Genomic DNA, 62,222 nt, shown 5'->3' on the forward strand with positions numbered 1-62,222 from the left:
GCTCCTGCTGGGGAGTGGGAGAAGCCTCCATGCACCAACCCTGCTCCTGACCTTATTTAATAGATTCATAGATTCATAGACTCTAGGACTGGAAGGGACCTCGAGAGGTCATCAAGTCCAGTCCCTTGCCCTCATGGCAGGACCAAATACTGTCTAGACCATCCCTGATAGACATTTATCTAACCTACTCTTAAATATCTCCAGAAATGGAGATTCCACAACCTAGGCAATTTATTCCAGTGTTTAACTACCCTGACAGTTAGGAACTTTTTCCTAATGTCCAACCTAAATCTCCCTTGCTGCAGTTTAAGCCCATTGCTTCTTGTTCTATCATTGGAGGCTAAGGTGAACAAGTTTTCTCCCTCCTCCTGATAACACCCTTTTAGATACCTGAAAACTGCTATCATGTCACCTCTCAGTCTTCTCTTTTCCAAACTAAATAAACCCAATTCTTTCAGCCTTCCTTCATAGGTCATGTTCTCAAGACCTTTAATCATTCTTGTTGCTCTTCTCTGGACCCTCTCCAATTTCTCCACATCTTTCTTGAAATGCGGTGCCCAGAATTGGACACAATACTCCAGTTGAGACCTAACCAGAGCAGAGTAGAGTGGAAGAATGACTTCTCGTGTCTTGTTTACAACACACCTGTTAATGCATCCCAGAGTCACGTTTGCTCTTCTTGCAACAGTATCACACTGTTGACTCATATTTAGCTTGTGGTCCACTATGACCCCTAGATCTCTTTCTGCAGTACTCCTTCCTAGACAGTCTCTTCCCATTCTGTGTGTGTGAAACTGATTGTTCCTTCCTAAGTGGAGCACTTTGCATTTGTCTTTATTGAACTTCATCCAGTTTACCTCAGACCATTTCTCCAATTTGTCCAGATCATTTTGAATTTTGACCCTATCCTCTAAAGCAGTTGCAATCCCTCCCAGTTTGGTATTGTCTGCAAACTTAATAAGCGTACTTTCTATGACAACATCTAAGTCGTTGATGAAGATATTGAACAGAGTCGGTTCCAAAACAGACCCCTGCGGAACCCCACTTGTTATACCTTTCCAGCAGGATTGGGAGCCATTAATAACTACTCTCTGAGTACAGTTATCCAGCCAGTTGTGCACCCATCTTATAGTAGCCACATCTAAATTGTATTTGCCTAGTTTATCGATAAGGATATCACGTGAGACCGTATCAAATGCCTTACTAAAGTCTAGGTATACCACATCCACCGCTTCTCCCTTATCCACAAGACTCGTTATCCTATCAAAGAAAGCTATCAGATTGGTTTGACATGATTTGTTCTTTACAAATCAATGCTGGCTATTCCCTATCACCTTACCACCTTCTAAGTGTTTGAAGATGATTTCTTTAATTACTTGCTCCATTATCTTCCCTGGCACAAAAGTTAAACTAACTGGTCTGTAGTTTCCTGGGTTGTTTTTATTTCCCTTTTTATAGATGGGCACTATATTTGCCCTTTTCCAGTCTTCTGGAATCTCTCTCGTCTCCCATGACTTTCCAAAGATAATCACTAGAGGCTCAGATACCTCCTCTATTAACTCCTTGAGTATTCTAGGATGCATTTCATCAGGCCCTGGTGACTTGCAGGCATCTAACTTTTCTAAGTGATTTTTAACTTGCTCTTTTTTTATTTTCTTTTCTAAACCTACCCCCTTCCCATAAGCATTCACTATGTTAGACATTCTTTCAGACTTCTCAGTTAAGTCCGAAACAAAGAAGTCATTAAGCATCTCTGCCATTTCCAAGTTTCCTGTTACTGTTTCTCCCTCCTCACTGAGCAGTGGACCTACCCTGTCCTTGGTCTTCCTCTTGCTTCTAATGTATTGATAAAAAGTCTTCTTGTTTCCCTTTATTCCCATAGCTAGTGTGAGCTCATTTTGTGCCTTTGCCTTTCTAATCTTGCCCCTGCATTCCTGTGTTGTTTGCCTATATTCATAGTTTGTAATCTGACCTAGTTTCCATTTTTTATATGACTCCTTTTTATTTTGTAGGTCACGCAAGATCTCGTGGTTAAGCCAAGGTGGTCTTTTGCCACATTTTCTATCTTTCCTACCCATCGGAATAGCTTGCTTTTGGGCCCTTAATAGTGTCCCTTTGAAAAACTACCAACTCTCCTCAGCTGTTTTTCCCCTCAGTCTTGATTCCCATGGGACCTTACCTATCAGCTCTCTGAGCTTACCAAAATCTGCCTTCCTGAAATCCATTGTCTCTATTTTGCTGTACTCCCTTCTACCCTACCTTAGAATTGCAAACTCTGTGATTTCATGATCACTTTCACCCAAGCTTCCTTCTACTTTCAAATCTCAACGAGTTCCTCCCTATTTGTTAAAATCAAGTCTAGAACAGCTTCCCCCCTAGTAGCTTTCCCAACCTTCTGAAATAAAAAGTTGTCTGCAATGCAGTCCAGGAACTTATTGGATAGTCTGTGCCCCGCGGTGTTATTTTCCCAACATATATCTGGATAGTTGAAGTCCCCCATCACCACCAAATCTTGGGCTTTGGATGATTTTGTTAGTTGTTTGAAAAAAGCCTCATCCACCTCTTCCCCCTGGTTAGGTGGCCTGTAGTAGACTCCTAGCATGACTTCACCCTTGTTTTTTACCCCTTTTATCCTCAACACTTCCGTCTCCTATGTCCATCTCCACGTCAGTCCAAGTGTGCACATTTTTAATATATAGGGCAACACCTCCTCCCTTTTTCCCCCGTCTATCCTTCCTGAGCAAACTATACCCATCCACACCAACATTCCAGTCATGTGTATTATCCCACCAAGTTTCAGTGATGCCAGCAGTCACAATTGTATTTATTTATTAGCACTTCCAGTTCTTCCTACTTATTATCCCTCCTGGGGGGAGGGATAGCTCAGGGGCTTGAGCATTGGCCTATTAAACCCAGGGTTGTGAGTTCAATCCCTGAGGGGGCCATTAAGGGAACTAGGGTAAAAATCTGGGGATTGGTCCTGCTTGGAGCAGGGGGTTGGACTAGATGACCTCCTGAGGTCCCTTCCAACCCTAATAGTCTATGATTACCCATACTTCTTGCATTTGTATATAGGCATCTAAGATACTGATTTGATCTTGCCTCCCAGTTTTGCCCTGACCCTCCTTTCTCTCTGCCATTATAGCCCACTCTCCCTCTTGTTTCTGACCCATATCCCAGGTCTTCTTGTTCCCCACTTACCTGTGGGCTTTGCTCACTTGTCCCCGTCGAACCTAGTTTAAAGCCCTCCTCACTAGGTTAGCCAGTCTGTGTGCAGATAGGGTCTTTCCCCTCCTCGAAAGGTGAATGCCATCTGTGCCTAGCAGTCCTTCCTCGAATAGCATCCCGTGGTCGAGGAAGCGAAAGCCCTCCTGGCGACACCATCTTCGCAGCCAGTCATTCACCTCCATGGTGCATCTATCTCTGCCCGGGCCCCTACCTCTGACAGGAAGAATCGAAGAGAATACCACCTGCACTCCAAACTCCTTCACTCATACTCCCAGAGCCCTGTAGTCACTCTTGATCTGCTCAGCGTCACATCTTGCAGTATCATTTGTGCCACATGGATTAGTAGCATGGGGTAGTAGTCAGAAGGCCGGATAATCCTCGACAATGCCTCTGTAACATCTCGGATACGGGCCCCTGGCAGGCAGCATACCTCCCGAGATGAAATGTCAGGGCGACAGATGGGCACCTCCGTCCCCCTCAGCAGAGAGTCTCCAACCACCACTACCCTACGTTTCCTATTTTCAGTGGTGGCAGCAGACCTCCCAGCCTTTGGGGTAGGAAGCTTCTCCTCCTTTACTGTAGGGGGTGATTCCTTTTCTCCTGTATCAAGAAGAGCATAACAGTTACCTATTACCACGGCGGGAGGGTTCACAGTAGGGATGGAGCACTGCCTGCTGCCAGAAGTAACCAGCTGCCAGTGTCCACCCTGAGCCATCTCCTCCTCCACCAGTGGTGTGTCAGCAGTCCTGTGAACTGGGACAGCTACCTCAGCTGTCTCCACATGGACACTGTCCAGGAATTGCTCGTGGATACGGATGCTCCTCAACCTAGCCACCTCCTCCTGTAGCTCTCCCACCTGCTGCCTGAGAGATTCCACCAGTAGGCACCTTTCACATTGGATGCCCCCCCGCCAGCCTGGATATCAGTAAGTGGAAATTGCAAGTTACAGTCTTTGCAAAACCACACCAGAATCTGGGTAGAAACATCCAAACTCCCCTGTCTGCAGCCCCTTGTCCGCTCTGCTCTGCTTTAAAGAGAAAGGTTTTGGATGTAGTTTGATTTAAAGGTTTTCAAGGGACTAATGGGTCATAGATAGAACCGACAAGGGCCCCCCGCTCCCTTCCTACTCCCTTTCCAAACTCCCTTTCGAAACTCCCTGTTAGCAGCCCCTGTTCACAAAGCTCCTTGGTCGCTTGTGCGCGGCTTTATAAAGCCCTGGCCTGAGTGAATGCCCGCCCACTGGTTAAGGCTCAGCCAATTACCAGAGGCTTCTAGCTTTCAAACCTTCCTTTGTAGCTCAGCCTCCAACTGCCAGCTACAGCACACAGTCCTTCAAACAACCATTTCCCGGCAGGAGCTCTGGGGGTTGGAGTAGAGATCACAGCTTGAAGGGGTGGGAGGGAGGCCTCCACTTCCTCTGGTCCAGGGCCCCAAAAACCTCTAATCTGCCTCTGTACCTAAATAAAGTACAATGAGTTGGCCATGTCTGTGGGCATTTTTGTTCTGTTTTGTTTGTCCTAAAGTTAAATTTAGTATTTTAGAAAAAGTTGTCAGAGTGGCCACCAGCAAGAGTTGGTGGCCATACTCTGAGGCCACCAATAATTTTGTTGTGTGAACTCCTGGTCTCAACAAATCCAAGACTGCCAGTCTCCTTTTGTAAACCTCCAGTGAAGGAGCATCCACAGCCTCCCAAGGCATCTGTTCCATTGTCCTACTGTTCTTACAGATAGGAAGTGCTTCCTGTCATTTAGTCTAAATCTGCTATGCTGTAGTTTGAACCCACTGCCTCTTATCCTGCCCTCTGTGGCAAAAGAACTCACCTTTCTCCATGTTTATGGCAGCCTTTCAAGTATCTGAAGCCTGCTATCAGCCTGTTCCCCTTAATCGTCTCTTTTACAAACAAAACACACCTGGTTCCTTCAGCCAAGATGTTATTCCAAACTCACTTCCACCACCCCCATGAGACTCCTCAGTTGGGATGATAAAAAGCAGGCTGATACTTGTTCACACAGCCCCTGTAAGAAGTTAGAGCAATTCAGTAGGGCCTGTGCCAAGGAATATGTATGCGTGGGAATTGTGGCTATGCCAAGAATGGCATATCAGCATTTACACATCCACGCACCAAAGGATTTCACAATGGCTCATGTTGTTATTTTTGGTATATGCCACCAGAGAGAGCCAAAACATCAGAGAACAACAAGACTATGTTAAGGTTTTAATTATACTAGATCCTCCAGAATGGAGGTTGTTGGTAACTCTGAAATGTCCCTGACTCTGAACAAAACATTATGTTGGTTCTTTCAAAGGTTCAAAACTGAACATTGACTTAATACTGTTTTGACTCTTTACTGTGCAGAAATATGGCGACCAGAAAGCAAGTGTGAAAAATCAGGACAGGAGGTGGGGGGTGGGTAACAGGAGCCTATATAAGAAAAAGACCCCAAAATCGAGACTGTCCCTATAAAATCGTGACATCTGATCACCCCAGGCTGAAGAACAATGCTGCTTTTAACCATCTTTATTCAAATAAAACAAGCACAGAAACAGTTTCCTTACCTTGGCAAATCTTTTATTTAAACTTTCCCTTTATTTTGTAGTAGTTTACATTTAACACACTATTGTACTGTACAATATTTGCTGCTTTTTTTTTTTTGTCTCTCCTGCTTCCTGATTGCATATTTCCGGTTCCAAGTGAGGTGTGTGGTTGACCAATCCATTCATAACTCTGGTGGTCACAACTGAGGTTCTCCTCCGCAGAAGAAATTAAAGTGCAATTCCACATTAATGACATCCAGGGTTTTCACATCCATTGAAGCCCTACCCCGCGCACACTGAGCAACAGACAGAGGGGGTTTTAGTATGATGCACCCCACTGCACCTAAGCACGTCATGCAGAATTGATGTTACAGCTGCACAAGCTTTGTGCTCCATTGAGAAACACACTAAAATCGAGACACCAAGACCCTAGCAGGCTGCTACAATTACCCAACTTGCAATATGGCCTAATGGAATAAAGGACTATAGTGAATGACCTATAACTGAATGTTTTATTGTTCATGTAGTGACTATGTTGCTTAAGAAAAATGCCAGCTTTGCAGCCTTTGAATCCACGTATAAACTAGACTCCATCAGTGCCACACATTGCCCCAACTGCCATGCTGCCTTCTCCCTGCCATTTCTCATCCCATGCTCTCCTGAAACTGCCTCCACAGAGCTCAGTATAAAGGGATTACTGCCTGTGCACTTGGGACAGAAATGATCCAGCAGATAGCCAAGGAGAATTTTATTATGGGCCAGTTTCAAGGGATGGATTCTCGGCCCCTTTTACACCAGATTATGAACACTCCCACTGTATATAAATAAAGCACTATTCCCCTCAACAAACACATGCAGGATTGTGACAGACCTGTTGTGTGCACTTTTTCACTCAATCTCTGATGTGCTCCTAAACACAAATGGCTTGCAGTAATGTGGCCTAGGACATGGAAAGCCATAAAGTTGTTGATAGACGTTCCCCTTGTGAAGTTCCATCACTGGTTGTGGCAGCCCTCTCAAATCTAATCATACCACTAGGCCACAGAAAATGACCATCCACGTAGCTATCTTGTGGTGTTCCTCAGCGTTCCAGTTTTTAGGGGGTCTGACTCCATCTGAGTCACATGGGGCAATGCATGAGGCTAAGTGGGCTCATAGAATCATAGAAGATTAGGGTTGGACGGGACCTCAAGAGGTCATCTAGTCCAATCCCCTGCTCGAAGCAGAACCAATCCCAGCCAGGGTTGTGTCAAGCCTGACCTTAAAAACCTCTAAGGATGGAGATTCCACCACCTCCCTAGGTAAGCCATTCCAGTGCTTCACCACCCTCCTAGTGAAATAATGTTTTCTAATATCCAACCTAGACATCCCCCACTGCAGCTTGAGACCATTGCTCCTTGTTCTGTCATCTGCCACCACTGAGAACAGCCAAGCGCCATCCTCTATGGAACCCCCTTTCTGGTAGTTGAAGGCTGCTATCAAATACCCCCTCACTCTTCTCTTCTACAGACTAAACAAGCCCAGTTACCGCAGTCTCTCCTCGTAAGTCATGTGCCCCAGTCCCCTGATCATTTTCTTTGCCCTTAGCTGGACTCTTTCCAATTTCTATACTGGGGGGGCCCCAAACTGGACGCAATACTCCAGATGTGGCCTCACCAGTGCCGAATAGAAAGGAATGATCATGTCCCTCGATATGCTGGCAATGCTCCTATTAATGCAGCCCAATATGCCGTTAGCCTTCTTGGCAACAAGGGCACATTACTGATTCATATCCAACTTCTCATCCACTGTAACCCCCAGGTCCTTTTCTGCACAACTGCTGATGAGCCAGTCTATCCCCAGCCTGTAGTGGTGCATGGGATTCTTCTGTCCTAAGTGCAGGACTCTGCACTTGTTCTTTTAGAACCTCATCAAATTTCTTTTGGGCCAACCCTCCAATTTGTCTCGGTCACTCTGGACTCTATCCCTATCCTCCAGCATATCTACCTCTCTCCCCCTCAGCTGTGCGTCACCTGAAAACTTGCTGAGGGTGCAATCCATCCCATCATCCAGATCATTAATAAAGATGTTGAACAAAACCGGAACCCAGGACCGACCCCTGGGGCACTCCACTTGATACCAGCTGCCAACCAGCAGCCAACTGATGCTGATGAATCAGTAACAAAGATTATTGTATTGTTTTCCCACCAACAATAGGCTTGAAATATGAATTCTCGATGAATGTTCTGAAATATTTTGTTGTGCATAGTAATACAGCCAAAATGTGACATCAGCCCAGTTCTGTGGCAGTCTGCTGCTGCATGCCCCTCTCGGAGATGTTGGTAGCTAGGTGGGATGTGGCAGCAGAGCACTCAGCCCCAAGGGAAGAGATCGCAGCACACCTGAAGGAACAGCGTTGATGGTGTCTGGGGGTGAGTGGAGCAGGCTTTATTAACTTATAGCAGGACATTGTTACAATGGGTCTCTACAAGCAGGGGATTCTCCTTCTCCTTCCAAAAGCATCTGAGCACTATCAACTTCAAGTAAAGCCAGTCACACCTATGCCCCCGATGATCCCGCAGGTGTCAGTTAACCTGGCAGCTGTGGGGCTGCGGAATGTACTCGGTACAGTCTCTTGGCAGCTCATGGGATTGGGGGTTAGACTGGGCAGATCCCCACTGGTTTTGCTCTCCCTTACTCTGGTCTAATGCAGGAGTCAGTGGAGTTACGATGGTGTAAAGCTGGCACAAGTGAGATCTGCAGTCACATATTCATGGCTTTTTCAAGCTGGCAGGGACCATTATCATTATCTAGTCTGACCGCCTCCATGACCCAGGCTACAGACTTTCACCAAGGCCTGGGGTCTTAAAGGTATTAAGGCATTGCAACACCTAACCCCTAGGCAGCCTGCTGCCCTCTGGCGTTTTCAGCCCAGAGCTAAGTACTAAGCTCTCCATTCAGTGCATGGGGAGAGTTAGCCAGCAGGCAGGGATCCTCAAAAGCCAACCAGCTGAATGGGGAGCCACCTACGGTATCCAGGAATGCAGTGCCGAGAAGACGGGCTTAGTTGGCTGAGCTGGTGCATCTGGTTGATGAGCTGCAGATCGGTATCTCCCTCTGCTCAGGAGCCTCAGCTGTGAACCCTCTCCTGGAGATAGGACCTAAGCCAGGTCAGTCACTTAGGTAGCCCTTGTCCTACCAGCAGAAATGTCACCCTCTCTCGCTCTGTCTTCCCCCCTACTCCACCCCTCCTCTCACCTCTAACATGCACGCCCTGCATTTCCCCTTTCCTACAGCTGTCTTTTGTGTGGGTGCTAGGCTCCTTCCCTCCCCCATCAATCAGCTACCTGAGTCCGGCCCACCTGCTGCCAGGTCTGACCGGTAGAAAGTTAAAGTGCCAACCAGCAGAAAGCTAGGGGGCTTAGGTGTTTAAGAGGTTAGGCAATGGCTCTGAAAATGCTGATGGTACTGAAATGGTGGAGTTAGGCACCTTGGGCCTTTCTGGCTCTGGCCACAAGTATTTCCTGCATCAACTCTATTGTCTGGCTGAGCAAAAACTGATCTTTTCAGAGAACATCCAACTTTACTTTAAAGAGCTCACGTGACAACTAGGTAAGTTGTTCCAGTGGTTAATCACTCTTCTTGTGCATCATATTTCTAGTCTAAATTTCTTAAACTTCAACTTCCAGCCACTGGATCTTGTTATATCTTAGTCGGCTACATGGAAGAACTGGCTGCTGTCGAAAATCTCTTTCCTCTGAAGGAATGTATAGACCACGATCAAGCTACTCTTTGATGAGATCTTTTATTTGATAGCTAAACAGCTAGAGTGTTGCAAAGACATGTATTACAGGCATCTGATCATTCTTGCAGCTCTTTTCTGAACTCTTTTCAGGTTGCCATGCCCTCTTTTAAAGTGTGCCTCCGCCCCCCGACAAGACCTGAATTAGCCCTAGAGATTTTTGTTCAGATGACAAGTATCAGAGGGGTAGCTGTGTTAGTCTGGATCTATAAAAGCAGCAAAGAGTCCTGTGACACATTATAAACTAACAGACGTATTGGAGCATGAGCTTTTGTGGGTGAATACGACGAAGTGGGTGTTCACCCACAAAAGCTCATGCTCCAATATTTCTTATTCTATAAGGTGCCACAGGACTCTTTGCTGCTGTTCAGATGAACTTGACCAGGACGCTTGTGGACATTTTGCTGAGAAGTGCATTTCCTCCTTAATTCACTGAAATGCTAATTAGTAGCTCGTGGCTTTGGGGGCCTGGGGTCATTCTGCAGGGGCACTCCAAAGGAATGAGGGAGGGGGTTGCAGCACCTTTGAACTCTAGCTCATATTACCTAGGAGGCCTGGGGCAGTGCAAATATAACCAAGAGTAAAAGAGAGCCTGCTTTACATTGCACCAGGAGCCAGGTTTGCAGCTGAACACCCCCAAAATGTGGGAAATACAAAGGTGGCTTAGAGGTCAGATCCTGGAACAGAGGTTTTGGGGTCACATTCTTTCTATAAGGCCCATCCGCCCAAATCCTTTTCCTTCCTCTGAGCACCTGGTGTTTGCTGAACAGGAAAGAAAAGTAAAGGGCTCAAAAAGAGTAACAAACAATGAGAAAAGGCAAACAAAATTATTACTGGGCACTTCGTAGAATAACATCACATTATCTTATACAACACATGCACTATGAGCCACAGCTTCCGTGCACTCTGGCTATGTCCCAAGGATAGTGTCTGGGAGATTAAGCAGAGACCAGCTCACATTGATTAATTGAAGCTGACAACTGCGAGCGTAGACCCAGCTAAGAAAAAGTAAGAGCATTCTACCGTTAAAAATGTCTTGGTCAGAATACGGTGCATGTAATTCATAGGCATTTCAGGGATGGGCATCTACAATATATATATCTAGAATACCCTCCTTTCAGTTACTGCACAGCAAGAGCTTGTATTTCTACAGGTTAGGAAGCAAAGCCAGAAAACCAGATGTGGTCTATACTTCAACTACAAGCTGGTGGATTCGATGCAGGGATCCCCTGGTGAGATACTATGGTCTGTCTCCTTCTGGCTAGCTAATCATGATCATCTTTTGCAGCCTTCAGAACTATGAAACTGGGGCTTTAATTCGTGTGACAAATATCTAAGCAGAGCTGGTTGGAATTTTACATCCAAAACTAAGAATGTCAGAGAATGCTGTAAAAGCAGCAAAGAATCCTGTGGCACCTAATAGACTAACAGACGATTTGGAGCATGAGCTTTCGTGAGTGAATACCCACTTCGTCAGATGCATGTAGTGGAAATTTCCAGGGGGCAGGTATATATATATATATATATGCAAGCAAGCTAGAGATAATGAGGTTAGTTCAATCAGGGAGGATGAGGCCCTGTTCTAGCAGTTGAGGTGTGAAAACCAAGGGAGGAGAAACTGGTTTTGTAGTTGGCAAGCCATTCACAGTCCTTGTTTAATCCTGAGCTGATGGTGTCAAATTTCCACTACATGCATCTGAAGAAGTGAGTATTCACCCATAAAAGCTCATGCTCCAAAACGTCTGTTAGTCTATAAGGTGCCACAGGATTCTTTGCCGCTTTTACAGATCCAGACTAACATGGCTACCCCTCTGATACTTGAGAGAATGCTGATTCATCAAACATGAAACCTTCAGCTAATCAAAGGCACAGTTCCATGGAAAACCTATCAGCTCATTGGGGTGCTCAGGACCTCTGTTTTCCAGGAAATGCAGCTCTGAGGGGACTTCCAGTGCTTTCACGCTCCCTGACATAGAGTTAGGAACTGGAAGCCCTGGGATGGGCTCCCAGGATCAGCTCTCCTAAGGCAAATCCACCATGCAGACTGGCCCCCGATAACAGCAACCGTGAAATTCACAAGAATGTAAGTTTCACTCAGCTGTGGGGAGTAGCTTTTTTGTCAGAAGCACCAATTGTCAGTGTCTCTTAAATGAATTTATTTTTGAGAGTTCCAGTTTGCAGGAAATGTTAAAATAATAATAATAATAATAATAGATGTATTCCCTTTGGCACTGAACCAAAGCAAAATTTCCTGTGAACTGCAAATCCTGCATTTTGGCAAGATCTAAGTTCCCATGAGGTTTTCACTGTCTTTTCTTGCACTATTCACCCTTCTTAGATTTCCCTCTGGTACCCTCTTTTTACCTTTCACAACTATGTATGTTTGCTTTATAAACGTCTCAAAAATGCCAATGTTCTACTATGCTAGATTCCTCCCACAGGCCAGGGGGTCCCGGTGAAAAAAATAACTTGAATTTCTCAAGTGACTAGGAAAAACCCAGTTCACAAAGTAAAGGTCATAAGTGTGCTAAGCACTTGTAGTCGAAGTGCCGCATGTTACAAGATTGGGCTCATGGAATGCTGCTGAGAAGCAGGTATGAGCCCAAAGCAGTTTCATAAGGCCTTAGAATTTGGGGTTAGGGTGGGAAGGTTTCAAAAGCCAAATCCATACATCGTAACTGGTTCTTTTCATTGGACTTGACCAAAGTGAAATCCTGCCTCCAATTCCCTCCTCGGGCTTGGGGGTGTTGGATGGTTCAGATTTCTGCAGTTGACTCCCCTCTCTGCTAGCAGCCATCTACACTGATATGTGTTTTGATGCATTAAAACGGCCAATCATTTATTTCTTCGCCAAAAGAGTTACCATAGAAATAGCCAGTTCAGACTCCTCCAGATTCTTCTTTAGTAACTTAAAAGGCAAAGTTGCACAATTAAATAATTGAATTTTAATGTGGAGTGGAAAAGCTTGGTGAAAATGCAGAAAAGCAGCAGGAAAGATGGGGTTTCTTAAGATATTTGGCAAGAAACCAAGACAAAAGGTGGAGCAGGTGGCTGCCATCTAGCATTTCTTTCCAGTCCACAGTGTAACATGAAATGGTAGGAGGAGTGCTCTAGTTTGACAGGAACTGTTCTAGCTATATAAACTGGTGGGGCACTTGTCCTACTATCTCTCACTCAGCACACATTCTTAAATAGATAGTGAGATACTGCATAGCAACAGCTGCCTTGCTGGACTCAGCTGGAAGGTAAGAAGAGTTTGTTTTAAATGCAGAGCTTGAATTTCTTATGTATCTGTGCATTTTTTCCCACGAATAGGAAAATACAGACAGTTAAAAAAAACTCTTGAATGGAAGTAAATGAAAGTAAATAATGCAGATTAGAGTAAGTGAAACAGCACCCGGGGACTGACTCAACCATAGTCATTACCAGAAGTTTTCTGCTAGGCACTGTAATTACATATATTAACCCGACTGACTGTTCCTTTGATAAATGCATCGCTTCTCTCTTATCTATTCTGTTTACTGCCTTTTAATTTCACAAATGAAAAATGACCAGTCAAAACTGATCAGGATTGTCTGTGATAGCAAAGCCAGAGAGATTCTAATATTGGACAGATCTTTGCAAGTTGAACTATGGATGGATTTAATGGGTGTTTGATTGCGACATTTGAAATGAGCTACATATGAAATTAGTGTTTTAAGAAGGCATTTATCTATGAGCAATGTGCTGGAATATTTAATAGGCAGCAGGTTTAAAACAAAGAAAGGAAGTACTACTTCACACAATACACAGTCGACCTGGGGAACTCATTGCCAGGGGATGTTGTGAATGCCAAAACTATAACTGGGTTCAGAAAAGCACTATATAAGTTCATGGAGGATTGGATCATCAATGGATGCTAGGCAAGATGGTCAGGGATGCAACCCGATGTGCTGAGTGTTCCTAGCCGCTGATTGCCGAAAGCTGGGTGTGATTGACAGGGGATGTATCACTGGATAATTGTTTGTTCTGTTCATTCCCTCTGAAGCAATTGGCATTGGCCATTGTCAGGAGACAGAATACTGGGCTAGATGGACTATAGGTCTGACCCTGTATGGCTGTTCTTATGGGAAATCACCAAACACCAATTTAACCATAAATTTCTTTTAATCCAAAGGCCAAATGATACTTTATGCAGTAGCTCTACATATATCTAAGAACCTAAAAATGAGCAGTCACCACACCCAATACAGTAACAGAGTTTTCTTAAGTAGGTGATCAGTATTCTTACAAATAGGCCAGACCTTGGGCTGATCCTTTCATTCTGGTGTACTCCAGCCAGTACCCGGGTTTACCATGGCGCCACTGGCGCCATAGCACTGGGCTTAGGCTCCAGAGGGACCCTAGCCTGGCCCGCTCTGCTTGGGTACAAGGCCCCAAAAGCTCTTCTCCACGCCCTCCCCTCCCCACCCACCCGTCTCACTTGCGGGGGCAAATGCTTGGTCCTGCTGATTCCTGGGGCTCCTGCTGCGGGGCAGGCTCCACCTGCACCCACCAGCAGCGAAGCTCCGCACCTCTTCTCCCGAGCATGTCACATTCCCACCTCCCTCCCAGCGCTTCCTCCACCATCGAACAACTGTTTGCCAGTGCTCCAGGAGGGATGGTGAGGAGTGAGGCTGCAGTGCACTCGGGGGGAGAGGCGGAGAAGAGGCAGAGGCGGGGTCTTGGGGAAGGGGGTGGAATCGGGGAAGGTGGAGCAAAGGTGGGGCCCCCACACTCCCCTATCACATACCCCACCCCGCTGTGAGCCGCTCAGGGCAGGGAGCAGCCCCACGACCCCAGCCCACACCCCACGACCCCTGCCCTGACTCCTGCCCTGCCCCCACATCCCAACTCCCACCCTGAGCACCAAACAGGCGCTCCTGCACCCCCCCACACACATTCCCACCTGCACCCCTCGCACCAGACAAGAGCTGCCCCAGGTAAGCGCGCCACACCCCAACCTCCTGCTCCAGCCCTGAGCCCCCTTCTGCATCCTAACTCCTGGCCAGACCCTGCAGCCCAACCCCCGCAACCCACTCCTGCACCCCCTTCCCTGACTGCTGCACCCCCTCACACACACCCAACCCTCTGCCCTGACTCCTGCACCCCCTCACACATACCCAGCCCCCCCACACCCCATGCCCTGACTCCTGCACCCACCCACATCCACACCCCAACCCTGAGCACCAAATGGGACCTCCTGCACCCCCCTGCCACATCCCCACCTGCACCCCTGGCACCACAGAGGAGCTTCCCCAGGTAAGAACTCCACATGCCAACCTCCTGCCTCAACGCTGAGCCTCCTCCCTCACCCTAACTCTTGGCCAGACCCTGCACCCCAACCTTCAGCTTGCTCCTGCACCCTAACTCCCTCCCAGACCCTGTACCACTAATATTTGGAAAGATCATTAAGTGATCTGCTGAGACCCCCCAGCAATTTTTTCAAGTGGTCTATGGAAAAATAAGGTCATCAAAACAATCAAGTATCAGAGGGGTAGCCGTGTTAGTCTGGATCTGTAAAAGCAGCAAAGAATCCTGTGGCACCTTCAGGCATCTGAGGAAGTGGGTATTCACCCACAAAAGCTCATGCTCCAAAACGTCTGTTAGTCTATAAGGTGCCACAGGATTCTTTGCTGCTTTTAAAGCAATCAAAGTATCGCACTTTATTTCCATTTACTTGCTATCACTTATAGGAGGAGGTTGAAGAAAAAAAGAATGAAAAACAGGGGTGGGGGAGGGCGATAAGAGCGAATGTTCTTTTTCTTGGCTGGGTCCCCAAGGAGGCAGCCCAAAAATGAAGCTGAGCCCAGGGCCCCACTAACCTAAATCTGCCACTGGGGCTAACTCCTCCCCCATAGCTCCCCATACCACAGCCAGGGGCTGACCCCCCGAGCTCTGCATGCCACTGCCAGGACAGGGACTGACCCCTCCCTCACCCCAGCCCTCCACACCGCTTCCAGGGGCTGAGGCTGGCCCCTAACCCCCCCCCCAAGCTCCATTCTGGCTGGGTCTGGGGTTGACCCCCACCACCCAAGCCCTGCTGCCTGACATCTCACATCACCACCGTGCGCACATACACGGGGGGGCGCAAGATTGTGTGGGTAAACTGGGCATTTGTTCATTTGCTCTTGCCAACTGATCAGTTGGCAAGAGCAAACAGGATAAATGCCCATTTTTGTCAAAAAAAAAGTCAGGATGACCGGGACAGAGCTTAAAAAGGGAACTGTCTTGGCCAAACAAGGATGTACGGTCACCCTATCTCCAGGCAAGTGGGTCTTGAGGGAATCGGCCAGGGGAGGGACAGACCCTGGCCTGGCTAATCATGCCACTCCCAAGAGCTCGGAGTGATTCTCCGCCCTGGCACTGGACCAGCCCTGGCCATGCTGCCAGCTCAGCTTGGCAGACACTGTCACCTTCCAGCAAGGCCAGTGAGTGTGGCCAGGGGACAGGAAGTGGGTCTCTGGAGGTGGGGGGGGGGCTGCTGGCCAGTGGAGGGTCTCTGTAGGTGTGGGGAGGTTCGTGTGTTGGGATGCTGGGCAGTGGGGGGGGTCTGAGTAGAGGGCTGTGTAGTTGTGGTGGTGGGCTGTGAGGAAGTGCATTGGGCAGTAGTGATATAGCTGTGGGGGTGGGGGGGTACTGGGTGGTGGGAGGTGCAGGCCTCCCTCTGTGCATTTGTGGTGAAGAGGCTGTGGGGGGGGGCTGCTGGGCATAGCAGTTCCGAGGAATGCTGGGCATAGGGAGTCGGGGGCTGTGTGGCACGGCATGGGCCCACCCCCAAGGAGAAGGGACATGCTGGCAGCACAAGGCTGGGCGGGTTAGTGTGCGTCTGGCAACCGCCAGTTTGTATACAGTACCCTTGCACTGGGCTGGGTGGAGTGGGGCCATCCCCACCATGCCATGCCCCATTGCCCCTGGCTGGCCCCTCGCTCTGGGGACCGACCTCCCCACGTCATGCTCCTTTGCCCCCATGGGGGCCCACAAATATGTTTGGCGCTGGGCCCACAAAAGGTTAATCTGGCCCTGACTCCAGCATGATCAGGTAGGGTCTGACCAAGAACTTTCCGATTCATGGCTCTCTTGATACCCTTCAGCTAACTTGATAGCGTTAACAAAACCCCAGGTTGAGCCACTTTATCCTTGCCACTTTCCCTCCTCCAAGCCTCCCTTTCTTGTCTTCTCCCCCCAGTCTTGCTTGCCAGCAGAACAGTGGAAAAGTTTGGGCTTGTTTCTTTGAAGACAATTTTCCTTTGTCTTGTTCGTGAAGCTCTTTGTTAGTTTTGGCATCACACATTTTTCCCGCAATACAAATTACACTAATTATTCTCATGGCGGGCTTTTAGTTGATTTTTGAGGCCCTCTCCATATTAGCCAGACTCCATAAAGCAATTACATTATTTTCTTAACCAAACTTATGCTAACTCTAATTGTTTAATTTCATAATTATCCTACATTCACCACCTTAAAACTCTACATAGTACAAGCATTTTAAACACACATCTATAATTTTGCAACATCTTGTACAACTAACAAACCTGATGATACAAAATCAAGATTACAATTACCACAATCGCGCTGATAACTATCACGGCTTTGAATGACAATCGTCACCCTGGATGTAATTCCACTTTGCATGCTTGGTCCCACCAGGTGGAGCTAGTTAACTGCTGAATTCTCTGTACCTGGCTATTAAGCTTTTAAGACCCAGGCTCAAGTGAGGACAGAATGCCCAAACTTTGGTATTGCTTTTAAAGCATCGTCCTGTAATCTGAATTCAGCCTGTCATTCAGTTACATTATGGAAAATGGGTATAGGATGTAAAGTCTTTCCATTTATCACTGCAGTGAATTTTGGTGGGGTATAAAACATGGCCAATCAGAATAACAATTTTTGAATCTATACCGAAAGTGATTATTTCCAGCCACCAGGTCCCCAGCATCTCAACCGTACTGTGCAGTTTGGAGATTGCTCCTGCAAAGTGAACTCACATGCCAGCAACTCTGTCTGTAAGATATTACACGGGCATATGTGGGTCTCTCTCAAGTGCGAGTAACAGGACAAGTCCAGGGCTTTCCAGACCTTGTCCTTAACTTGCAACAGAATTTGAGGCAGAGAAACAAAACTCTTTCCAAACTTTATGAGTTGCCGTATCTTCCAGTACTCCAAGAGGTTTAACAAGGGTTTGAATGACCTGATGTTCTGCAATTACTGGGCTGAGCACGTAAGTGGGATAAGGAGTCCTGTATTCTTTTCATGGTATTGGAGCCTGGAGAGGTTTTGTTCTTATAGTTTACATCAATCAGGCTCATCACATTTTCAATTTCTCTGGGGTTATAAAAGAGGGCAATTTCCCTTATTTCATATCAGTGACAGTGTCCTTGATTTTGCCTAGTACATTCTCTCCTGGCATAGAACAGGGTATGGCCCTGGCCTCTGCCCAGCTTTGATAACCTTAATTAGGTTGGTTAACTTGTTCATTGACTTTGTGCTGTACTTCCTTAAACAAATTGCATATTATATACATTCAAAAGTTAGTGATTAATGAGTTCTTTCCTGTGCTCATTCCTTGGGCTCAGGATGTCCTAGCATCGGAATGTTTGGTCATGTTTCCACAAGGGCTCAATGGCTGCCTGGTTTCAGAGTGATGCTCTGGCTCCAAACCAGCCTGCTACATCACTGGCAGATAGGTTCCATCGGCTTCACCTCTGAATTGATTCGGGTGCGTTTACTTCTCTGCATTTGTATCAACAAAGTCTTCCCAATAGTCCGTTATCATTTTGCCATACAATTAGCCAAGCTCCGGCAGACAGAAACCTTTTGGCAAAGGCAACGAAATCAAATTACACAATGCAGACACATGTCTACATTGAACATCATTGTACAGCAATTCTTTAAGGGGCCTTAATACCAATCCATTCCCGGGTCCAGCCTCTGCCTTGAAGCACTCTGAGTTTTTCTTTTCAATGTACCTTTGTGCCACTCTTATTTCGACCCTTTTCGATGCCCAGAAAGGTACATATTAATAAGCCCTTGTTTGCATAAACTTTACAGGAAACACAAAACCTGTATAATGTCCCTCAGATCCATATGGAAAATTCAAGGTACCATTCCCTAAACAGGGATTGATGTGACAACTGTCAGTTCTTACACAATTATCATGATTTGCTCATTCTTAGACCACTTACAGAATTGAATATGATATCCAGAGGCATTGTTTATTTCACCCCACCACTGATGTGGGCTTCTGGCCCTCACCTCAGTGACAGAGAGTTCCTCATAGCCCCAAACTTAGACTGTTATTTCTGTGTTTATTTAGTTGCTTTTTCCACACACCGCAGCAGTAGACTTCTTATGCACGATGACACCAGCTTTGTCACACACTGACAGTAGCCTGAAAAATCCAACCCAATTTCTGGTGTTCCCTTCATGGGAACCTTTGTGCAACTTTAACTGAGTAGCTAGCAGGTAGCCATCGATCCTGGCTTTTAGGTCCTGCTTCTATTTGTACCAAATAAGCTGCAGGGCTGAGGTTTTGTATTATATAGTATGGACCTCCCCATCCAGGTGCCAAAAATGGGGAGTTGTCTGGGGTTAACTGCACCATCACTCTGTCCCCTGATTGCCAATCTATATTTTGGGCTTGTTTGTTAAAGCATGATCCTGTCCCTGCTGCTGTGCAATACATAAGTGTGGCATAAATTTTCTCCCAGCAGTCTTACCGGCTGATAGGTGACCAACCCTTCCTTCAATAGTTTTGGCAACAGGGTCAGTGAACAAATGTTCTGGAAATCTCATCTCTCCGCCCATCTTGGCAATAAAAGGAGTGACACTGGCTGGTTTACTTTGGCTTCCCCGCCTTAAATCCATAAGAATCAAAGGCCACTTTTCATCCCAGTCTTTGCCTGATTTTGTTTTGATTGTTCTGTTTGTCCTTTCCACCAAGCCAGAGGCGTGGGGCTGGTAGGGTATTTGACATTTTTGCTCTTTTCCCAGCACGATGAAAGCACCTTTCTTTACCTTCCCTGTGAAAGTTGTTCCGCGATCACTGTCTATGGCCTGGGACATTGCCACCTAGAGAAGACATGCGCCACCAATAGGCTTGCTGTAACAGGTGCAGTGGCTTTTCTAGTAGACCAGGCTCCTATCCGTTTAGTAAATGCATCAACACGCACAGACTATGGCTACACTACAGCGCTTACAGCTGCACCGCTGACGCACTGCCGATGCGGAGGCTCTAAGTCAATAAGAAATCACTTTCCCACCAATGTAGCGCCCTCCATACTGACGCTTAGGTCAATGTAACTTACGTCACTCGGGGGGGGTGGCTTATTCACGCCCCTGTGTGACATAGCTTATACGGACCTAAGCTGTTGTGTGTACATAGCCGCAATTAAATATTGGTTGCAGCTTCTTATAAGTAGTAACTCCTCCGCATAGTTAACTGGCAATCTTTCCCAGGATCCCTGAAGTGCTGAGCCTGGCTAAATCCACATTTTGTTTTCCTTGGTGGATTCTTTTTAGCACAAAAAAAACTGTTACTCACCTTTGTAACTGTTGTTCTTTGAGATGTGTTGCTCAAATCGATTCCAATTAGGTGTGCGCACACCGCGTGCATGTTCATTGGAAAATTTTTACTCTAGCAACACTCAGTGGGTCGGCTGGGTCACCTCCTGGAGTGATGCCGTTATGGTGCTGGATATATACCCCTGCTTACCCAATGACCCTTCTTGCCAGCTACTCCAGCAGACGGGAAGGAAGGCAGGTTTGGAATGGATATGAGCAACACATCTCGAAGAACAACAGTTACAAAAGTGAGTAACCGTCTTTTCTTCTTCGAGTGCTTGCTCATATCGATTCCAATTAGGTGATTCCCAAGCCTTACCTAGGCGGTGGGGTCGGAGTGAGATGTTGCAGAATGCAAAACTGCTGAGCCAAATGCTGCATCATTTCTGCACTGTTGAACTAATGCGTAATGTGAGGCAAAGATGGGAATCGATGACCAGGTAGCTGCCCAACATATTTCCTGGATGGGAACACGGGCCAGAAAGGTGGCAGATGAAGCTTGAGCCCGAGTAGAATGGGCGGTGAGGAGGCTAGCCGGAACATGAGCCAAATCATAGCATGTACGGATGCAGGATGTTACCCAAGATGAAATTCATTGGGATGAGATGGGTTGGCCTTTCATCCGGTCTGCCACAGCTACAAAGAGCTGAGGTGACCTTCAGAAGGGTTTCTCTCGATACAAAAGGCGAGAGCCCTGCGAATGTCTAGGGTGTGCAGCTGTTGTTCCTGATGTGATGGGTGCGGCTTCGGGAAAAAGATTGGGAGGAAGATGTCTTGATTGACATGAAAAGCGGACACCACTTTAGGGAGGAAGGAGGGATGTGGTCGCAGCTTTACCTTGTTCTTATGGAATACCGTATATGGGGGATCCACTGTCAAGGCCTGAAGCTCAGATACTCGTCTTGCTGAAGTAATAGCGACGAGGAAAGCTGTCTTCCAGGAAAGATACAGCAGCGAGCAGGTGGCCAGTGGTTCGAAAGGAGCACCCATAAGCTTGTCTAGCAACAGGTTGAGATCCTAGGTAGGGGTCGGGAGTCTGACTTGAGGGTACAAACGTTCCATCCCTTGAGGAACCTTGAAACTATGGGGTGAGAGAAGATTGATCGGCCATTTTCCCCTGGGTGGAAGGCGGAAATGGCTGCCAGATGTACCTTTATGGAACAGACCGCTAGGCCTTGTTCTTTCAGGGACCAAAGGTAGCCCAGGACAGTAGGAACGGACACCTGCCTGGGGACTGAGTTTCACTGAACACACCAGCAAGAGAAACGCTTCCACTTGGCCAGATATGTCATCCTAGTGGAAGGCTTCCTCTGCCCAAGAGCACCTGTTGGACCGAGGCAGAGCAACGCAACTCAGACTGGCTCAACCACGCAGCAACCATGCTGTGAGGTGAAGAGACTGCAGGTCTGCATGGCGAAGCCTGCTGAAGTCCTGTGTTATGAGATCCAGACACAGTGGCAGGGGAATCGGGTCTGCCACTGAGAGGTCAAACAACATGGTGTACCAGTGCTGCCTCGGCCACGCTGGAGCAATCAGGATCAGGTGGGCGCTGTCCCTGCCGAGCTTTAGTAAGACTCTGTGGACGAGCGGAAACGGTGGGAAGGCATAGAGCTGGTGCCTCTTCCATGGGATCAGGAATGCGTCTGAGAGGGAGCCCGGGGAGCGTCCCTGGGAGGAGTAGAATACCTGGCATTTCCTGTTCTCTCAGGAGGCAAAGAGGTCTATGTGGGGAAACCCCCACTTCTGGAAAACAGAATGGATGACGTCCGGACAAATCGACCACTAGCGAGACAAGAAGCATCTGCTGAGGTGATCCGCCAGATTGTTCTGGACTCTTGGGAGAAAAAACGCTACCAAATCGATCGAGTGGGCTATGCAAAAGTCCCAAAGGTGGATGGCTTCTTGACAAAGGAGGGAGGAGCATGCTCTGCCCTGCTTGTTTATGTAAAACATGGCCGTTGTGTTGTCAGTGAACACTGATACACAACAGCCTTGGAGATGGTCTCGAAACACCTGGCATGCTAGATGGACCGCTCTCAGCTGCCACACATTGATGTGCAAGGCCAGCTCTTGAGGGAACCAGAGGCCTTGAGTGTGAAGGCCCTCGAGGTGGGCACCTCAACCTAGAAATGATGTGTCCGTGGTTAAGGCCATCAAGGGTTGCGGTGGGTGGACTGGCATCCCTGCACAGACTAGAGTGGGGTTTAGCCACCAGGTTAGGGAGCCCAGAACCTTTCGAGGAATAGTGAGCACCAAGTCCAGGCTATCTCTGCATGGTTGGTATATTGAAGCAAGCCAGGTTTGAAAGGGACGGAGGCGTAGCCTCATGTGCTTGGTCACGAAGGTGCAGGAGGCCATGTGACCTACTAGGCTGAGGCAGGTGTGCACCGACGTTGTCGGGAAGGTTTGAAGACCTCGAATAATTGAAGCCATTGCTTGAAAACATGACTGCGGGAGGTACGCTGTGGCCAGATTGGAGTCCAGAACTGTTCCTATGAAGTCTATTCTCTGCATGGGTGTCAGAGTAGACTTCTCTGTGTTGATCATCAGGCCTAGGCTATTGAAGAGGTCTTTGACAATGCGCAGGTGCTGTGACATTTGTAAATGGGAAGTCCCTTGAATGAGCCAATCATCAAGATACAGGTAGACGTGTACCTGATGACACCAGAGGGAGGCGGCGACTACAGCCATGCATTTTGTGAACACACACAGAGCTGTAAAAAGGCCAAACGGAAGGACAGTGAACTGAAAGTGTTGATGGTTGACCACAAAATGGAGGTACCGTCTGTGTGGTGGGTAAATTGCGATGTGGAAATACACATCCTTCATATTGAGGGCGGCATACCAGTCTCCCGGATCCAGGGACGGGATAATTGTCCCCAGGGTTACCATGCGGAACTTCAGCTTTATCATGAATTTGTTGAGTTTTCGCAGGTCTAGGATCGGTCGTAGACCTCCTTTTGCCTTGGGGATTTGGAAGTAGCGGAAATAAAACCCCTTGGTCCTCATGCCTTTTGGCACCTCCTCTGTGGCTCCCATGGCTAGGAGCAACTGGACCTCTTGTAAAAGGAATTGCTCGTGAGAGGGGTACCTGAAGAGGGACGGGTAGGGAGGGTGGGAAGTCGGCGTTGAAACAAACTGGAGGTAGTATCCCACTTCCACCGTGCGCAGAACCCAAAGATTTGAAGTTAGCTGGGACCAGGCAGAGAGGAATTGTGAGAGGCAGTTGAAAAAGGGAGGAGAAGGATCCAGTAGAGCAACTAGTGGGCTGCCCTCGGGCGTCCCATCAAAAGTTCTGCTTGGGCCCTGCTGGTGGTTTAGGGGACGCCTGATTTTGACCTCCTTGGGGGCCAGATTGTCTTTGACGATTCCCTCGACCAGGCCTTCTGCTAAAGTCCTGATGCAGCCTAGGCGGGGCATTAGGGTGGTGTGGCTGGGGCCGGAAGGTCCTGCGTTGGGTCACTGGTGTGTGCATACCCAGTGAGCACATTATAACTCGATTGTCCTTCAGACTTTGCAATCTGGGGTCGGTTTTATCCGAGAACAGGCCCTGGCCTTCGAAGGGCAAATCCCGAATGTAATTCAGGGGGAAGGCCTGATACCTGGAGCCAGGAGATATGCCTCATTGTCACTCCTGACTCCAGAGTTCTGGCTGCAGAGTCCGCTGAGCCCAAAAAGGCTTGGAGGAAGGTTTTTGCTACCTTTTTACCCTTCTCAAGTAGGGTCATAAATTGTTGAAGGGATTCCTGGGGAAGAAGCTTCGTAAACTTCCCCAAGGACACCCACGTGTTAAAGTTATATCTACTTAGGAGGACTTGTTGGTTTGCCACCCTAAGTTGGAGGCCCCCAGCCGAGTATATTTTGCAGCCTAGGAGGTCCATGAATCTAGCCTCCTTTGACTTAGGAGCTGGGGCTTGCTGGCCATGACGCTCCTTCTCGTTCACCGATTGCACCACTAAAAAGCAAGGAGGTGAGTGAATGTAGAGATATACATACCCCTTTGAGGGGACCATATATTTTCTCTCTGCTCCCCTTGCTGTAGGTGGAATCGAGCCCGGGGGTTGCCAAATGGTATCCGCATTAACCTGTATGGTGCGCATAAATGGAAGAGCCACTCTAGCAGGTTCATCAGCTGATAGGATGTCCACGACAGGGTCCCCTATTTCAGGGACCTCCTCCACCTGTAAGTTCATATTCTGAGCCACTCGCCTCAAAAGATTTTGATGGGCCCTGAGAGCAATTGGTGAAGGGCCTGAGGAGGATGTTTCCGCCACCGCCTCGTCAGGCGAGAAGGAGGAGGAGAAGCCTGGGACCAGGGGGTCCTGTGGGGGCTCCTGCACTTGAGGAGCGTCATCTGTGTCAGGTGGAACCTGGGTGCCTGCAGATGGTATCGGAGCCTCATCCGTGCCCATGGGGTGGGGCGGCTTACTGTCGCCTCTGGTACCCGGTGTTCTGACGGGGCCTACCGCGGAGCCACTGATGGAGCACCTTGGGCCTGGTGGTATGCCCACGGTGTCCAGAAGGACCAGTGATGAGATCCTTGCTCGTGGCTCTGGCTCTATGGGAATATATGGCTGGAGAGGTCAGAGTCATGCTCCTGAGGATAGGATGCGCTACCAGCCTGCGATGACACCGATGTGTGTCTCGATGGCCATGATGGTACCGATAGACCCTGGGAGAGCACCATTGTTCTGGATGCTCGATCCTGGGGAGGTACCAGGGAGCGGTACCGGGAGCTAGAACAGTACCGCGAGCAAGACTGGGACATTCTACCGTAGCAGTGCCAGGAGGTCGACTGGGATTTTGAGTCCCTTTGTCTGGAGCGACTGCAGGATACATGGTGCCAAGGGCGGTGCCGTAAGTCGGATCGGTACCAGGAGTATCCGGCTGGAGAACAAGACGTCGAACGGTGCCACGAGTGCGACCGGTACCGTGATGGAGAGCGGTGCCGGGACTGCGAGCGGCGCCGGGAGTGGGAACGGCGTGATTGAGAGCATCTGTGAGACCGTGATCTTGAACGATGTCTCTCTGTTGGACCAACGGAAGGTGGCCTTACCAGGGCCAGTTTTCCAATGGATTACATGACCCTGCCGGGGGTTGAGACCGTGTCGACTCTGTCACGGTGATGAGCTCCCTTGCCGTGGAGAAGGTCTCCAGTGTAGAAGGGAGGGCAAGCTCAACCACAGCATGAGCCGGGGAGCTGTCAGGCACCGGACTCAACGGCCCTTGTGGGACCGGAATCGACGGTGCCACGCTCGGTGGAGCTGCAATCGGCGGTACCACAGTCGACGGTGCTGCGGCAGAGGAAGGTGCCAGATGAACCATCTTCAAAGAGCGCTCCTTCTGTGGAGCTGAAGCAGCTGGAGCGCTATGTTGCTTCCTGGGTCTCGGGGACAAGGAGCAGTGCCGAGCAGATGTCGGTGCCGGTAGGGGTCAGTGCCGGGGCTCCTTCTTGGTACCGGAGCGGTCCGGGGCCGAAGGGGTGCTCCTTACAGAAGCAGTCTGTTGGGTGCTCAGTACCGATGCTGCAGGACTAAGTGCTGACTCCATGAGGAGCTGTTTCAATTGAAAGTCCCACTCCTTCTTCGTCCTTGGTTTAAACGATTTGCAGATGCGGCACTTATCAGTAAGGTGGGATTCCCCTAGGCACTTGAGGCAGGAGTCGTGGGGATCCCCTATTGGCATCAGCTTTTGGCATGCCAAGCACAGTTTGAATCCCAGTGCCTTGGGAAGGGCCTGCACCAGGGTGGAGGAAAGGGGCTAATGCCCGATCCCCCCTTAAACTATATACACTAACTATAAATACAACGACTAATACTAACTATACCTACAAGAACTCGAACTATACACACAATAAACAGCAAAGAACTATGAGTAGCTAGGGACGTGGAGATCAGCAAAGCCACGCTCCACAGTTCCAACGACCATCACGGGCGGTAAGAAGGAACTAAAGGGCGGTTGGGTAGGCAGGGGTATATATCCAGCGCCATAACAGCGCCACTCCAGGGGGCGACCCAGCCGACCCACCGAGCGTTGCTAGGGTAAAAATCTTCCTACGAGCGTGCACGCAGCATGCGCACACCTAATTGGAATCGATATGAGCAAGCACTCGAAGAAGAACTTGAAGTTTTACATTTGTTTTACTATTGCACCACCTTACTTAGTCGCTGATAAGTGGCACCAGCGTTTTGGGGGGCCCTCCATGGCACATCATGCACCAGTCTTAACGTTTCTCTTTGAAGGGGAAGTGGTGGAATCCAGACTGAGTCATGTAAATCATCCCCTTCACAAAGCGACACGTTTTCCTTGACAAGGAGCTATTTACCCTTCAGCTGGCTTAGCTCGCTGTGCGTTACTTCGGGTGTAAATGTGGATTGCACTGGATCAAACTCTTGCAATGTTCACTGTTTTCTGCTTGCGCTCAGGTGGTACCAGCAAGGACTGGATAATTCAGGGCTGGACCCACCCAAAAAGCAAATCCTGGGCTTAATTGTGCTGGGGCTCAGCCCCGGCACCTCTCAGCTTGGCAGGTTGTAGCCTGGCACCTCTGAGCTTGTGATCAGTTATGAAAACAAAGGAATTGCTTGGGCCCAGCCCCTAATTGCTTGAGCCCCTTCTTTCATTTCAAATTAAGTATTGAACAAATCCTGTGAGTGGGTCCCAGACTACCAGGGTGCAGCCCTTCAGAAGTTAGATTCTGTACTGCAGTGGGATAAAAAGGTAAGGGGACCCCCCCCCACCTTGACAGGGAATTCCTCCAGGACACTCCTCTGGAGCTTCATCAATTAATAGTCCCATGCTAGGAAAGGTGAGGGGTCTTTAAGAGGCCAGACTGCAGTTTGCTGCTCTCAGCAGCCAGCGGCTGTGTTAAACTAGAGCTAGACACTGGCCCAGCATTACAGTTTCATGTGTCCCAAGCCCACCAGACATCTGAAAAGTGCCCCGGCCCACCGCACAGCCAATACCTGTTTTTTACAGAGGCTCTACTGCTTTTCAACTCCCATTCAGTACTCTGGAGGCCTAAGCAATATTTTCTCTGCCGTGATAGATGGCCCTGAGTGAACACGGCTGAAATGGCTGGGTCTCTGGTTGCAACAAATAGTCCAGAAAGTTTTATATCATTTGGGGCACTGGGGACTGGAGCTGGTGTCACCTCTTTGAAATGATACACTGCCTGGATATGCTGGAGGCTCATTCCCACTCTAGCTTTTTCTGCTGCAGCAGGGAGAGGGGTGTGTGCCTCAGTGGCAGAGGTAGTTAGGGACAAAAATCCCAACAAAAGCATGTCAAGCCAAGTGCTGTTTCTGAGGTAGGACAGGGCAGCTCCAAAATCACTTGAATATTTTGTTTCTCTTGAGCAGTGTTTCCCAAACTTGGGACGCCGCTTGTGCAGGGAAAGCCCCTAGCGGGCCTGGCTGGTTTGTTTACCTGCCCCATCTGCAGGTCTAGCCGACCGCGGCTCCCACTGGCCACGGTTTTCCACTCCAGCCCAATGGGAGCTGCTGGAAGCAGTGTGGGCAGAGGGACGTACTGGCCTCCGCTTCCAGCAGCTCCCATTTGCCTGGGGCAGCAAACCACGGCCAGTGGGAGCAGGGATCGGCCAGACCTGCCAACACAGCAGTTAAACAAACCAGCCCAGCCCAGCAGGGGCTTTCCCTATACAAGTGGTGGAACAAGTCTGGGAAACACTGACCTAGCTTGCTGGCTGGGTTGCAGTTACTCCCAGAAAGGAAACCTCCTGCTTCACTAGCTGGGCATTTTTCTGGGTTTAGCCTGAGTCCAACTTTCATCAAAACTTAAATAGGGCTTCTAGTATTTTTAAATGGCTTTCCCTGTCAGTAGGATGCACCAAATAGCATCCACACATTGCACAACGTTTTCTTCAAAAGTTTAACCCTAATTAGTTGAAGTTGTTTTCGAACTAGGGCATTTTAATCTTTTCTAATGTCACTTTAGTTTCAATATTTATTTATTCTTTTTCACTTACAAAACACCACCATCTAGATTTTTCACTCCTTAATAACATTTACTTTACACCACAGTTAATCATAGTTTTTAGGTAGGATTTTTCATGGTTAAACACCTTTTTTTTATATTTGCTGATCTTTCTTGGTGCTGAGTTGTGGTTCCAAAGCACACAGCAATCTGAAAAAGAAAGCGTGGCCTATCATGACTCCTCTCTGGAGCCCTCATGGGACTTTAATTAAGTTGCACATTTTGTTTACATTTCTTTTAGCCCTGCATACGTGGTGGGGAAATGCACATTCTTCCATAATTTACCATACCCTGTTTATTTGATATAACATTATAATAGCCATCACAATACTCACATGAAGTATAACTGCTTATTTTGTGCTCACAGAATTTCCATACACCCTTATCAACATGACTGTCTGATTACTCAGAGCCACCTTAAGGCCCAGTGTTCCTAATTGCATCGCCTGTGTACCTCTCCCCTGTCATTGCTCCAGTGGGGCACTGTCGTTTTAATTTTTCATTCTTCTCCCGCAGCTCTGAACTGCTGTTTTATTACTGAAAAAGGATTCAGAGTCTCTCCCCGCTCTCCTGGGTCTGGCTGCCTCTTCCACAGCCATGACTGAGACATTGAACTTTATAAAAACACTGAGATACCCAAAGGGTTAAATGCTAAATAACAAAGCCAAACAACACTAGCTACCTGTTTTTGGCAAAAAGTGTCTGTCAGTCTTGCAACTTTGAATGAAAGCTTCAAGTGGATTTTTAGTGGCATTTTTAAAAAAGCCAATTCATTTTAAACATACAAAATGGGGTTTTGATAGAATAGAAGTGTTGCTTTGGGTCCTTAAAACCTTACATATTTACTCAAATAGAGTTTCACATTAAAAAAATTGTTTTTGCTTAACATCCCTGGCTCTGCTCTAATTATTTTTATGCTGTTGTTCCCAGATTACTTGCCCTTCTTGTACATTCAGAGGCAGTCAGGTTCCAATGAAAAACCCTGATTTCCTTTTAGTGACTTTGACAAAATCATCCACGGTCAAATGATGTGAATCAGACTGTCTCTCTGCCTGCAACTGCCATTTACAATTGTTTATTTACCGGCGATTCCTTTCAAAAAAGGCCCCATTTTCCTTCAGAACAGCTGTAAAGGTTCCTGGGGACAAAAGCATAGTGGTGGTAATTCCCCACCTCCCTCAACCTCTCCACTCCCTTCCCGTATAACTTGTTTGCCTGCCAGGGCTCCACTCGGCATGACTGTACCGAGTTGTACCGCCATAATTGGGTTTTATTATCAAATCAAGCTTTCTCTTCTTATAACACTTTCACTCTACCATTTCCACAACCTCCGAATCTTTAATTCCCTCCAAACTCCGTAGTGTTAACTTGTGCAAAAGCTCCTTTTAACTCCTCATTCTCTTTCCTTAAATCTCTTACTTATCTCCCACAGAGACACACCTTCATCAGACGATTTCTCTCAGCAGCACTGGACTTATTTCTGGGCTTTTTCTGCACGCATGTCAAGATGGTACTCTTTGCCCGGGCAGACGTAGCCACCGCTTACAGTCCCTGAAACACAGCTGCCTTCATCTGTGTTTTCTATACCTTGGGATTGCTTAAGAAGGCAGTATTGATATTTGTCTCCAGGGTCACCCAAGGGTCTTAGTCTTTAAAATTTCAGAGGCATTTAATGGACCGCTGTTGTGCTCTGCCAATAATGTATCTATTTACAGCATTCACCAGACTTTTTCAGGGTTCTTTATGGCATTCAGCAGACCTTGGCCATGCTCTGCCAGCCATTCTTTTACAGCGGTATCCAAAGTCCCTCCCTCTGTTCCCCTGGTGTTATTGAATTTCTCTTTAGGAGAGAATTCTATACTGGCCCCTGAGGATAGATCACCACCCCTTCACTCTGGGGGTTCACAGCATCTGAAATTCATGTCTGTGGTCCCTTCATGGATCACCAAAATGTTGGCATAATGAATAATAATATGAGAAATCACCAACCACGAATTTAACCATAAATTCTTGTATTAAATCCAAAGCCCAAATGGTACTTTATGCAGTTGCTCTAAACATGTCTAACAGCCTAAAAATAAGCAGTCACCACACCCAATATAGTATTCTTAAGTTTGTGAGCAGTATACTTACAAATAGGCCAAACCTAGGGATGACCATCTCATTCTGGCGTATTCCAGCATAATCAGGTAGGGTCTGAGCAAGAACCTGCAGTTTCATGGCTCCCTTTATACTCTTCAGCTAACTTGTTAGTTTTAGCAAAAACCCAGACTGAAGCAGTTTATCCTTGCTAAGTCTTACTCCAAGGCCTTCCTTTCTTATTTCTCTCCCCATCCTTGCTTGCTTTGGGCTTGTTTCTTTGAAGACAATTTCCCTTTGTCTTGTTAATGCAGATCTTTATTTTATTAGTTAGTTTTGGAATCAAGCTCTTTCCCACACTCCAAGTAACATTACTTATCATTCTCACGGCCTTCTTTTACTTGCTGGTTGGGGCCTTCTCCCTACTAGCCACAAACGATACAGCAAATAGGTTATTTTCTTAACCAAACGTAAGCTAACTCTAATTTTCTAATTGCACATTTATCTGACACAGTAGAGTATGTCTAGCAAGCATAATAAATGCATTAGAAGCTTGCCAACATTTGGGATTGTGTGTGTGCACACGCGCATGCAATCACAAAATATGCATTTTGTACTTAATATTGAGCAACATGAACTTAGATACATGGGACAGATCTTAATCAACATCAATGGAGCTGCATTTATTTATGCCAGCTCAAAATCTTTTACAATAACAATCCTGAAGGAAGTGAGATATAATGAATGTACGTGCATGCTGAAATCTGCTGAAATAAAAAAAGACCACATGGGGCTTTAAATCCTCTTATACAGAAACTTGAAAATCCTCAGGGTCACATTGGCAACAAGAGAAATTCTAGTGTAGAGAAGAGAATACTTGATTACTTTTCTATCTGCAGACTCGTAAGCAAAAATCAACTCCCTCCTCCTCCCAAAACACACAGGAGAGAAGTTGGAAATCAGCATTATCTGTGAGTATTGAGCTAATAATTCTAATGAAAGTCTCTGGTCCTTTACCAGCTACAAGTAGATACCAGTAAATACAAGTAGTGTATTATAATGTATATTTTTTAATGAATGGACTCCTAGATGTACCATTTTATTTCAACATGTGAAATAATATTTACAGGTCATGCCAGATGTTCCAGGATTCAAACCCCACCATCCACTTCACCACTCTTCAGTTTTAGTGGGTCACTACTGTAGGTGTGGTGCCAGCAGAATGCTATGGTTGCAATGTACAGCAGAATGGAATTGACCTGATTTGAGGAGATGATACATTTATGCAATACCCAGAGCTCCATTATAAGACATATTGGCTCTGGATAGATGAGAGAGAAAAATCGACTGGCTTCTCATTCACTGCAGAAGAATCACTGCTGTAGCTTAATATTTGTACATCAGAAATTCATGTAGGTTTTTTTTTCTTCCAATAGGCTATTTCATTATAACTATGAAATATTTTAACTAACCAGTATTGTTCTTCTAAAGGCTATAATTTACTTAAGGCTACAGTGAGATAACTTATCTGACAGCTCAAAATTCTCAAGGCAAGGGAAATGAAAAAAAAAGCCGTTGGAATTATTGGATAATGTAAACAATGCACCTACTTTGTGTAAATCAGCAGTAAATCGAGTAACTCTGTGATGTGATAGGTCAGAATTTGACAGGACAGTTCCTTGCATCCTGATCACTTTCTAAACGCAGTTCTTGGGTGTTTATCTCTCATTCTTGAGCTGTATAAAATAAGAGTTGGCGCAGACCCATACATGGAGTTGTATCGTGTTCAAAATGAAACTCCCACAAAATATACATCAGGAATATTCCTTAGCTCATCTACTTTCATTGTAGGTTCTATAGATGAACCAGCAGATTTTTTTTTAAATGGTTTCATACCAAACCAGTAGGGAGCATGTGTTATAAATTATCATTGTAGCTCCATAGAGACTAATGGAGTTACTCTGGATTTACAGTGGCAAAATCAAGAACAGAATTTAACCCTTAACTGGAATCTTAGCACACACACACAAAATTTCACAGAATCATGACAATTCAGAGAGAGACAAAAGAAATTGAAGCCAATTATTCCTGTCACATGTCACTGTAGAATTGTCCCCTATGTACATTTTCCAGTTCCTCCTCACCTCTAATTTAAAATACTCTTTAGAAGAGTGGAAAACAATGTTAATTTTACTTTAATAGCATATTTATTTATTAAAGAACGAACTGCGGACCTGAGTAACTACTATGAATTCAAGAGACTTACTCCAGATTTACTCCCATGTAACCTACATCAGAATGTGGCCCTGTGAGCGCATTTTTCAACATAAGATTTCATGTCATTACCTTATAGAATCATAGACTGCAATGAAAACCTATGTAAGTCTGCAGTTTCATTAAAAACATACAAAAATCTCCTCTGTCAGCCTCAATTTTTCAGTGGGTCAGATCTCACTTCTGCTTTCCTTTGAGCACTAGATGGAGTCATCACATTTTAGTTTACACCTTGCAGGTTGTACAGAGTTCTCTGTCCTTTTGGGTAGGGGCAGGGTTGATGCTGAGGGAGTAGGAGAGAGGCTCATTTTGTTCTTTATTAATATATTTGTTTATAAGAATATAAAGACCAAATCATATAAGCCTCTTGGGCAAAATAAGCTGATTTCCCCATCCTCCAGCAGTGAGCATACTGCTAACATCATGGCAAGAAAGCCGGGATACATTACATAGCTATTTTGATAGATGAGCCATTACATAGAAGAATAAGCCAATAATTTAAAAACCAGGCTGTGATCCTGCAGCATTTAAGTCAATGAGAACATGATCTGGCCCTTAATAATCCTATGACTCTTTCTGAGATTAATCATGAGCTCTGCCTATTGCAAGCCATGCTGCTGTGAGCATGTTTCCTACTGATTTCCTTATGCTTGCCCTTTATCACACATGACATGCTAGGAAGAATGAACAGCTGTTCTCTGAGCGATGTTTGTGACATCTCCTGTAGGCCTCTCTTGGCCGACTCGCCTCTTGATGGACACAGGCCTAACGAATCTGAGTGTAAGCACCACCTCTGGCCAGCACACTCTCCAGACCTCTCAGCAAGAGTGCAGCTTTTGGATATGCTGGAAGACCAGGTAGGCATAGCTTTAATGCAGCCTTCTTCTGAGGATGAAGTTCAGGCCAGGACAGTGGAAGGGCATGTCCAAACAAATGTCACACTCTCCTCTCACTTTGCCTCGCTGCCCCTCACAGAGAACTGGGGCAATTTCTCCTCTCAGTTAGGCCCATGAAAATCCAGAGCAATTCCACTCAATTCAGTGGAGTCCCCCAGATTTACACCTGCATAGCGGAGAGCAGAATTTGTCCCATGAGATAATTGTGTTTAAACTAATTGACTGTCCCCTTAAGCGTTTCAGAACACACGAACTGATGAATAACATAATGACTAGGTTCTCTTGGCATTCACACACACGTTGTCTTTCATTTAGAACTCCACATCTCACTGAAGATTAATGTGCCAGCATTAATCTATAGCCCAGGGCAAGTGTTCCTTTGAACAGAGAGGAAACTAGTGGAAGCTGCCCTAATCATGTTTTTCACCACAGGACAGGTTCTGCATAGAAAGGAAGCACCAATAAAGTTTAAATTTCACTATTAATTTAGGCCCCTATTCAACAAAACACTTAAGTCCCTTTTTGGCGCCAATGGAATAAACCCATTCTTAAATTCCTTACTGAACAGGAATGGATTCATGCATGTACAGAGAGTTAAGTATGTGCTATCTCGAATTTAGGCATCAAGCATGTACCCTTTTCATCTCTACTATACAATTTACCTGACCAGGTATGCAGACCCTTCTTCATTGGGACATTATGTTCCCTACTGTGTAACATTTCCAAATCGCTATGATGTAAACAATCTCAGTTAGCTTTCCAGCTGCAAACCATTATACGGGCAATCGTAAAATCTGAGTTTTACAGCCTCATTGGTATATGCCTCAGTTTTGCTGCCAAGCAGTGTGGCATCCTTGTATTTCTCCATCTGTTCTTAAAAACTCGTCCTGGACAGACCATTTTATTTACAATCTCTTTCAGATAAACCACTCGTGTTTCAGTTTGTCTGTTGGGTCCTGCAAGGGACATCCCAGGTGATGTTCGTCAGTAACCCTATCAGTAGGCTTATCATCTACACAAATACCTAGTTACTCAATCAGAATGCAAGGAAGCATGTGAGGTATGCTAAGTGCTGAATACAGATTACATTTTTCTGCCAAACCCAGAACACACTTTCTATTGGTTTTATGAACTAGCCAATTGTTTTCTGCATAATAATTAACAGGAAAAATAATCATTCTTTTTTTTTTTAAATGCTGAGTCATTTGTCTGTACATTCAACCATTTGCCCACAAGCACTTTTCTTGGATGGAAAATTCTGATACTTGATTTTTTTATACTGGAAGTGGTCAAGTACACCCCCATTCTGAAATGAAAGATTTCAAAAATAATAAAAGTACAAAGCATTTGGTGCAGCAATTATGTCTAGGAAAGTGAGGAAGGGGGGAAGGTTAAACAAAAAACAAAAATGAGTAACAGAACCATTGAGATATGTATGTACAGGCCGTGCTGCACTGAGTAACCACATGATCTTATTATTGTCATAGTTTTCTTCCTTTTTGCTCCCCTTACTTGTCTGTTGATACCCCTTATTTACTGAGACACACACACCTGAGGTAAGATTGTGCGCTCTCCTGGGCAGGGATCACAGCTGCACTTGTTTTGGTGCGGCACCTACACTAGCACAGTTTTGGTTTTTCAAAAAATAAAGTGATTTTTATATGTCTGGAAAAAAAATGATTTTTATGCTTTTTTCACAGTTGTGCCATAGTCTATGGCAATAAACTGGTGGCCAGTATGTGCATGTAATCATGTGTTCTTCCAGACTGAGTCAGAACCGCTCAGTTGTGTGTTATAGGCCCTAAACTGCTACACCTAAGGGAGTTTCTCCTTTAATGTAAGTAATAGGGCCTGTACTTTTGGAGCATGAGTTTTATCCCTACTGCTGCCATGAAGCTCCAAGCAACCATAATGTACAACATCGTTTTAAGTGTTAAGCCCTAAATGGCTATAGACTTCTTCTAATCTTTGTGTGTAAAATCTAGTGTCATATTTAAATTATCTACTCACAGTCTTACCAGTAGGGGTGCCCTACTACATTTTGCTTCCTGTGTAGGCAATAGTCCACCAATCAGAACAGATGCTTTAGTTTGCCATTCACTGCAATGTCTTCTTTTCCTCAACAATTGGCCTGGATGGGTCCTATCGCTCGAAACAGTGAGTGAATTCCAATGAAAGTTTTGGGGATTTTGAGCTCATCGTGCTAAATTGGGAAATGCTCACTAAGCACTTGAGACAAGATTTTCAAAAATAGTGTGTGTGATTAGGATCCTACATTCATAAAGTCTTTCCAATGACAACAGGCCTCGGATCAGGGCTCTAGTCTCTTAAATAAATGCTGAGCACTTTTGAAAAGTAGGCATTTAGGCCGAGAATTGCAAAGCCATTTAGATGCCTAACTCCTATTGATTTCCTTGGAAACTAAGCATCTATCTATCTTCGAGGATCTGCACCTAAGACCCTAATTCAGCCAAACATAAAAGAAAAAGGTTAACTTTAAGTAAGAGAATAGTGGTGTGAGGGACTATGCATGTGCTTAAAGTGAAGCCTGTGTTTTTGTGCTTTGCTGTATTTGACCTCATTTAAGTGATCAAATATGGACATGTGGTCCTAACTTTAAGCACTCATTTTGATGGTTGGAAGAAACAGCTAGACGAATTCAAACCAAAAATAAGGTGAAAAAAATGTTAGCAGTGAGTGTTCATATCCATTGGAACAGCTTCCCAAGGGATGTAGTGGATTAAATCTTGGCTCCACTGACATCAATGGCAAAACTCCCATTGGCTTCAAGGGGACCATGGTTTCACCCTTTAAATCAAGAATTGATTTAGTTCTAGAAGGTAGGTTGTAGCTGAACCACATGTTATTACTGAGTGAAACTATGGCCTGGATTACGCCTCAGGTCATTCTAGATGACCATGGTTCCTTCTGGCCTTCAGATTTATGAAACTATGAAAATCTTGACCTTGGGTATTGTGGTGAGGGGCAATACAGAGTACTTGACAGAGATTAAAGACATGACCTTCTCATCCAATGAAGAGCGATAGTTTAAAGAAAAACAGATAATTCCATAATAGACCATCTTCTCTTGAATTGCTCCCAGTTTCAGTGTGCAATAAATACTAAGAGGCAGAGGTAATAAATAACAGACATATTGGGGCATCATAATGCATTGTCTCTTTTCCTGAATTTCCTTCAAAGGCTCTGAAAGCACCCATGGAGGGTGTTGAAGTCAAGAGAGAAACAAAAGGGGAAAAGAAGACACAAAACCAGACTCCAGTGAGAAAATGTGGGAAGGGAGTCAGCAAAGCCGTGGGCTATATCACAGGAGACATGAAACAGTTTGGAGTCTGGCTTCAAGGTAATTCCATAGCGACCAGTATGTTCCATCTGTATCAACTAATTCAAGGATGATCTGGCTTAATAAACTGCGGAACAGAAATGATAATACTGAACCATTCCTACATTGTAGGAGAAATGCTCCCTTGTGCAAAGAACCAGCCCAAGGCTTATCCACCACCCAAGTCCAGAGGGTGCATAAGCTGAAATTCACCCCATGTGCCAGCCCCTCCGCAGAGAAGTGAATTTCATCTTGTGAGTGTAACAGAGGATGTTTATTTCAATGTGGGTCGTTCCTTATCATGCTCCCCTTTCTTTCCACAGACTAATGTTTGTCATGCCCAAATGCCACTATGAAGTTAAATCATAGACTCATAGACTCTAGGACTGGAAGGGACCTCGAGAGGTCATCGAGTCCAGTCCCCTGCCCTCATGGCAGGACCAAATACTGTCTAGACCATCCCTAATAGACATTTATCTAACCTACTCTTAAATATCTCCAGAGATGGAGATTCCACAACTTCCCTAGGCAATCTATTCCAGTGTTTAACTACCCTGACAGTTAGGAACTTTTTCCTAATGTCCAACCTAAATCTCCCTTGCTGCAGTTTAAGCCCATTGCTTCTTGTTCTATCATTGAAGGCTAAGGTGAACAAGTTTTCTCCATCCTCCTGATGACACCCTTTTAGATACCTGAAAACTGCTATCATGTCCCCTCTCAGTCTTCTCTTTTCCAAACTAAACAAACCCAATTCCTTCAGCCTTCCTTCATAGGTCATGTTCTCAAGACCTTTAATCATTCTTGTTGCTCTTCTCTGGACCCTCTCCAATTTCTCCACATCTTTCTTGAAATGTGGTGCCCAGAACTGGACACAATACTCCAGTTGAGGCCTAACCAGCGCAGAGTAAAGTGGAAGAATGACTTCTCGTGTCTTGTTTACAACATCCTGGGTTTTGATCGCTCAATAAATCAGCAGCGAGATACTCACCCAATCTGCCATCCGAGATGCAGACATCATACATAAGCCAGTTTGTATGAATCTGGCCCAGCATGCTTTAGAATAGGAAACTCTAACAGCTACACTATTAGTGTCAGTTAGGTTTTCAGCTGCAAACCATTGTACAGGCAATCATAAAATCTGAGTCGAGTTTTACAGCCTCACTGATCCATGCCTTGATTTTGCTGCCAAGCAATGTGGCGCCCTTGCATTTCTCCATGCGTTTCCAGAAAACCATCCTGGACAGACCATCTCATTTATCAAGTGTTTACAATGTGATCTCTTCCAGATAAACCGGTCCCATTTCAGTTTGTCGACTGGGTCCTGCGAGGGATATCCCAGGTCATGTTTGTCAATAACCCTCTCAGTGGGCTTATCATGATTGTTGGGTTCCTTGTCCAGAATCGTTGGTGGACACTTACAGGCTGTTTAGGAACAGTTGTCTCAACGTTAACAGCACTTCTTCTGAATCAGGACAGGTAGATTTGTCTTGTGATTTAAAATATTGTGATAAGTGAGAAATAGATCCAAGTTCAAATATCTGCCCTTTGATGTGCTGAGTAGCTAGTATTGCCTTAGCTTAACATATCTATAGAAAGAAAATGTGCTTCCTAACCTATTCTTATATAGGTTGTTATACTCTGAAACATAACTGCGAGGGAATGCTGTCTTCACTAAGAAATACATTTTTCCTACACCTTCAAGACCCGAGCTCCTGAAATCCTAACTGAGGCAAAACAAGCCCAGGAGTTAGGATATGTACAAACGGAGAACAGAAGCCCAGGGAAGTTAAATGACTTGCCCCTGGTCACCAAGAAGCCTGTATCACAGGTGAGACTTGAATCCAGATCTCTCAAGGGTCAATCCAGTACCTTAACCACAAGACCAAGGAACTGGGAGCCAGGACTTTTAGGTCCTGATTCTTCCCTTACACTGGTATAATTCCACTGGTAGACAGCACACCTGGAAATTACATTCCAGCACAGGAAGCATTGATTCACCGCAGGTGAAGGGACAGAGTTAAGTGATGATGTATTTCAACAACAACAAAACCTTCCAGTCAATTGTCTTTCTCCCACAGATCATCCATAGCAGCAGGACTGCATGGCTATAATGGGGTCCTGGTGGGACTGCTCATAGCAGTATTATCTGACAAGGGAAACTTCTATTGGTGGCTTCTACTGCCTGTTGCTGCAGTATCCATGACATGGTAAGTCGCACACTTTTAGGCTTCTGTGAAAGCCTAAACACTTCTATGTCATAGAATTTAAGGGCAGAATGGACCACCAGATCATCTAGTCTGACCTCCTGCATATCATAGACCACCAACACCCACCCTCTAAACCCAGCAACTGAAATGAGACCAAAATATTACAACTCCCACAGATTAGACTCCTACATGCCACAGGCAGAGAATAAGAGGGATTGAGGTGCACCAGTGCTTAGATTCTGATTCTTTCTGTTCCTAAGACATTGGCTGTCATATGTTGTCTTGCATAGATTTTTAAACTAATGAAATCATGCTACTACTGCTACTCCTGGGGGAATTCTGGGCCACTGTGCACATGCAGAATTCATGTCCCCCACAGATTTCTTTGCTTCTCTGCAGAAAAATGACTTTCTGACAGGGAAGCAAAGGGAAGTCACGAGAGCGGTCATGCACCCCTCCCCAGCAGTGCAGGCAAGTCATTCCAGCCACCTGGAACAGCTGGCAGAGAAGTAAATCACTGCAGCAGTGCAGGGGTGGAGACACCCTGGTTGGTGGCTCATACCCTGTCTCAGGCATGACTCCCCTTCCCCTGAAAGGAGCAGCTAGGGCTAGGTCAGAACCACCCCCAGAAACTTCCTCAGGCTGCAGGAAGCTGCATGAATGCACACACGCACATGCTTCCTGCCCAAATCACTCCTCAGCCATGACTTCCCCTGCATCCAGAACCCTCACCACCAACCACCCACCCCACCAAGCCTCACCTCCTGCATTCATAGCCGCCCTGCACCCAGATCCCCCCATCAAGCCCCAACTCCCCAGCTGGACTCCCCTGACCCCCACCCCTGCACCCAGACCATCCCCCACTGACCTCTCTGCACTCAAACACCTATCTTGGTGAGCCCCACCCCACCTGCACCTGGACAACTCGGACCTTCACCCCACTAAGCCCCTACCAGCTGCATCCAGACCCCCACCCCACCAAGTCCTACTCCCTCCATAAGTCCCCCACACTCAGAACCCCTCTGATGAGCCCCAATCACCTTCACCTGAATCCTCCTGCAGAGTCTCATTGTCCCCCAATGAGCCCCTGTGCATCCAGATCCATCTCCTGCACCTAGACCCACCCACTGAGCAGCACACACCCAGATTGCCCTACCTAGAACACTCTCACCCTACAGCTGTATCCCCACCACCACTAAACCCTTCCACACTTGGATCCTGCCAGACTGAGCCTCTCCAGCCACACCTGGTGCACCTGGTGTGAAGGAGCAGGTGGGTCGGGTGCAGCCTCACCACCAAGTCCAGGGTCAGGGCCGGGGGCTGCAGGGTGATCTCCCACCTCTGTGCAGCCAGTGGCCTCTGTTTCCCACGGCCATGTGGAGTCTCCACATTTAGTTATGGGGAAAAAATTGCAACATTTTAAAATATTGTGAGCAGAATTTTGGAGGAGGGATGCAGAATTCCCTCCAGAGTATACCACACATGCATTGGCTTCTAAAGCAGTGATTTTTTACTATTATTTACCTTTATACATTTTAGATTAATCCTTTCTAAAATACATTCCCAGTTTATATGTAATTTCCATGTTTAACTAAAATTAATTCAGTGTCCTAAATGTTAGCCACATGTCAATTGCCCATTGTAATGTGAACATCAACATTCTTTTCACCATTTCCCTGCCCTTGTAAACCACAAGTTTTTCATTTTTTCTTTTACTTGTATAAATGGGTATTTTAAAAATGTTATAAAAATTTACCAGCCCAGGCACAGAACCTACGTACCTGCCCTTAACCATGATGATTGATGAAAACAACTAATGATATTTTACTGGCCTGTCAAACAATGATGTGCCCAGGCAGACTGGCAATCGGTCTTTCGAACTCAGGATATTTTGCTGGAAAGGGCTGAAACACATAGATTCTCATCTGCCTAAAGCTCAGGTGGTGAATTATAACCAGTTTTGTTGCTGTAACTCAAATGGTCATAGGCTTTGTCTATTGATTTATTTAGCCAGGGTCCCAACCCATAAGCTTGGATACACTCTAAGCTTTCTCCCAGTTCAAGGCTTCAGTCTGGTCTGATTTGGGCCCCTCTCTAGCCCTAATAAATTAAGAGCCAGATCCTCAGCTGGTGTAAATCAGCTTTGTTGAAGTCCATGAAGCTTCACCAGTTCACACCAACTGAAGATCTGTCCCTAAATATGTTTAGGGTAATGAACGCAGGGAGGAAAACTGTGTATTGCTGATTGCAATGTACAAGTATGGATGTGGGACTTGCAAGATAACCGAAAATAAATCTGATTGTATCAGAAGCACCTCCGGAACTCAAACAGTTCCTAAAAACCAAAAGGCATGAAGAGTATGCATTTCCTATATTATTTGTCAGGATAATGGATAGTTTTTGCCTGGCTGAGCGATCTGAGGAATTACTCTTCACAAGCCTCTAATGAGATCATTTTGTTTTTCTCTTTAAGCCCAGTTTTCTCCAGTGCTTTAGGCTCAATCTTCAGTAGGTGGGATCTTCCTGTTTTCACCCTGCCTTTCAATGCAGCACTGACATTATACTCTGCGGCCACTGGACACTACAACCTTTTCTTCCCTACAGTCCTCACTAAGCCTGCAACATCAGTGCCCAATATCACCTGGTCCACCATTGATGTGCCAAAGGTAAGAGTCACTAAAAGTTCCATGCCTGTTACACAGTAAGCCAATAAAGAGCCATGTCCTTTTAGTTTATATGACAAAGACAGAGCCCCAAAATACAATTCTGTATTTCCATGGTAACAAGTAACCGATATGTAATATTTTACTATGGTAACTGTGACTTCAATTTTAGAGTTTCCAAGTATCTTAAGCACACAACTGGACCTAAATACATGTTATAATCCGCAGTGAATCTCTCTGGATTCTAATAATCCATTACCATGGAGATACTGGTCATGGCTCCATAGTTCTGTTCCAATTTTCATGTAATTCTGGAATTACACCTTTGTATCACATATGATTAATATAATCTATTAAGCTTTTTAAAATCATCTTCTTGTTAAGAAATTGACACAGACACTATGTCATAAACAGATAAGAAAGAGTTAATAGAACAGAAGTACTTCATCTCTCTTTTGCCTGTAAAGAGTTAACAAGATCAGTGAGCCAGGCTGTCACCTGACCAGAGGACCAATCAGGGGACAGGATACTTTCAAATCTTGAGGGAGGGAAGTTTTTGTGTGTGTGCTGTTAGATTTTGGTTGTTATTCTCTCTGGGGGCTCAGAGGGAGCAGACGTGCAACCAGGTTTCTCTCCAATCTCTCCGATACAGGCTCTTATAAATTCAGAATAGTGAGTACTAGGTAGGTAAAGTGAGCTAGGCTTATGGTTGTTTTCTTTATTTGCAAATGTGTATTTGGCTGGAAGGAGTTCAAATTTGTATTTTGCTGAAAGGGCTTTAATTTGTACTTGTATACTTAGGCTGGGAGGGTATTCCCAGTGTCTATAGCTGAAAGACCCTGTACCTATTCCATTTTAAATTTACAAAGATAATTTTTACTGTTTTTCTTTCTTTAATTAAAAGCTTTTCTTGTTTAAGAACCTGATTGTTTTTTTATTCTGGTGTGAGACCCCAGGGGACGGGGTCTGGATTCACCAGGGAATTGGTGGGAGAAAGGAGGGAAGGGGGAGAGAAAGGTTAATTTTCTCTCTGTGTTAGGATTACTTTCTCTCTCAGGGAGAGTCTGGGAGGGGGAGAGAGAAGGAGGGGGGGAAGGTGAATTTTCCTCTCTGTTTTGAGATTCAAAGAGTTTGAATCACAGTGATCTTCCAGGGTAACCCAGGGAGGGGAAGCCTGGGAGAGGCAACGGTGAGGGAAAGGGTTTATTTTCCTTGTGTTAAGATCCAGAGGGTCTGGGTCTTGGGGGTCCCCTGGCAAGGCTTTGGGGGGACCAGAGTGTACCAGGCACTGGAATTCCTGGTTGGTGGCAGCTTTACAAGTACTAAGCTGGTAATTGAGCTTAGAGGAATTCATGCTGGTACCCCATCATTTGGACACTAAGGTTCAGAGTGGGGAATTATACCATGACACACTATCACAAGGAGATGTTTAGAAACTCATGTTCAGGCAAACATGCAGATTTTTTATAGTCAATATTTATGCTGGAGCTACACCAAAACAATTTTTCTACTCTTGTGGCCCCCCTACTATTAACCAACCAGGGCTATTTCCAAAGTTGTGCCGCCATCATTAATTAATGCCAATGTATCAAAAAAGCTTGTAGAAATGGGTATTTCCATTTAAAACTTGTTAAGACAGATAGGAAAAGGAAATCAACCTTTGCCAAGTAGCGAACAAACAAACAAACAACCCAATGATGACAGATATTATTTATAAGCATCTAACAAGAATTTAAAATTTAGAGAGAGCAATAAAACAAAGTACAACTCCACAGGGCACATCATCAAATGAGAGCCACAGAACCAAGCCAAAACTGAAAATTACCGCATATACTTGTTCATAAGCCAAATATTTTTGGTAAAAAAATGCCGCATCAAAGAGCAGGGGTTGGCTTATAAACAGGTCTACACCAAAATTTGATGATTTTAAACTCTATGGAATCATTGACTATTTAATACATTGTCGTTTTGTTTACCTGGAGAGTCTGCAGGCATGGACCCCTCAGCTCCCTGTGTCCGCAGTTAGCCGTTCCCAGCCAATGGGAGCTGCGGGAAGTTCCCATTGGCTAGGAACAGCAAACCACAGCCACTGGGAGCTGAGGGGCTCCGTGCCTGTGAACACCTCAGGTAAACAAAACGTCCAGGCCCACTAGTGGCTTACCTTAATGGGCCAGGAGCCAAAGTTTGCCAACCGCTGAAATATAGAGTCGGCTTATGAAAGGATCGTACAGATTTCGCCATTTTTACCTAACCATCTTTGGGGGTCGGCTTATAAACGAACGGGCTAATGAACAAGTATATACGGTACTCTATATGTGGCCGGTGACCTCCCCAACACTGCATTACTTGCACACCTCAAATGCCTATTGATTCCAAAGAGAGTTTGGGGTGCAAAGGAAAGAACAGATTCTCTGCTGAGGGAGATGAATAAAGCTCCTTTGAAGTGAATGGAAGGAGGCCAATTTATGACAGCAAAGAATTTGGCCTGGGCCTTTTCTTGGAAAATACCTTCATTAGAGACCACATAAACCCTGCTTCAGTGGAGATTTATTAATATTAAAGGAAAGAATTAGAAACATCTTCTTATCTTCACAAATGACTTGAAAGGTGAAAGAGAAGATCATCTAGAAATGCCAGCTGGCTACCCAAAACTGTAAAAACTATCTGCTGACAGGCTTCAGAGTAGCAGTCGTGTTAGTCTGTATCCACAAAAAGAACAGGAGTACTTGTGGCACCTTAGAGACTAAAAAATTTATTTCAGCATAAGCTTTCATGGGCTACAGCTCACGTCTTCAGATGCACAGAATGGAACACACAGACAGGAGATATTTATACATACAGAGAACATGAAAAGGTAGAAGTATGCACACCAACAGGAAGAGTCTAATCAATTGAGATGAGCTATCATCAGCAGGAGAAAAAAAACTTTTGAAGTGATAATTGAGATGACCCATAGAAGGTGTGAGGAGAACTTAACATAGGGAAATAGATTCAATTAGTGTAATGACCCAACCATTCCCAATATCTGTTTAAACCTAAGTTAATTGTATCTAATTTGCCCAGAAGCCACCTACTACAGGACAGGCCCAACAAAAAAGATAACAGAAGGCCATTAGCCATCACCTACAGCCCCCAACTAAAACCTCTCCAGCGCATCATCAAAGAACTACAACCTACCCTACAACCTACAACTCTCACAGATCTTGGGAGACAGGCCAGTCCTTGCTTACAGACAGCCTCCCAACCTGAAGCAAATACTCACCAGCAACTGCACACCATACACACTAACCCAGGAACCTATCCTTGCAACAAAGCCCAATGCCAGTTCTGTCCACATATCTATTCAAGTGACACCATCATATGACCTAATCACATCAGCCACGCCATCAGAGGCTTGTTCACCTGCACATCTACCAATGTGATATATGTCATCATGTGCCAGCAATGCCCCTCTGCCATGTACATTGGCCAAACCAGACAGTCTCTATGCAAAAGAATAAATGGACACAAATCTGACATCAGGAATCATAACATTCAAAAACCAGTGGGAGAACACTTCAACCTCTCTAACCACTCAGTGACAGACTTGAAGGTGGCAATTTTGCAACCAAAAAACTTCAAAAACAGACTCCAAAGAGAGACTGCTGAACTCGAATTAATATGCAAATTAGATACAATTAACTTAGGTTTAAACAGAGACTAGGAATGGTTGAGTCATTACACTAATTGAATCTATTTCCCTATGTTAAGTTCTCCTCACACTTTCTATGGATCATCTCAATTATCACTTCAAAAGTTTTTTTTCTCCTGCTGATGATAGCTCATCTCAATTGATTAGACTCTTCCTGTTGGTATGCATACTTCCACCTTTTCAAGTTCTCTGTATGTATAAATATCTCCTATCTGTGTGTTCCATTCTATGCATCCGAAGAAGTGAGCTGTAGCCCACGAAAGCTTATGCTGAAATAAATTCTTTCGTCTCTAAGGTGCCACAAGTACTCCTGTTCTATTTGCTGACAGAAAGAGCCGTTTCCATGGAACTGATGTTCATTAAAATGAGGCCTTTTGGGGAGGTGGGGAGGCCAAAGCATCAGATTTCAATTTATTCTATTATCGATATCTGAACACAACATCAGTCGTGGAAAAAATGTTAGGTTGGAGACTTCACCTTACAATATTTAAGTCCACAGACTAAAGCAGAAAAAAGTGAAAGCTGTCAGTGCTTTTGAACGGGTGACTACCAAAGCTCACTATCTATGTGGCTCGTTTCTGGACTACTGATTAACACAACCCTTGGTTAGGTTTGCACAGAGCGAAAAACCCTGCGGGACAATAAGGGGCATATGAGTAAGTGACAGAGAGTCACGATCAGGCATGTCAGCCCCCTGGCACTGCCTGAATAGAATTCCCAAAATAACTGCATTGTCTCAAAGTGAAAGGAGGCTGATAAGTTTGAAATCGCAGAGCCTGAATTTGACAGGAGGTCTGAAGGAGCTTTGGCCTATTTACACTAGGCTAATTTCTCTCTTAGTTTCTTTCTCTAATTTCTTTTGTCTCAGAAGAAACAAAAGGCCAAAGAGAATGTTGAGGTGCTGACCTAGAATGCAGAAATTCAAGGGCAAGAGAGGGACTAACAACAAACAACCTTCTTCAACTCCAGGGACCATGGGCCTGATCTGACGCTTATTGTGGTCAATGGCAAGACTCCCATGGACTATAATGGGAAATAGATCAGGTCCTATGCTATCAGATGAAATTTAAAATCCTCAAGAGATCCAGGTGATGGCAACCAAGGAACACAGACTGGTAGTAAGCACTGGGAAAGCCTGAGATCTGGCTTTGAAATACTCCACTGTTTAAGTTTCAGCTCTGCTGCCAGGACTTTACTCTGACTAAACTCTCCCGTAAACTTTCATATGGAATTTTTTTTTGGCGGGGGTGGTGCTTTCTGGTGCTTTTTCTGCAACAACACAGCATGCACTGAAGCAGTTGCATTAGGACTGAGAGCAGCAGTTGCAATGAGAGACTTAAGGAGCTCAATCTGTTTAGCTGACATCAATAAAGAAAATCAAGAGATGGCTCGATCTTGGTGTATAAGTCACTTCATGCGAAGAAAATACCAGACAGTAAAGGACTCTTTAACCTAGTGGAGAAAGGCATAATAGGAATCAATGGCTGGAAGTTAAACCCAGACAAACTCCACTCACAAATAAGGCATAAATTCTTAGCAGTGAGGTTGATTAATTACTGGAACAAACTACTAAGGAAAGTGGTGGATTCTCTGTATCTTGATGTCTTCACATCAAGACTGGAGGCCTTTAGTCAAACACAAGTTATTGCTCTCAATTCAGCAGTAACTGGATGAAATTCTATGGTCTGAGATAAAGAGGAGAGCAGACTAGATGATATAATGATCCCTTCCAGTCTTAAAATCTATGTCTCTGTGAAGATCTGCTGCATAAAGGAGGACCAGCACAGTTAAAGTTAAATTCCTATCCTCTGTGCATCATGGTTAAAAATTACATGGCTCATCACAGGAGTTAAAGGAAGTGGATGGGGCAGAAGTGTGGCCATTCACTATGGAAAATCCCTGTCGAATTTAATAGATACATTTTCTACAGATGTTTTCTATTGAATTCTATAGGATGATCCAAAACTATATCCAGGCTATAGAATTTTGTAGGCTGATTAAAAAATAAACTATTAACAGGTTGTTAGAGTGACAAGGTGGGTGAGGTGATGTCTTTTATTGGACCAACTTCTGTTGATGAAAGAGACGAGCTTTCCAGCCACACGGAGCTGCTTCTTCCTCCCCTACCGCATCTCTCTAATATCCTGGGACCAACCTGGCTACAGTTCCACTGCATAGAAATAGGCTGGCATTTTTATTAAATTTGATAGGTATTTGGAGGTCTTGTTATTGAATCCCATTAGCTTCATCCCTGTTAAATTGTACAGAACCTTTCCATCATTGGAGGTACAAGTCCGGTGCAGATTCATGGGGCCACAAAATGAGTGGGGGGGGGGGACGAATATGGGCTTTATCTGCTACTCCACTCCATAAGTACTACTAATGCTCTCCTCTCGGATGCATAAGGCCCTAACAGGGAGGATTTCCTCCTCCTCCTAATCCCTGTGTCATTACTACGGGAAATTTCCATGCATTTGGGTTTTGTTTGTATGCTCAGAAAAATGAAATAACAAATTCTTTAACAACTGAGAGACAAAATGGGTGAGATAATATTGTTGGACCCGTTTCTGTTGGTGAAAGAGACACGCTTTCAAGCACCACAGAGTTCTTCCTCAGATCTGGGAAAGGTAATTAGCGGGCATGTCTACACTGCAAGTAACCACCTTCAGCTGCACCCGGTCAGCTGATTCGGGCTGCGGGGCTGTTTAATTGCTGTGGAGATATTTGAGCTCCGAGATTCTCCTGATTTGCGGGGTCCCAGAGCACAGACTCTAGCCAAAGTCTGAATGTCTACACGGTATACAGCCCCAGAAGCGGTTCCAGACCCCAGGATGCCAAGCGCGTGCTTGGGGTGGCAAGCCGAGGGGGGGTGTTCTGCCGGTTGCCGGCACGCAGGCCGCCTTCGGCAGCATGCCTGCAGAGGGTCCTCTGGTACCACGGCTCCGGTGGACCTCCTGCAGGCGTGCTTGCGGAGGGTTCGCTGGTCCCGCGGCTTCGGTGAGGTGCCTGCGGGAGATCCACCGGAGCCGCGGGACCGGCAACCAGCAGAGTGCCTCCCAAGGCATGCCTCCATGCTTGGGGCAGAAAAATGTCTAGAGCCTCCCCTGTACAGCCCCATAGCCCAAGCAGCCCTAGTCCAAGTCATCAGATCTGGGCCAGCCACGGGCACTTAACTGCAGTCCATACAAACCTCAAGTGTCACAACGAAATACAAGGTGGACCTGATTGTTAAGCATAAGAAGTTAACACGTGTTGCAAGAAAATATTCAAAATGAAGTGGGCATTAACACCTCAGAAGTAGGTGCAATAAAAGATATTACCTCACCCATCTTGTCTCTTATATTCTGGGACCAACATGGGTACAAAAACAATGCAAACAATATACCGTGCAACAAAATGGGCAACAAAATGGCAAATGAAATTTAATGTGGATAAATGTAAAGTAATGCACATTGGAAAAAATAACCCCAACTATACATACAATATGATGGGGGCTAATTTAGCTACAACGAGTCAGGAAAAAGATCTTGGAGTCATCGTGGATAGTTCTCTGAAGATGTTCACGCAGTGTGCAGAGGCGGTCAAAAAAGCAAACAGGATGTTAGGAATCATTAAAAAGGGGATAGAGAATAAGACTGAGAACATATTATTGTCCTTATATAAATCCATGGTACACCCACATCTCGAATACTGTGTACAGTTGTGGTCTCCTCACTTCAAAAAAGATATTCTAGCACTAGAAAAGGTTCAGAAAAGGGCAACTAAAATGATTAGGGGTTTGGAGAGGGTCCCAAGGGAGGAAATATTAAAGAGGCTAGGACTCTTCAGCTTGGAAAAGAGGAGACTAAGGGAGGATATGATAGAGGTATATAAAATCATGAGTGATGTGGAGAAAGTGGATAAGGAAAAGTTATTTACTTATTCCCATAATACAAGAACTAGGGGTCACCAAATGAAATTAATAGGTAGCAGGTTTAAAACAAATAAAAGGAAGTTCTTCTTCACGCAGCGCACAGTCAACTTGTGGAACTCCTTACCTGAGAAGGTTGTGAAGGCTGGGACTATAACAATGTTTAAAAGGGAACTGGATAAATTCGTGGTGGCTAAGTCCATAAATGGCTATTACCCAGGATAGGTAAAGAATGGTGTCCCTAGCGTCTGTTCGTCAGAAGATGGAGATGGATGGCAGGAGAGAGATCAGTTGATTATTGCCTGTTAGGTTCACTCCCTCTGGGGCATCTGGCATTGGCCACTGTCGGTAGACAGATACTGGGCTAGATGAACCTTTGGTCTGACCCGGTATGGCCGTTCTTATGTTCTTATGTACCGTACACTAACCTCTCCTTTAAAAATGTCTGCAGTTGTTACAATCCATTCCAGTCGGCGTCGGCCAGGTGTATGGCTGTGATAATCCCTGGACTGGTGGCATCTTCCTGGTTGCTTTATTCATCTCCTCTCCTCTCATTTGCTTGCACGCTGCAATTGGATCAGCAGTGGGGATGCTGGCAGGTATTACAGATTTCTCTCTTACAAATGTCATACACGATCACTTAGAATGAAAAGAATTAAAGCCGGTGGAAACATTTGCAATCTATAAATGGTTTTCCTGATGGAAAAATGGCTTTTTTGACAAAAATGAAAACTTTTTCAAAAAGCACTTGGGTTGAAGTTTTGAGTTTGTGATGAAAAATTTCAAGATTTCAAAAAAACTCATTTTGTTGCAGTGAGGAGGGAAAGCTACTCTCACATCTTCACTTCTCCTCTCCCCTTTATGAATGGACAAACAGTTAAAAAAAACGAGAAAGAGAGAGAGCACAAATGATTTTTACACACCAAAATGAAACACAATTTTTCAAATGTCTTTTATTTTAAATTTTGTTTAGAAATTTTTCTTTGAAAACATGAAATATATTTTGTGGTAAAGTTCAAATAAAACAAAAAAAAATCAAGAAATATACTGATCTTTTTGACCACTTCCATAAAGAACAAGAGATTTCTGTGGTTCTGAAATGTAGGGCTGGGAAAGCATTTAGGCCCAGATTCACAAAGGTACCTAGATGGCTAACTTCCCCTGGGTGTTAGGTGCCTAAATACCTTTGTGAATCTGGGCCTCACGGTCCAAATCTGCCTTCATTCATCAGCTTCCAGTGAGTTCATAGAAGCAGGGATTCTGTTCTCAGTCACTCCAAGGAAGTCCAGAGTAACTCCACTGACTTTGGTGGAGTAACTCTGAATTTACACCAGCGGGAGTGAAATCAGAGCTTGGCCCAATGGGAGTGATACCCCTGAGCACAGAACTGAACCCTTTACAAGTCTGATTCATTCCAGTTCTTAACTTCTTTTACTCCTTAAGCCCAGCAGTGACATTTTTCTAACTTCCTTTACAGCACTGAGCCTAGCAGCACCTTTTAGCAATATCTATGCTGGCTTGTGGAGTTACAACAGTTGCCTCGCATGCATCGCTATCGGGGGCATGTTCTATGCTCTGACATGGCAGACCCACCTGCTAGCAATTGCCTGTGGTATGTACCTGGTGGATGTCTATGGCTGGGGTGATTCCTTATGAAAACAAAAATACAGGAGGCTTTTGTACTAGAGAGGAGTGAAGCCACAAAGTTCACAGCTAGGTCTGCAGATGAACTTAGGCAAGGCTAAAGATTATTTCCATCAAAGGTGTTGATTAGGGGCCATCCCTCTAATTTATGCTGTCAAAACAAACATACCTTTGCCTTCAGCCATGCCAAAGGAAGAGCTGTTTGCCTAATGATTGTGACTTATCGATAGAAGTTCTGATGTATAAAATGTATCTGTTCAATGCTCTTCAATATGTCGTGCTGGTATAGCTGAAACTAGGGATGGACCCAAACGATTTCCCCAGATATGGACATGCCTAAACTCTGGAGACAATCAGCACCAGACTGATCCATCTCTACCTGAAACTACATTACACAACTTACTATCCCTATTTAAATGGAGAGTGGTATTGTGAGGTAGCACAGAGTTCTTTCAGAAATGCCTTTATTAAGCAATTCCAGGTCAGGTTTCAGTATGTCTGCATCATGTAGATCTCAGAATGGACCCTTTGCTCATTCAGTAAATGAGATTTGATTTCTTCACTGGCTCCCATTATAGTCTGGCTGTGTCCTAAAGACAGAAAAGATACAGGGGGAAACAGTGTTTTCCATCTCATACCAGCCTTCGAGGTGCATCCTTGCAATTTCAGCAGACACGTTTCCCATGATTCTCTTTCCACAGTCACACTCTGAGACTTGTAAATTTTAAGGCCAGAAGGAGCCATCATGATCATTAGTCTGACCTCCTGCTCACCTCATGAACCTCACCCGCCCACTCCTGTAATATGCCCATAACCTCTGGCTAAGTTACTAAAATCCTGAAATCTCGATTGAAAGACTTCAAGTTACAGAGAAGTCACTATTTACAGTAACTCAAACCAGCAAGTGACCCACCCTACGGAGGAAGGTGAAAAAAACCCAGTGTCTCTGACCTGGGGGAAAATTCCTTCCCGATCCCAAATATAGCAGTCAGTTACAACTGCAACAAGGTCATTAATTAACATGTTAAATAAGATTGGTGGCAAGTCTGATCCCTGAGGAACTCCGCTAGTAATCTCCCTCCAGCTTGATAGTTCATGACTCATTGTAGTCTCCCACTTAACCAGTTCCTTACTCACCTTTCAGTTCTCTTATTAATCCCCATCTTCTCCAATGTAACAAATAATACCCCATGTGGGACTGCTTTCCTGAAATCCAGGTAGATTAGATCTTTTCATTGTTTCATTTCTATTTCTGGGCACAACCTATTGTGCCTTTTGCATGGTTGGAAGGCGCACGCACTCTCTGTGAAAAGTAGCATTCAGAATGAGACTAATCCTTAGGCTCTCATGAATCACAGGAGGAAGCAACTGTAAAGAGTAGTAGCAAGGCTTGCCCAAGATCACTGTCCTTACTCATTTCTTCAAGTGCCGTGAGTAATCGTATTTACCAGGAATTGTCTGTCTATCTGTCTCTTCACAGCATTCTTTTGTGCCTATCTGGGAGCAGCTGTAGCCAATATGTTTTCCGTGGTAAGTTTTTAATAGCTCGGGGCCAACTAACAGGGAAGTGAGATGTGTTTCTGAAGACAGATTTATATCCTCAATATTTCGTTTCCTAATCTCCAATGTGGTGTAAACAGGTTATTTATACAGCGCCATCCAATCCCATTGAGCAGGCATCCCAGAACTCCACCAGAGCGGGAACAGGTTTTGCCTCATGGAACAGTTGCACTGCTCATTAAAATATATTATAAATAACTTAGAACTTTTCATCTTCAAAGTGCAGGCACTACATGAACTAATCATCCCTCAAGGTAGGGCTCATTCTCCCTATTTTACAGCTGAAGACACTAAGGCCCCGCTCGTCAAAGGTATGTAGGCGCCTAACTCCCACAATGAGAGTTAGGCACCTGAATGCCTTTGAGGATATAGGACTAAGTGACTTGCCCAGGTAGACCACCTTAAGGACCTAGCCAGAGATTAATCCAGATGGCTCTCAATTTGCAAGGAAGCCAGGTCCCTTTGGGATTTGTCATGATGACAACAACAACTTGCCCAGGTGCTCATAAGGCGTTGGTGCAAGAACCAGGGCAGAGTTAATTTCCTGGCTTTTACTCCTGCATTCAGCTCTGTAGCCTGCTGGCCACATTCTGCCCCGCTTCACACTTGACCTCACTGGAGTTGCATAAGTATGACAGAGGGAAGGCGTTAGTCATACACCATTCTCGGTGCAGCCCATCCTCATCGTATGTGACAAGTCCCATAATGTTGTTATCATCCCACAAGCTTTGGTAAAGAGGAAAAAGGCACCTACCCACTTGGAAAACAAGACGCCTCTGAGAAGGCTCATCGCAGACCTAGCTTTGAATTATGTTTGGGGCTGGAGGATTAAGTTAAGAAGGGTCACAGAATGATTAAAATGATGAATATTCTCTTCTTTTCAGTTCGGATTAGCAGCGTTTACCTGGGCTTTTTGCTTGTCTGCATTCACCTTTCTGTTACTAAACACAAACATCTCCGCGATCTACAAGTTACCTCTCAACAAAGTCACTTACCCGGAAGCCAACCGAGTGTATTACCTCACGATGAAGAAGCAGTACTGGGTTTACGATGGCACCAGTGGTGCCATGGCTCTGGGCCCAAACTCAGAAGGGGCCCTGGCCAGATCGATCCCCCAGCCAGCTGAGCCAGCCAGGAAAGCTGTCTCCACCCCTGCTCTGCCCCCACCCCATCTCTTCCCCCCTCTGCTCCGCACCAGCCCCACCCCCACTCCATCCCCTCCCCTGAGCTATGTATCCTGGGGGACTGCAGCAGGGGTCGGGCACACCCTGCACTCAGCGGGCGGTGGGAAGTGGAGTGACCTGGCTCCAGCCCGCTCCACTCCGCCAGCTCCCAGACATGCCACCAGTGAGTGCTGGGTGGCAGTTACCTCCTACCCCCCAAGTCCCAAGGCTGGGAGCCAGGGGATCAGAGCGGAGCAGGTGGGGGCCAAGTTACTTCACTTTCCCCCACCCTGTGAGTGCGGGGTCAGACCCACCCTGCAATCACCAGGTGGCAGGAAGTAGAGCAACCCAACCCCACCCCACTCCGCTCCGCTGGCTCGTGCTGGATGGCGGTTTACCCCCTTCCCCCCAAGCCTGGGGAGGAGATGGAGCAGTGGGGAAGGGGCATGGGATGGGGAAGAGAAGGGGATGGGGGAAGCTGGAGCAGGGGGGAAGCAGGGGCAGAAGGGGGTGGGGTGGGGAGAAGATGGAGCAATGGCGAAGGGACATGGGATGGGCAAGAGAAGGGGATAAGGGAAGTGGGGGTAGGGGGAAGGGAGGAGATGGTGTAGTGGGGAAGGGGCATGGGATGGGGAAGAGAAGGAGATGGGGGAAGTGGAGGCAGCGGGGAAGGAAGTGGGTGGGATGGGGAGGAGATGAAGCATTGGGGAAGGGCATGAGATGGAGAAGAGAAGAGGATGAGGGAAGTGGGGGCAGGGGCGGCAGAGGCAGTGGGGAAGGAAGTGGGTGGGATGGGAGGAGATGGAGCAGTGGGGAAGGGCATGGGATGGGGAAGGGGCATGGGATGGGGAAGAGAAGGGGATGGGGCAAGCGAGGTTAGGGGAAGCGGGGGCCCAGCATGAGGATCCCCTTGGCAGAAGCTGGGGCTCCCTGTTAAGCAGGCTTATCAAACCCTCACCCTGACAAACCCCACCTCCTCTGTATCTGTACCACCCCAATGAGCCCCCCAGACACCCTCCCCACTGAGTCCCAACCACCTGCACCCCCACCCAAATGATCTGCACCTCCCCTGCACCTAGACCTCCCCGCTGAGCCCCAAACACCTTCACCTGGATCCCCTGCAGAGTCCCACTGCCACTGCTCCTGGAACCCTCAATGAGCTTCTGTGCATCCAGACCTCCCACTGAGCGGCCTGCATCCAGACCTCCCACTGAGCGGCCAGCACCCAGACTGCCCCCCAGAGAACTCTCCTACCCCCACCTGGATCCCCCCACACTAAGTCCCTCTGCACTTGGATCCTGCTGCCAGGCTGAGCCTGCTCACCCACACCTGGTGGGTGTTTATGAGGAGCTTCTCCCAGGTGTGAGGAGGCCACATGGGAAAGAGCACAAAGGTATTTGAAAATGTAACAAGTGGGCAAAGAAGGTTGATACCTTGGGCCGACTGGTGGCAAGATTCAGCATTTTGAAACTGAATGAAAGAGGTGAGGCAGGGTTGGGATATGCTGTGAAGGGCCTTGAAAGTAAAGTAAGTCAAGCACCAAAAGAGAAATATTCAAGGTGACCAGGCAGTATTTTCCTGCAAATTTTTTATTGATTTTTCAAACTGGAATATTTAAATATGAACAATGCTTCAAAAATCAGTTGAGAAATAATACTGTTTGCCATGCTTTACTTGCTAAAGCTCTGCACAGCATTTTGTGGTGTAAATAAAAAATTGCACATCTAGGTTTCAGGTTTTCATATATACATTTTCCTTCTCTGTTTAGTTGCAGCATTTTTTCCAAAGGCGCGCATTGTTTAAGTGATTGTAAAGATAGCAAATAGACTAGAAGTAAGTTATAAGTGAAAACAAGCAACAGAAAACTCAGCGGCTTTCCAGATTTTTAGGAGACTGTAGCCAATGACTGATGCAATATTTAGGGTTTGATTTTACAACTCAGACTCTATTTGTGCTCGTGCAGATTTACATCTGCAATTAATTGCATCTAAATTACAACAGTGCCACACAAATCAACGATTAGATGCCAAAGTGCTAGTGTTCGCACCTGCAGCTGTGAACATAGTTAGCTGATGGCACAGTTTTGTGCCTGAAGACCTGGACGCTGGGATGAGGTCCTTAATATCAGGGCATGAGTCCACTTCAATTCTCTTTGAAGTCAACAGGTCCCTTCAATGGGTATTGGATTGGGTCATATTTTGTCCTGAGAATGTGTATGTTTATATTTCTCTGTATATCTATATTCCTCTGGAAAATGTTAGCTATCACTGTTGAACTGAAATCTACCTTGTCAAGGGAATCTGCACCAGAGAAGGTAAAAACCACAGAGGAAAGGCAAAGACCAGATTTTACTGATATTGCAAAATCTAGAGAGTTATATGGAGCATACATTTTAAAGGCCTGATCCTCAGCTGGTGGAAATCAGCCTCATTACATTGACTTTGAGGGAGTTATTTCAGTTTATACCAACTGAGAATCAGGGTTATTATAGCAATACTAAAGCAAGTCATTCAGAAAAAAATTGAAATGAAGTGTGTCGTCTTCAGTCATTCATAAGATCCTATATGTCGCTTTTAGTGAATTGTGCCTTAGACAATATATATCAAATACAGAACTGGCATTTGCCTCACTGTGACAAATAGTCTACTCCACACTGTATATATTAGACAGACTTTAATTTCAGACAAGTTACCACAGAAATGTTATCCAGGAATCCCTGCCATTCACTGTTGTATCTACACATACCTATTTTGTCATTGTTTCCCAGAACAACAAACAGCTTCATCCTTGCTTACAGAAGTAACTTACCTTATTACTGAAGCTACGTTGTTGTGTTTCTCTGTGTCATTTATACCAAATAAGCTGTACTTGAAGTTCACAAATTGTGCGAGTTTTCAAGCTGCCTTTGGCATTCTCATTTTTTCACACTGAAATATGAGCAATTGTGGAATTGTGAGAAATGTCTCCAGTATGAGGGAGCTGTTCACTCTGAGAGTTTTCTGTTCTCCTCCTTCTTACACAGCCCCCATAGCCGTCAATATCACATCACAAAAACCCCCAGCTGCATTAAAAAGTTACATTTGAATAAAATTAGAATGTTTGCATCAAGTTCTGCTTGATGACAAAAGGATTCCCATCTCCTCTCAAAAAACACAGATGCCAATTAATTAATTATGTGTCCCCTAATTCAGTCTCACATGTTCCCTCTGGCTCTTGTCCTACATCGGTTTAATTCTGCACCCCTACACTTCAGATCAGCTACCTCTGAGACCTCACCCTGCTCCTAACCCCACATAAATGACCTCTGCATCCTATCCTGAACAATAACCCCACATCAATGAAATTTGTGACACCCCCAACCAGTATCTGCTTCTGTCACCCACCACATCACCGCTCCTGCTGTCAGTTGGCGGTTCTTCAACAAACATCCAACCTCCTTCAGAAGAAGGGGGACACTTCTTCCTGCACCCCTAGTCTAAAGAGGCAGGTGAAGGCACTGACAGTCATTGAGTGTGAGTGGACACGGACCCAGCAAGGAACACAGCTGAGTCTGAGAATACAGAGATTAGTGTTTTGGTAGCACTCCAGCCCTTTGCCTACTGTGGGATGTAAGAGGAAATAGCCTGCTCTGCCTGCTGAGGCAGGAATCTACCCCTGGGGAAGTACCGTAAGTGCAGGAACCACCCAGGCTGGCTAAGTAGTTCCTAAATTCCACACCCCGTGCCAGGAAACTTCATTGGCAGTGATGCTCTGTACCTCGGGGGAACACCCAACACTCCCATGTTCATCCTTGTAAAATGATTGTGTGGTATCCAATGTAAAGTTTGGCATGTTGTGTGTCTTCAGAAGGCTCATGATGCACTGAGCATGGTTTTTATAGTGATGTTATAGTAAGGTTATAGGTTATAATTTCATGTATATAGTTATGAGGCTGAAAATGTATCCTCATGGCTTAAAGCAAACCCAGGCAAAAACTCTCCAAGAATAGAGGGGCAGTTCACACCTCATCAGGGCTTGGACGGCAGAAACCCAGCCCAGCCTCACAGGAACAAAGGACGCTGGCCTAGCCAACAACAAAAGAATCTGTTAGATTCTCGAGTAAATCACCCCCCCTTCCTTTGTTCAGTTTGGGACTAGGATGAGGTAATGCTCACCTGACTTTGAAGCGGGGGGGCAAAGCCAAGAGGGAAGAAAGGACATGATAAAAGGGAGAGACATTTGCCATGCTCTTCCTCTCTCTTCCACCTACATCTACAGGCACCACCACCAAGCAACGAAAGCACTGATCAAAGGGGAGAGCCTGGCTGAAGGGCAACCAGCCAGCCTGAATTGAGAAGCATCTAAGTTTGTAAGGGCACTGAAAGTGTTAAGATCAGCTTAGAATGCGTTTTGCTTTTATTTCATTTGACCAAATCTGAGTTGTTATGTTTTGACTTATAATCACTTAAAATCTATCCTTATAGTTAATAAATCTATTTGTTTATTCTACCTGAAGCAGTGTGTTTGGTTTGAAGTGCATCAGAGACTTCCCTTGGGATCACAAGCCTTGTACATATCAATTTCCTAGTTAAATTGATGAACTCATATAAGCTTGCAGCATCCAGCAGGCATAACTGGACACTGCCAGACGGAGTTTCCTAGGATCATGTTTGAGGCCAGAGATATCAGCTAAGGTCGTTTGGTTGCACGATCCAAGGAGAAACTTACATGCCAGAGGCTGTGGTGAGTGGGGGTTTTACAGCAGAGCACGGTAAGGCTGGCTCCCAGAGTCAAGGATTGGAGTCACCTAACACATCACAGTCCAGATAACACCAGAGGGGAATGTCACACCCTGAATTTCAAGAGGCGGGTGAAGGGACTGGGTGTCATTGAGTGTGAGTGGCACAGAGTCAGCAAGGAACACAGCTGGCTCTGAGAATACAGAATTAGTGTTTTGGTAGCACTCCAGTCCTTTGCATACTGGGAAGTGAGAGGAAATAGCCTGCTCTGCCTGCTGAGGCAGGAATCTACCCCTGGGGAAGTACCATAAGCTTAGAAACAACCCAGGCTGGGTTAAGTGGTTCCCAGATCCCATGCCCCATGCCTGAGAACTCCACTTGTCTCTCACTTGGCCTGAACCCCATTGGGACCCTTCCACTCCTTGCGGTCAGAGTGGCACTGGAACATTTTTAGTAGTGGGGGTGCTGAAAGTGACCCCCTTACCCCTGTCCCTCCCCCATCCACAGGCTGGGAGCAAGGCTGTGCCTTGGGGAAGGAGGGACCCGGACAGGGGAAAGGAGGCCAAGGCCACAGCTGGGGACGGGCATGGGGCCAGGAACGGAGCCCCAGGCAGGCGCCGGCAGCCAGGACCCCACGTGTGGGGCCAAGAGCAGAGGCTCAGCTGTGGAGCCGGGCACGTGGCCCCGGGCACAGAGCCAACAGCCGGAAAGCTGGGCCGGCAGCCTGGGCCCCAGGAGCAGAGACCCGGGCACAGGGCTGGGAGTGGGGCGGGCCGTGGGAGCAAAAACCGGGGAGCGGAGGTGGAGCTGGTAACCGAGCCTCACGTAAGATGAGAGTTTGGGGAGCAGAGTGCGGGCGGACGACTAGGAGCAGGGCACAGGCACAGGAAACACCCCCAGGTTTTATGTGCGGAGCCAGCGGCAGGGGAGCGGGGCACGGGGCCTGCATAAAACCTAGGGGTCCTGCAGCACCCCCTGCATCCCTACTTCCCATGTCCATGCTTAGGGAGGCAGGAATAAGCCCCAGAAACAAAGGCTTCCAGAACAGCTTAATCAGAACAGAGTAGGCAACGAGGTTTGTTAACACCACTTGCCGTCACATACAACCCCTACCTAAAACCTCTCCAGCACATCATTAATGATCTATAACCTATCCTGGAAAATGATCCCTCACTCTCACAGACCTTGGGAGACAGGCCAGTCCTCGCTTACAGACAGCCCCCCAACCTGAAGCAAATACTCACCAGCAACTACACACCACAGAACAAAAACACTAACCTAGTAACCAATCCCTGTAATAAACCTCGTTGCCTACTCTGTCCCCATATCTACTCTAGTGACACCATCATAGGACCTAACCACATCAGCCACACCATCAGAGGCTCATTCACCTGCACATCCACTAATGCGATATATGCCATCACATGCCAGCAATGCCCCTCTGCCATGTACATTGGCCAGACCGGGTAGTCTCTACGCAAAAGAATAAATGAACACAAATTGGACATCAGGGATGGTAACATACAAAAGCCAGTAGGACAGAGGTGGGCAAACTTTTTGGCCCAAGGGCCACATTGGGGTTTCAAAACCCTATGGAGGGCCGCGTAGGGAAGACTCTGCCTCCCCAAACAGCCCCCTCCCACTTCCCGCCCCCTGACTGCCGCCCTCGGAACCTCCAACCCATCTAATCCCCCTGCTCCTTGTCCCCTGACCGCGTCTTACTGGGACCTCTGCCGCTAATCACCCCCCGGGATCCCACCCCCTATCCAACCCTCCTGCTCCCAGTTACCTGACCCCTATCCACACCCCAGTTCCCAACAAGCCCCGCGAGATCCCATGCCTATCCAACCCCGCCCCCTGTTCCCCATCCCCTGACTGCCACCCACCCGCAGAACCTCTGCCTCATCCAACCACCTCCTGCTCCCTGTCCCCTGACTGCCTCCCAGTACCCCCCATCCCTTATCCAACCCTCCCAGCCCCTTTACCATGCCGCTCAGAGCAGCATGTCTGGCAGCCGCGCCACCAGGCCGGAGCTAGACATGCTGCTACTGTGCTCAGCAGGATCTCAGAGCCCCGCCACCCAGAGCGCTGCCCGGGAGCTCAAGGGCCAGGCAGGACGGATCCATGGGCCAGATGTGGCCCCCAGGTCGTAGTTTGCACACCTCTCCTGTAGGAGAACACTTCAATCTCCCTGGACATTCTATAACAGATTTAAAAGTAGCCATACTTGAACAAAAAAGCTTCAGGAGACAGAAACTGCAGAACTAAAATTCATCTTCAAACTTAACACCATTAATTTGGGCTTGAATAGGGACTGGGAGTGTCTAGCTTACTACAAAAGCAAGTTTCCCTCTCCTGGAATTGACACCTCCTCATCAATTACTGGGAGTGGACTACATCCATTCTGATTGAATTGGCCCTGTCAACACTGGTTCTCCACTTGTGAGGTAACTTCCTTCTCTTCGTGTGTCAGTATAATAATGTCTGCATCTGTAATTTTCACTCCATGCATCTAAAGAAGTTTTACCCACAAAAGCTTATGCTCAAATAAATCAGTTAGTCTTTAAAGTGCCACCAGACTCCTTGTTGTTTTTTTGGATACAAACTAACACATTTACCCCCGATACTTTAATAATACGATATCACCACATGTAATCAGTTGATGTAACTGATTATTCCTGGAGTTTAACACTCCCTGCCCCAGGTTAATTCCTGGGGTTCTCCCTTTGGGATATCTGGACCCTCATTGTCATAGGAGTCCATATTACCAGCAGCCCCAGCCCCTCAGCCCCAAACAGGACATCTTCTGCCCCGGAACTGGCCACAGAAGCAATGCTGGAACCACAAGCTCTCAAAAGTCACAAGCCAGACACCATAAATCATGAGTTTAGGTTAAAAAATAAAGAAAACCTGAAGTTGCATTTCTTTCGGTCTGTCTTTTGCTTTTCAACTTCCCCCTGCACAGCTCCAAAGGGTTTGGCTGCCAGTTACTGGTGCTCACATGTCCAGATGTATTGAGTCAAGGCCTTTTCAGCTCCTGCTGCAGGAGCTCTCACCCCAACATCTGCCCATCTCCTGCCCAGTAAATAATTCTGCTCCCACTCAGGTTCTTTCTGATCAGCTTACCTGCTGCCCTTCGTCCATTCAGCCCTCACCTCCCTGCCAGCCTCACCTCTGCTCCTACTAAGGTTCTCCACCTCCTCTCCGAGGCCAGAGGGGAGGTGCAGCAGGGTCCTCTTGTGACATTCTATATCTTGGGGGAGCACTCTGTAACCCCCATATTCCTCATTTATATATACAGTAATTTAGCTTGCATATAAAGCAGGCTGTGTGAGGTATCAGGGGAAAGGTTATGATCTGCTGAAAGTCATTTTTCTATCCAAATATGTATATCATCAATGCATATGAAGTTATGAGACTGTGTTGTATGGTTGTCACTAAAATACGCTGTGAGTTTGGGAGGTGCTCAGATACTAGCTCTCCAGAAACAATGACAAAGGAGGTAACCAATACCTGTGTGGATGCTGAACAGTCATTGTCCAGCAAAGGAGCTACAATTCAATGGCTCACCTGCATAAGGTCACGCCAGGGGAATTGTTCAGCCTTGCCTGGGGACTCAGCAATGCCCACCAGATATGCCTGGACTTGTGTTCTACAAGAACATGGGACTGAGCGTATAAAGCAGAACACAGTGGCCACATGCTGGGCCTTTCTCCTGCCCTCACTGATGCTGCAAACAACGAGGACACTCTGAAGACTCCAACAGAGGGGACTGGCCCAGGTTTCAAGGGTGAAACCTGTGTACTATGAACTGCAATAACCACTAGGGTGCGAAAAACTGCTTAATCTAGATGTTGCCGAGTCTAATAGGTTGAGAGTTTAGACTGCATGCTTATATTTTCTTTTCTTTTGGCAACTAACTCTGACGTTTTGCCTATCCCTTATAATCACTTAAGA

General features: G+C 46.0%; 1 protein-coding gene across 11 annotated transcripts; it reads left to right on the top strand.

Annotated features, from left to right (window-relative positions):
• The first annotated feature begins 10,454 nt into the window (after positions 1-10,454).
• LOC127046497 (urea transporter 2-like) lies at positions 10,455-54,754 on the top strand. 11 transcript variants are annotated; one of them, XM_050943591.1, is made up of 12 exons: positions 10,455-10,552; positions 10,698-10,776; positions 12,740-12,789; positions 31,099-31,170; positions 36,571-36,730; positions 37,996-38,185; positions 38,788-38,916; positions 41,390-41,582; positions 49,632-49,779; positions 50,658-50,792; positions 52,305-52,354; positions 53,269-54,754. In XM_050943591.1, exons 2-12 carry the CDS (start codon positions 10,761-10,763, stop codon positions 53,887-53,889), a joined length of 1,764 nt encoding a protein of 587 aa, XP_050799548.1. In that variant the 5' UTR covers positions 10,455-10,552; positions 10,698-10,760; the 3' UTR covers positions 53,890-54,754. The 11 variants fall into 11 exon arrangements, with proteins under 11 accessions (XP_050799548.1, XP_050799551.1, XP_050799549.1 ...); XM_050943594.1 differs by lacking the exon at positions 12,740-12,789 and adding an exon at positions 33,201-33,330; XM_050943593.1 differs by lacking the exon at positions 10,698-10,776 and adding an exon at positions 33,201-33,330 and having other exon boundaries at positions 10,477-10,552.
• The last annotated feature ends 7,468 nt before the right edge of the window (positions 54,755-62,222 follow it).

This window comes from Gopherus flavomarginatus, chromosome 3, assembly GCF_025201925.1.
Source record: "Gopherus flavomarginatus isolate rGopFla2 chromosome 3, rGopFla2.mat.asm, whole genome shotgun sequence".
In the NCBI taxonomy this organism is placed as follows: Eukaryota; Metazoa; Chordata; order Testudines; family Testudinidae; genus Gopherus; species Gopherus flavomarginatus.

Bases quoted from the DNA above. Each gene is read 5' to 3' on its own strand.
- LOC127046497 (XM_050943591.1), top strand. The intron at 31,171-36,570 runs GTGAGTATTGAG...TTTCCTTCAAAG, and splicing joins GTTGGAAATCAGCATTATCT to GCTCTGAAAGCACCCATGGA. The intron at 36,731-37,995 runs GTAATTCCATAG...GATCTCTTCCAG, and splicing joins GTTTGGAGTCTGGCTTCAAG to ATAAACCGGTCCCATTTCAG.